We start from the raw sequence: 72,089 nt of genomic DNA, 5'->3' as shown, positions 1-72,089 counted from the left end.
AATTAACTAATTAATGAAAGAGAGGGATATGCAAAATTTTAAACCTTGCTTTTAGTTGGTGCTTTGTTTTAGAGGCTAAACGGGCAAGACTCATTGGCATGTCAAAGCCCCCTATCCCAGGTATGGGTGCAGTATAGAAATAGCATATCAAATGTAGAAAGTGATTGTAGTTAGGTCGAGATGTCTCTTGAAAAAATTTCTATAGAACATCTCTCCAAGAGAATTGAAATGGAAAGTGAAGGGATGTATGGGCTAGGAAGGAGCAAAACAATTTTGCCAAGTTTCCCACCATAATACAATTTTGGCAAGCTTCTTTCTAGATTGAGAGAAATTTATGGAGCTAAATAGGAGATCAAAATTGACCAAGTGGAGTTTTCCATGGCTGCACCTACTCCCCTCCCAAAGTCCCAATGCAACAAATGATGATGAATCTATCGCCACCAAAGAGGAAGATGTATTAGTAGAAGTGGGCATGCCAAGTGCAGTAGGTAGTTTATTCGGGTGTCCATGCTTAGTGGTTTACAGTAAAACAAAGATCTAAGGAACTAAGGAAGTATCCATCCTCCTTGCCTTTCAGGCTTTTCTTTGTTCTCTTCCTATTTTTTGTTTTTCTTTTCTTCTATTTAAAAAACCATCCGACTTTCTTCTTTGCTCTTTTTCTTATCTTGGTTTCTCCATCATGTTTCTATTATCCTAGTTTTTCTTATCTTTTGGATGATCTGGCTGAGACTTGTCGGATATCAAGACGAAATACTTGAAGAAGGTTAATGAGTATCAAGGGAAACAAAAAGAAAAAGAAAAATCACGGCTTGAAAGAGGCCATGAAAGTCCAGAAGAGAGACAAATTTTATAAAACCTTTAATATGAGCAGGAGCGCAGCCTGCCAGACAGATAAAGATACCAGTCTTGGTGCTGGTAGGAAAGTGGAAGATCCCTACATTTTGAATGTGATTGAGGATAGGAAAACATCACAACCTCTCCCGATGATAGTAACTTCAGAAAGAAAAATCTTTGAGGATAAGTTAAACCTTCAGAGCTAAGGTGGGAACTAAGAGTTTGAGTACAACTATAGGGTGCAATTAAGATCGAAAGAGATGAAACTTGTCCTGTTATTGAGATTTCAGTGATTCCTAAGATGTTGATTCAACAACCTAGACCTACTAATCCTTGTGAAGGTAGCCTAAGAGACAAAAAGAAAACTAAACATCTGGTTTGCACATTCCACTGGCCAGTTCTTAGTACCAAGAGAAAGAACACACTCATCCGAAAAGGCTCTCTATGGATGACTCAAATATTGCTCATCTAGTCAATCTTGATGCTCTTGAAAAGAATAGAAACAAAGACAATGTTCGGTGGTCATGGTGCTTGATAGCGAAAATATTGGGTGAGTCAAAATTGACCCAGACCATCACAGAGAAAGCCAAGGATTGGGGAATAAAATGCAAGGCAGACATCTGATCCATTGGTAATGGTCTTTTCTTATTGTAATTCTCATACACTAATGATTAATCTGATTCTGAATGAAGGCCTGTGGATAGTTAATGGAAAGTATTTTGTTACTTTCAAATGGCAAGTTCGTTTTTACAACCAAGCTTGTGGAGGCTAACCTTTGGATCGGGCTACCTAGCCTACCACTGGATTGCTAGTCTAGGGATGATCTTGAGATCATTCTTACAAATGTGGGAAAGGTTTTAAAGTTAGAGAAAATTACACAAATATTGAACAAATGCTCAGAACTGTCTACCCCCATGTGTATGTGTGAGAGAGGGTTGATCTAACTCGGTCGTTTAAGGTGTAAATCCCCCTTACATTAGGAGGACAGGAACATTTCATTAGAGTCTTCTATGAGAATATACAAATATTGAACAAATGCTCAAAACTGTGTACCCCCATCAGTTTCCCATATGGTTACAAATCTAAGGAGAAAGATGCATGATTAAATGGTCATTCATCACCAAAAGAATACCAACAACAAGAGAACTTCAGTGGCTTTTCAACGATCTGGTACAGAAAAACCGAAAGGAGAGATGGACTACCAAAGAAAACAACTGGTCTCAAGCAAGAAATCAGAGGAAATATTGAGCCAGAAACTTAACTAAAACAAGGTACATTAATCCAGAGCACATGACCATTGAACCCATCCAGCTCCAAGTACCCAAGCAGATGTGGGTCGAAAAAAGTAATGCAAGTATGGGATACTTAACAGTTGGTGGATTATCAACAAGCACCAAACAGAAAAATAACAATGCCCAGTCCAACCAAGAAGATAATGAAGATGAAAATGCGAATAGGCACTATGGAGAAGATGAGGATAATTTTGAGGGATTTGAAGAGGAAGGTGAAGAGGACATGGGGGATGAATGGGAAGGCCAAGACCTATAGGAATTCTCCATGACTACCCATGATGACAATGGGCATAACAATATAAACACTATGTTGAATGCAAGTATTTTACATGGTTTTGTACCTTTGTTTATGCCCCGCCAACCGTACTAATCAAAGAAATGTTTGGAAGTGGATCAAGAATATGAGTCCAGATCTCCTAACCACACAAACTCTGTCCATGTTTATCGCAGCCACACTTGGAGAACATCTCAACCTCTGCATAGTATTATGTAGGGGGAGATGTTCCAAATTCATAGGGGGTAGTGTGTTGTGGGTAGACGTGGGCAGGTGATCCGGGTAATGTAATCCATGCATGGTGCCTTATGGGTGACTTTAACACCCCCGGGTATTGTGATAATAAATTAGGGGGTAAGAAAGTAACCCCTAGCTATACTAGAAAGTTAATCGATTCTTGCAATCTAATTGAGATGGATATGAAAGGATTATAATTCACTTGGAAAAACAAAACAACTAAAGGAAAGATTGATTGGGTTTTCTCAAATGATTTAAGGAGAAGCTATTATCCTAATGCTTCCCTTATTAACCTCTTTGTATCTGCTGATTCAATGAATCAATCCATTAGTGTTGTTGTCACTGATGAAGAAATTTTTTCCACCCTCCTCTCCATGAAAGAGCTCAAAGCTCCGAAACATGATGGCCTTAATGCTCTATTTTAAAAAACAAAAGATATATTGGCCAATAATTGGTGACACAATCTATAACATTGCAAAGGCCTTCTTCCACTCAGGCAAAATGAACAGGATCTTGAGCAAAACATTTATTATGTTCATCCCAAAAATTCCAACTCGGAAACAAACAATTAGTCTATGCAATGTTATCTACAAGATTATTTCAAATATTCTAGTTAACAAAATTAATCCATTATTGGATGACATTATTTCTCCATTAAAGAATGATTTTGTCCCTAATAGACAAATCAATAACAATATCCTCATAGCTCACGAAATGTTCCACACTATGCGGAGGAAAAAAGGCAAAACAGGTATAATGGCCTATAAAACTGATATGGAGAAGGCTTATGGTATGCTACAGTGGAATTTCATTGAAAAAAATCCATAAAGATTTGGGTTCCATAAAAAATGGATTGATTGGGTCATGGAGTGCATTAAATCAGTCTCTTATCAAATCCTAATTAATGGCATTCTTTCAAGTGATATTACTCCTGCTCAAGGTATCGGACAAGGAGATCCCCTTTCCCCTTACATTTTTGTGCTTTGTGCAGAGGCCCTCACAAAGAACCTTGAGAGGGAAGTAGTGACTCTAAATAATCCTATTGTTGTAAGGCCTCCAAGAATGGACCATCCATTCCCATTCATCAATTTGCAAATGACAATCTCATTTTTGCAAAAACTATATCTTGTTTTGCCTCAAAATAAAAGAAATTCTGGAAAATTTCGCTAGAGCTTATGGGCAAGCCCCAAACTTTGCAAATTAATGTTCTCCAGAAAATCCATCACAGACTGCAAAAAGTCTTATCAAGAATTATTCGAATTCCTCTAGAGACAAAAAAAATGGCTTATATTTAGGTGCTACAATTTTTAATAACAAATTCAATAAAGAGACTTTCAATTTTTTAGGAAGAAAATCAGAAATTCAGTGGGAAATTAAATTGTTGGAAAAATAGAGAAAGAGAGAGAATAGCCCTCGTAAAAGCTTCAATCAGCACGATGCCTCAATATATCATGAGGTCTTTTAACATTCCAAAGGGTGTGATTGATGTGATAACTAGGAAAAAAAGAGATTTGCTATGAACAAGTAACAGTGAATGGAAACCCCTTCATCTAGTAAATTGGGATCAGGTTTGCACCTCAAAGAAGGGTCTTCTAGGTTTAAAAAATCTTGGATGGGTTAATGATGCTTGTATAGCCAAGATTGGTTAGAAAATCCTTAATGAGAAGGAAAACCCGTGGGTCCAAGCTGTGTCTAGGAAATATTTAAGGAGAGAAAACTTCTGGGAAATTAAAAAGAAAAAAGACCAATCTTGGGCTTGGAGGTGTTGGGTGGGAAGCCGACAATAGTAAAGAAATAAATTTTTTTTACTGATGATTCCCTAATTAGCAGTTGCGTACTTGCGTGAACACGAATTCCATATCTAACTCTAATTTGAAAGTTAGTGATGTCATTGATATAGAGAGAAGAATTTGGAAAGAAGCAGTAATTCTAACTTTGGTTCTTGCTCAAGTTTGGAAGAAGATTAGAACCATTTTCATTCCTTGTATACCCAAGGAGGACAGACCATTTGGGAGGTTAAAGTTTATAATATTAAATTCATTTTGTTAATACTAATAATATTTTAATAATTTTTATTTTAATTTGCTTTTACTATTACAATCCAAATTCGATTCCAATCGGACAAAAGGAAATCCTATTCAAACTTGAATATAACAAACTAAATTTGGACCTAGCTATATCCCATCCGATTTGATCTGTTTGCAGCCCTCTTAGTGTTTAGTGGTTAGATCACGGATGTAAAACAGGTCGGGTTACTTTCTAATACCTCAGGCATAGTAGCATGGCCCAAGCCCAATCCAATCTAAGATAGTCAAATATTATATTGGGCTGGGCCTATGTTTGGAAATTGGGCTTGATCTTGGGCCCAGTCCAGGCTCAAACCTATAGCTATAGGCACACAAGTCTTAGGTTTGGGACAAACCTGGACCAGCCCACCCAAGTTGCACCCTAAAACATTTCATTAAAATAAACTTATAAGCCTCTACAAAGTTTAGATGAACTCAAATTATTGACCACTCAATTTGTTGGGTCGTGCTCGTGTGCAATGCATATCAACAGTTCAAGCTGAGTCAGATCCTGATCCTTATCAGTTCTCAGATCATATTCAGACAGGTCACTTTCTTTTTTTGGAAAAAGACAGGTCACATCCAAATTATATAATTGATTTCTAGCGATGAAACGTTAATTCTGAATTGAGATTGAATCCAATCAACAAATTTAAATCGATATGTTTAGGACAAAACATGGAATTTTATATTTTGACCATTATTCACGATGAAATATCGGAGGGAATTCTTCTGCATAATTACATTGTGTTATTTTTTTATCATTATTCATGGAATTACTCTGTTCTGCATTTTTGAGTGTTAAAGAGTGTCAAAATTACACATCCTCCTCCCAATTGTCACAAGGAAGAATAGCCACAGAGTGTTTTACTAATGCTGTTTCCTTCATCTTCTAATCTGCATAATTAAAATCAATAAGAAAATAAAAATATGAGAAAGGTGAGCTGGCTGTCGCAAATTGCACTTCAGTGAATTACTGAATTGAGAATTGAATTACCTTCCATTTTCTTGGACATCTTTTCCATCAGAACTGACTATTTTGGGCACTTGTAATTCATCAGAACCACTCGGTTTATCTATGAGAAGTCCTGATAGACTTTTGCAGAACTGGTAATCATGATCAAGTTAATAACTAAGTACACTGATTCACAAAATTTCAGCTTGAGCAATTGATTTTTACCTCTTTATACATCCTTGGATCCCCTACAAACTTTGATATTTCTACCACACAATGCATGGGAGTTACTTGAATTACCTGATTTTTGACAAATTTCATGTTAAGACAACCATGAGAAGCTGCTTTTCTAGATTACAGACCATGAAATAGTTACCTCTGCTGATAGGTTGAAACAGATTCTAGAAAATCTGGTCATCTTGTGTTTCTGATATATTAGCACCTGGTAAGATTAAAAGGATAGTATTGGTAGTAAGTACTTGGGAAATTTCCTTGCAAGACAGGGAGAACCTAGAAACTTACCTTTGAATTATTCATTCTTTCAACTGATAGACTTGCATCCTTTGCAGCATCCTTGATTTTTTCTATGGTCTCATGAATTGGATGTCTGGAACCAAGCCTTGTTTTCTTTTTGTTGTCATCCTTAATGTGGCAAAGGATTTGAAGATACTTAGGAATTGATGGGAAAAGCATGTAAATAGTTGAACAAGTATCAGAATTTTGGGGTTACCTGCTGTTCTTCAAAGAGACCAGACAAATCAAGGTCATTAGACATTGCTATCAGTAGGAAAGCATTGATGAAACTCGATGATTTGGATACGCCTACTTCAGTGGACTTTCTCTGCATCAATTTTAGATTTCTTGAACCATTGACAAACACCCATGTTGTCAGTTCATTGAATGAAACATCTTCTACAGGTCAATAAAATTGCCCTTACCTCCATTTCATTAATTGCAGTATTGGTGGCCTCCAAAGTAATGTCTACATTGCAGTTTATCCCTATAAAAGGCTCGTAGTTTATTTGAAACCATTCATCTTCAACAATCTCTGCTATTGTGATCCTCTATAGTGAGAAAAGAGAAAATCAATTCATGGTTTCTGTTAATGGGAGGAATTATTTAGGACTTTGAGAGTTTACCCTTCTTTCCAGTGGTTCAAGAATCCTGGAAATTAGTTTCTTTTGGCTCCCTGTAAACCACTCTGGACACTTGTACTCTGCTCTCGATATCTTTGCACAAACACAGGTGTCAGTAAAATGAAGTTAATCATGTAGAATTGGAGTATCTTATCTCATAGAAACATACCATCCTAGACAAGTTCATTAGGTTAATATCATCAAAGGGCAGATAACCAGCAAGTAGTTCAAAAAGGATTACTCCACAAGACCAAACATCTGCAGCTGCTCCATCGTAATTCTTATTAGTAATTACCTGATAACAAAAAAGCAGAACACCTCAGATTGAGAATCTACTTTTTCCACTAAAATCTCTTAGTCTTAAACAGGGTGAAAACTTTTCTTACCTCAGGAGATGCATAGCATGGGGAACCACAAATAGTAGATAGGAGATCTCCAGGCTGTTATTCCATCAGGATTTGATCAAATCCTCTATAAGCTTAAGTGTAATATAAGTGAAAAATATAATTCTATTAAAGCAAAAGTTTTTTCAGACCTTTCTCAATGCACTGAGCCCAAAGTCAGAAACTTTCAAATTTCCTTTGCCATCTATTAGTAGGTTCTCAGGCTGTCAAACAGGCACCAAGTAAATGCCAACTTAGCTGTGGTACAGAACAGTGATAGGAGAGGAAAAGGATGAAAGTTACATTTCAGCTACAATCTGGAAAGAATTTACCTTCAGATCTCTATGATAAACACCTCTACTGTGGCAGTACTCTACTGCATCAATTAATTGCTGAAAGTATTTCCTTGCTTCTTGTTCAGTCATCCTCTTTAGGTAAGACTGGCGGATATTGGAGACTTAAGATTTAGAATCAATAATGAAGAAACCAAGGAATCATTTCCAGAGTAAAGAACTGGATAAATAAACCCACCAACTTGTTCGAGAGTTGCCCCCCGGAGATATATTCCATTACAATGTAAATCTTTGTCTTAGTTGCAATGACCTGTAATTCAAGATCAGAAAAAGATACCAAATTACAAGAACAGAAAATCAACACCCGAAATATCATAACCAGAAACTTTTGCAGCTCCATTCCAAGAAATTCCAGACAAACCTCATATATTCGAACAATATTAGGATGATTCAGAAGCCTCATTGTACTTATCTCTCTCTTAACCTGACAATTAAGAAATTAAACTTCATGGGTCAGGAAGATGTAATGAGACTCAAAACCAGTTGAAGAAATCTTTTTCAGTTGGCACCTTACAATGACTAGAAACTTGAGTGGGCTAATAACTCACCTGATCCATTAGCTTGTATTGCATGACCATCTTCTTGTCAATGATCTTGACTGCAACATACTGGCCAGTGCTGGTGTCCAGTGCCAACTTTACCTTGGCAAAGGTTCCCTGTCCAATGGACTCACTAAGTTGGTATTTCCCAATTTTGGTTGACAAGCCCATTTTCTTCACTGGAACTAATAAATATAATATCCTATCCTCTTTCTTGTTATTTGCTCTTTGAAGACATGGAAGAAGAATAACTTTGAAGGGTCCCTTTTATTGCCCTTCTGGGAATGCCCCCCTTCTAGGAAGTCATTCACACTGACTTTTCTGTTGGGTGTTAACTATTTAAGGAGGGTGTCATTCACGAGAGGAAGGATGACTGGTAGTTAGTTGTTTGAATGGAAAGTAGTCTTTCGCTCTCTCTCTCTCTCTCCACATAATTTGGCATGTGGATAATTTCTACTTCTGAAAATACATAATGAGAAACCATGCCAGAGTCGTATTTGGGTAGTTCATCAGCTTTGAAGGGACCTAATGCAAAATTAAAGAGACTGAGAGGACAAAGATTGGCGGGAAAAGTGATGATCCAGTTTTACAACAATTAGATTATTTTTGTTGTTCCCACAGAGTCCGAATCTCTGTGGGAATCCTTTGAGACTTGCCGCCTTTGGACTCCAAACGAAAACTTCATTAATTAAACGAAGGTGTTATCCACCATTAATGCTCTCCTGAAGCATTCTCAGACATGGAGGATGAGGGCCGGGGTTAGATCTCCCGATGTTTGAAGGGATAGGAACAATTCCAATAGTTACCTCCCCATTCTTCTTCATTTTCCAATGAAACCTAGGTTCTCTTAGAATCCAGTACTAAAGTTCAGGCCTACTCCGTAGCTAGGATGGGAAATGGTGGTGCTTCGACAGATTCTATATATATGGCGATGATTGCATCATTTTCCCTTCAAGCAAACGCAAAGGACTGCATAGGATTATCAACACCAAGGGAAAGTAAAATCAGAACCAAATCCTTCATCATCATCATCATGGTATAGTGTTGATATCGAGGACCCAACATCTCAGCAACAGTCGTTCAACTCTCGACTATTAGTTGCAGAGCACATTCTGAAACATTTAAAATCTTACAACCGCCTTTTTTTCTTCATTCGTATTTCTATAGATGGAGAGTTTGGTCATTCTGCTCCTTTATTACAGTTGTAGCAACTCTGTTCTTGTCGGTTTTGTACTGGTGGGTGCCCATGGGCGTTGAAGGCTATGGCAAGAGAAGTTGGACCAATCTGATTCTTCTATTCAAAATAAGAAGGCCTATGATTAGATATTGAATCCCTTAAAAGATTTGGAAAAAAAATGGAAAAATACGGATTTGTTCAATGCAGATTTCTGATTTACACTGCAGGGCTATAAACATTCAAATGGACCGATATCCACTCTATGCATCCACACTCACCCGTGAATTGGCATCAATTTCAAGCTGGTACCTACCCCGATCATACATTGAACCTACAAATTCTGACACTGGGGGTATCGGTCATTCTCCCAAAAAAAAATTGAATCACCCCATCCATATTTCCAAGAATCCCACAAATTTAAAGAACTAAACAAGTGGATTTTCTAGGTCTTATGCTGTTATGCAATCGTTAATGATGAATATCATTAGGCTTTAATTTAGAGCCTAAGAGACTTGGGTTTCCTCTATTTTCTTCACTTTAATTTCTTTTTTAAATTTTAAAAACAAAAATACTAGTTAACGGAAGTTTTACCTAAAAGACTTGGGTTTCCTCCACACATCGGAGCAGGGTGTCCATGTGAACACCACCAGACGTGTTAATTTCTGATTGGAAGGGCACCCCACCCCCACCCACACCATTTTGAGTGCAGGAGATCCAGACTCCCCTAGACAAATGGTTTTGAAAATTGAACGGGACTGGACAGTTGGATCGGTTGACCTGGGAAGCAGTTATGCAATCGGTTTTGTTTCAACCTAAAACCACTTCAGTACCAAAAACCATTGATTTGGTCAGGGATTTATTGACCCGGGTGGTTGATCCATCAACTTAGATAATGGTTTTTGACTACTTTTTATTTTTATTATTTTTTTTTACGTTCTTCTTTATTTTTAAATCAGAACAAGTTGTTCATTCAAACCAGATGATCAGATCATTCGACTCAAAAATCGGTTCTCAAAATGGTTTCGTATCCAATCCGATCTTTAAAACCTTGCCCTAGACAACAGTACGAAACACAGCCAAATGGTCCATGGCTGGCATTCCAATCAAAAGTAATTAATTAGAACCTTCTGGTTTTAATCTCGAAAAATGGTTTAGAAACCTAGCTATTAAGGTGTATGATCTCACTCCTTCCTGTTCCAATTTGTCTTATTAGTGGCCCATGGTGCTTTTTTTTTAGGTAGCACGTCCCCAAGAATTAAGAGATAAAATTTAAAGCTCTAGGATACATGAATGAGCATAATTGGCGAGCCAATCCGCAGACGCAGCCTTGTTGCTTTCACGATAAACATGACAATACTTGACCTTCCAATATTTCGACTAGCAACCTGCAACCTTCAATGATGGATTTCAAGACTCTGGATCTTTTGCCCACCTTCACGCCTACCCACAATACATTACCTTTCATGAATTGGAAACATTTCTCTTGCATAATACTATGCAGAGGATGAGATGTTCTCTATATATGATTGAGATAAATGTGGATAGAATTATCGTGAACAAAAGATCCAGACTCGAATTTCAATCTCTAAGAGTGCTCTACCCTACTCTTATGCAGTCAATATGTAACTAATTTAGACTCATCATCTATGATGATGTCTTTGTTGGAGAAGTTAATTAGCAACATTGAGAGATTCAAGCGCAGCCCACGTTTTAGCAAGATTAATAGAGGAGGTTCTACTTTTATATGCCTTACATTCCAGGACTTGACCTTTGAAATCCCTAGCTAAGCAAGCAATTGTCCACTGACCATTGATGCATGAGGCATCAAAATTAATCTTAATTTAGTTTTGATCTAACAGGAACATACTGATTAACCTTTTCTTTGTTTTGATCTAATTCTATGTTTGATATGAATTCCATAAAGGCATTTTTCGCTCTTCCAATGATAATAGCTGGAGGGGTTCTTTCACAGGAACCATAACAGAAAAGCAAATTTTTCTTGAACTAACAGTCCATTTAAGCTGCTAACCGAACTCTTCCACCGATATTCATTATTGTGATACTATTCTCTTGGCTCCACTTATTGAAATCACTCGTCATGGCCCAGACTTGTTTTGCCAAGGTACAATTCACGAATATGTGACTTGTATCCTCTTCTTCTTCACCTCAAATACTGCACATTCCATCGATATCAAAGCCCCTATCAACAAGCCTTCTTTTAGTAGGGAGTTTATCATTCAATAGCAAGTACATGAAGGTTTTAATTTTGGGGGGGATTTTCAGAACCCACACTTTATTAATTTCAGTCACAATTCTATTGTTATTGTCATTCAGATTCATCTTGCAGGCCTCAATATAGGCTGATTTTATCGAAAAGCTTCCGTTCGGGTTGGACCTCCAAACTAGTTTGTCCTCACAATCTCCTAAAGGAATAAACAACACTTTAATTTTCTCCCATGCTGCCATGGGAACAAGATGTTTAATGATGCTTTCTTTCCAAACTTTCCTCTCCATGTCAATAACTTCCAGGTCCGGGTTAGTAATTTGGTTAGGACCAACTACTTTGATCAGAGGCTCCTCATCAGCCCATTTGTTAGTCCAGATGTTAGTGGAGTCTCCGTTCTCAATTATCTAACCTGATCCTCTCTTAAGGAGCTCCCTGCCTCTCCAAGCCCAAGATTAATTTTTCTTCGGATTTATGTCCCATAGGTAGACCTGTTCATGGGCCGGGTGGCCTGACGGGCCGGTCCAGCCCAGCTCGACCCCTGGACGGGCTTGAACAGGCTTTTTGGCCCGTGGGCTTAACCTCAGGCCAAAAAATCCGGCCCACATAAAATTTGAGCCGAGCTTGGGCTTTGTCAAAATAGCCCGGCCTGACCTATAGTTAAACCTAAGTAAACCCGGCCCGACCTATAGTTAAACCTAAGTAAAAACCTTATGTGATGTCCATTTGAATAAATTTTTTGATTTGAGAAGGTTGTTGATTCACTTGTAGGCCCATTGTTCATTTAAATAGGGAAAAAAACATCTGAATTAAAATAGATAATGTCTATTTGAATAGGGAAAATTTTGAATTTCTTTTATTAGGTCGGGCTTCGGGCTCGGGCTCGGGCCCAAGTTGTAGGCCCGTTGATCGGGCCGGGCTCGGGCTCGGGCCTAACATTTTTCTGTTAATAAAGAGTCAAAGCCCGGCCTGGCCCATGAACAGGTCTACCCATAGGTTCTCTCTACCCAAATATTCTTTCCTACTACTTGAATCCCGATGCAGTACAGGATTCGGACTAACTGAGTAAATATTTATAAATTTGGTTTTCGAAGACCAATCTTAGTATATATAGGGAGATGATGATACAGCACAGAATGAAGTTAATAAGTTCTATGCAAGTTGGGACCATTCCAAGACACATAAAAAGCAGAAATGACACCACCGACTCAATTTAGTAAATATTTACTGATATAGCACCATCACAGAATTTCTATCTTAGTTCGTTTTTATCAAGTTGGCGTCATCATAGAGTTTCTATCTTAATTCGTAATTACCAAGTTAGCGTTATTGTAAGATTTCGAATTTATATTCAATTAGGACTTTCCTTTTGAAGGGTTTTAGTAGGATTCTATTATGGAGTGTTTTCTTAGATTAAGATTGCTTAATTAAGACTTTATTTTTAAGGAGTTTTAGTAGGATTATATTATGGAGTGTTTTCAGATTAGGAATAGGAGTCATAAGGGTGTATGCCTATATAAAGAGTAGATAGGAAAAGGCTAAGATAGTTTTTAATATTGAATTTTCTCTTAATTATTCAATGAATAATTCTTCTTATTGGTAGTTTGACTTCTGCTCTTTTCTTTGAAGCTTTTCTCATTGTGTTTCATTTTCGTACTATGCCAAACCCACAAGTTTTCTTTCTCATTCAAAATTTTCCATCTGAGTTTTTCCAAACATGCCTCATTCATCCAAAATAAATTCTTAAGACCTAAGCCACCCCTATGCTTGGTAGAATAAACTGGGTCCAATTGATAAATTGAAGAGGCTTCTTGTCTTTGTTATTGGACCACAGGAAGCCTATCTGTTTTCTTTCCAAGTCTTGAATGATCCCCTTTGGAATTCTGAATGATCTCATGATATATTGAGGAATCATGTTGGATGAGGATTGAATAAGGGTAAGTCTACCATTGAGAAAAAGAGAACTCTTTTTCCACTCAGCCAGTTTCCTATTCATTTTCTCACCCAAGAAATTGAATGTATTCTTGTCAAGTCTATTACTAAAAACAGGTGCCCTTAAGTAAAGGCAATTTCTTAGATCTAAGGGAATTCAAAGCATTCTAGCCATTATTTTTTTTGGGTAAATTACAAACACCCCCTGTATTATGGGGTCTTTGACAAAGACCTCCTATATTTTGTTTTGCGACAAAGACCCCCTTGTACTATGATCGTGAGACAAAGACCCCCTTCCATTAGTCTTCCGTTGAAGTCCACCGTTACAATATTTTTTAATCCCCATACTACCCTTCATTGTTCATCTTCCCTGACTTCATATACACGAACAGTAGCAGCAAGTTGTTGTAGCGGCTGAAGTCCTCCCTATCTCTCCCCCAATCTCTCTTCTTCCGCCACCTTCCCAACCTTGCGAGGATTGCAGCAAGGCTGGCTCTTGAGTCTTGATGCCAAGCGCAATAACAGAGCTCTTGCCACACCCACTTGAACCAACAAGGGCGAGTGTTTTTCCCGCTTGGGCACGTAAGCTAAGGTCTCGGAAGACTTGCACGTCTGCTAAATCAACATGCTTGAACTCAACTTCCCCTTTTAGGCTGTCCGATGCCCGGTGCAGGTGTAGAATCAGGGTCATCTGGTTCAATTTCTGTCTTACCATCAAGGAGGTCAAAGACTGAGCTCATGGCACGACCACCCTTGATGAAGTCAGGAGCGAGAGTGAGCGTCTCAGCCACACCATTAGCAGACACCATGAGGACTGATGTGGCGTAATTCAGTTACTCCCTACTGGATATGATCTGGCTGCCAACAATGACAAAAACTGGGTTCCTGAAAGAGATGAGTCAGAGATCCCGGGGTGGCTCACCCAGTGTGGACACTCCGATGGCTAAGTTAGAACACAGTGGTAGTAGAGAGCTTGAAGATGATAACAGTGAGAGAGCTAGAGAGCAAAGATTACACACAACAACAATAATAGTACATGCCTCGCCCCTGGGGGGGGGGGGGGGGTGGAGTCTTTATATACTGGGGTCTATGCGGGTTGGTGTAACGATCACTGAATCCCTGCTGTGATGGGACTTGCTTGCATGTTAGGTGGGCGAAACGCCGTCAAATAGTAATACTGTCCCTTCCCGTCAGAATCGGGGAGTTGGTGAACTAATGTAATTGTTACAAAGTATGACCCTGTAGGATATAGAGTACGACGGTGTTCTCCTCGAGGTTGCCATGCGGAGGTCTGAATGGTAGGTGAGCTGCCTGTAGGATATCGGGTTGTTTGATGACGAGCTGATTGGTAGCGAGCTCCTCGAGCTCGTGCTCAGATCCGTTCGGACATGAGTGCCGAAGTGCCCTTGGACCGAGGTGATCCCGGTGCAATCTTGTGCTGAGGTATATTTGTCCCGAAGTAGTCCTGACCGAGGTGGTTTCATCTGTCTGGGCTCGATCTGTAACGAACTTGGTTCCGTTATCCTGGTCGCGATCTGATACCGGGACGATCTTAGCCCGAGGTGACTTTAGTTCGGGGCACTAGCGTACCCGATCTCGCTTTGTAGCGAGCTGACTTATGCTGAGTTGTCACCTGTGTTGAGTCACGTCCACGTGCCGATCTGATCACGTCGAGTTGTCGCTTAAGATACAGAGTATGGCGGTGTGCTCCTCGAGGTTGCCATGCGGAGGTCTGAACAGTAGGCGAGCTGCCTGTAGGATACCAGGCTGTTTGATGACAAGCTGATTGGTAGCGAGCTCCTCGAGCTCGTGCTCAGATCCGTTCGGACATGAATGCCGAAGTGCCCTTGAACCGAGGTGATCCCAGTGTGATCTTGTGCTGAGGTATATTTGTTCCGAAGTAGTCCTAACCGAGGTGGTTTCATCTGTCCAGGCTCGATCTGTAATGAACTTGGTTCCGTTATCCTAGTCGCGATCTGATAACGGGACGATCTTAGCCCGAGGTGACTTTAGTTCGGGGCACTAGCGTACCCGAGCTCGCTTTGTAGCAAGCTAACTTATGCTGAATTGTCACCTGTGTTGAGTCACGTCCACGTGCTGATCTGATCACGTCAAGTTGTCGCTTATGCGGAGTCACGTCCACGTGTCTCCCTGTCATGAGGTCGGACCAAATTCTCCTTCATCAAGGACCATGAACACTCTTGATTGTTTTTTGAGAAATCAGAGATACCCTGCTTCACCGGCCAAGACGCATACCACAATCCAAGGGCATACGAGGCATAGAGTAAGAATTGTGCTACTTCGTAGCAACTTCCAGCAATCTGTCCCTTCCGAAAACAACGCCTCAGAGGTGAATCAAGGCTGGAGGAGAAGAGGCAGACTATGTTTGCCTCTGAATTGAATGCGGCAACAGTTCTGACATTTGCCACAGCCTCGCCTGCTAACTGCGTTGCCTTGGCATGAGCAGCTTCCAAGTCACCCGAGAAGCCTTTCATGAACATCTTCTGCAGCCATAAATAAACAGGTGGAACAGTTCATTCCATCTTTTGTTTTAATACAATATAATTTGCAGCAGAACGCGCCCAGGAAATCTATTTATTTGAATTGTCCATTACCTGCGAAACGGTGGCAGCAACGACAACAGGGAATACAGCAATGAGGACGAGGGAAAGTCGCCACTGCAGAATGAACCCAGCTGTGCAAGCAACGAGCATGAGGGCTGAATTTTGCATGATAATTGAAATCCTACTTCTAATTACTGATCGGACATTGTTGGCATCAAGAGCCAGCTTTGCTGCAATCCTCGCAAGTCTGGGAAGGTGGCGGAAGAAGAGAGATTGGGGGAGAGAGAGGGAGGACTTCAAGGGAAGTCTACCGTCACTGTAGCAGCTTGCTGCTGTTGTTCGTGCATGTAAGGTCAGGGAAGATTAACAGTGAAGAGTAGTATGGGGATTTAAAAATATTGTAACAGCGGATTTCAATGGAAGACTAACGGAAAGGGGGTCTTTGTCTCACGGTCATGGTACGGGGAGGGAAGTCTTTGTCGCAAAACAAAGTATAGGGAGTATTTATCACAAACCCCATAATAAAAGGGGTCTTTGTAATTTACCCTGGAGAAAATGATATTAGATTTGGCAAAGTTTAGAGCCTGCCCATAAGCCTTGGCAAATTTGAGGATGTCTTTTATAGTAAAACAAGAGGCCTTAATACCAATAGCAGATTGCAGAATTGCAGAATTGGGATCTCTGGCCCGTATCTAGAGGCCTTAATACCAATAGAACTTTTAGTGGATGAGGCCTTATTCATCAGATTCTTTGTAAGTCTCTGCATAAAGGACAAAAATATAAGGAGATAAAGGGTCTCATTGTCTGATGCCATGGCTTTGAGTAAACTCTCTTACTGGGACCCCGTTGACTAAAACTTGATAGGCTACAATCTTAATGCACTCCATCACCCATTCTACCCATTTGGTGTGAAATAGAAATCTCCTAAGAACCTTTTCTATAAACAACCAGTCAAGTCTATCATAAACATTTTCCATATCAATTTTGCAAGTCATTGCACCTTTCCTTTCCTTCTTTTCTCTCATTAAGTGAATCACTTCATGAGCAATGAAAACATTATCCATGATCTGCCTATTTGAAATGAAGGCACTCTAGAAAGGGAATATAATGTCATCTAGGAATGGTTTAATTCTATTGACTAGGATCTTTGATATTATTTTGTAGATGGCATTACAAAGGCTAATAAGCCTGAAAATACTGGTTCTTTCTAGGTTATCACTCTTAGGAATAAGAGTGGTAAATGCTTTATTTAAGATGTTGTTAAGCTTCCCAAAGTGGAAAAAGCTTTCACCACACTACAGAACGAATTACCAATAATGAGCTAGTATTTTTTGAACAACACATAAGCCCATCAGTCCCAAGAGCTTTGAGATCCTTCATAGAAAATAGAGTCTCATGTTTTTCCTCATCAATGACCTCCTTTATGATATCCAGATTTTGGTAATTTGAAATGCAGGGACTGATAACCTCGATAAATTCCTCAATGCCCTCAGTGGGTTCAGCTTTGATTCTACTCTCAAAATGTCACTTAAGTATTCAGAGAGACTATTCTGATCACTCACCCATTCACCATCTTCCTTCTTAATCTTTGAAATTCTATTTTTGCTCCTCCTAATGGTAGCCGTTGTGTGAAAGAAACTATTGTTTCTATCACCCAAATTATCCCAATCGGCTCTCAATTTTTGTGTCTAATACACCTCTTCGCGGGAACAAGGAATTAAGATGCTTTGTAAGGCCATTTCAAGGTTAACAAGGGAGACATTGCAAGGGTCGTTAGATAATTTTATTTGAACCTCTCCCACATGACTATAAATTTTTTCTTTCAAAAGAAAAATATCACCAAATTTTCTTAATTTGTTCCAAACTTTAATTTTTTGGACAAGGGAGTCCTACTTTTTGATAAATTGTAAAGCTTTGGACAAGGGAGTCACTTCATTCAGGTTGTCATCAAGACATCACATTGCCTCAAATCAGAATGGTTTAAAACCATAATTGATAACTTCTCTTGTATTGAGAATGAGAGGGAGTGGCATGATGCGAGAAATGGAAGGTTGGTAAGAGAGCCATTTAAGTGCTTGTTCTCCAAAGATCATTTGAAAGATCCATGCAATCTATTCTTTCTTTAACAATACTAGTAAAATTGTGTGTGCGTTGTACGTGGCAATATCAAATGATGATGATGATGATAATAGTCAGCAATCAAATGACTTTACTAGTTAAACCATTAACCTATTTAACCAGGAAAATGGACTATGATTAAGACATTAATTCTGCTTTTTTGTATTTTAGCCATTTTTATTTTTACTAACAATAAATTCTTATTTCTCAAACATATTTTTGTTTAATATGAAGAATATATAATGTTAATGCATGTTCAAAATTTTCTATAAAATTTATAAAAGAAATTATATTTTTATTTTATATTGTTTGATTAATGAGATAATAAAAATTACTTATTACCAAGAGGAAATGTAATTCCCATATATTGTTTGAATATTGGTTTTAAATATTGTGGTCAAATCAATTACATATATATATATATATATCATTTATATATAATATATATGTTATTTGTTATTTATTTATAAATGTGTTATTTATATTGCATTTTTGTAAACTTCTTATATGATGAAAATAATTCAAAAAAATACTTGTATTTTTTGTTTTTCTTTATTTCAACTATTATATTTTCTTTTCCTTTTAATAATTTATTATTTTTTAAAATTAAGTTGGATCATATTAGATTCAGATATCCAACATCTTAATCGGATTAAGATTTGAATCAATATTTATGAGACCCAATCAAATCTTTGGATCGAATCAAATTCGAATATCCAACATCTTGATCGGATTCAGATTCGAATCAATATTTCTGAGATCCGATCAGATCTTTGGATCGAATTGAATTCGAATATACATTGATTCAAATCTAGTCCAATCTGTTTGCATCCCTACCAAACCACTTGCCTACAAAGATCTAGCTAATTAAATCATTGAACCATTTGATATGGTTAGTGGGATCATGTTTTAGACATGAATGCTCTTTATTTTTTATCCCATTTCTATTATTAATGAAAATAATTCTCATTAATCACGCATTCTTATATGATGAATAAATAATATTATAGAATGTACATAAAATTATCTACAAATTTCTACATTTTCTAGAATTTTATGTATTTTATTATGTAATAATAACATCAGGTGTTGATCCATTTGACATGGATAGTTTAACCACTTGGATGGAAAAGCCATTTTATTTCAACAGTTATATTTTCTTTTTCTTTTAATAATTTATTATTTTTGTAAATTAAATGGGATGGTATCATATTCGAATATCTGACATCTTGATCGGATTCAGATTTGAATCAATATTTATGAGATCCAGTTGAATCTTTGAATCAAATCAAATTTGAATATACCTTGATTCAAATATGATCTGATCTGTTTGCGTCCCTACCAAACCACTTTCCTATAGTGACCTAGCTAATTAAATTATTGAACTATTGACATGGTTAGTCGGGTCATGTGTTAGACATTAATGCTCTTTATTATTTATCCTAATTTTATCCCATTTCTATCGTTAATAATAACAATTCTCATTAATCACACTTTTTTTATATGATGAACATATAATATTATAGAATGTACCCAAAATTATCGACACATTTCTACATTTTATAGAATTTTATGTATTTTATTATTTAATAATAATATCATATGTTGATCCATTTGACATAGATAGTTTAACCACTAAACCACCACTTGGATGGAAAAACCATTTTGCTTTTTCGGTTGATTTTAAATCATGTATTCCATTTTCATCATCGATACATACATACATGCATGCATACATACATACATACATACATACATACATACATACATACATACATACATACATACATACATACATACATATATATATGTATATATATGTATATAATATTTGTTAGTTATTATTGTTTATATTATTAGTATATAATATTATAGATGTGCCCAAAATTGTTTCATTTTTTTTGTACTATTCTATTTTATTTTTTTTATTTATACATAATGGGTTAACCTATTTGACCTGAAAGGTTGAAACACTAATCCACCCCCTAGATAGAAAGATGGTTTTATTTTCCATCGGTTTTAAAGTGTATATCTAATGTCTATCATTAATAAAATTATGTCCATTTTATTATACTTATTTTTTAATATGACAAATATATAATAATAGAAACATGTCCAATTTTTTTTAAATCTTTTTTTCTATATTTTTGTATTTTTTATATTTCTAGATTTTTATTATTTATTTATGACATCATGAAATTATCCATTTAACCCAAATGGTTAAAGTACTTACCCACCACCTATATGAAAAATATGATTTCATTTCTAGGCTTATTTTAAAAATATAAAATTTCATTCTATTAATAATTATTGTGTATGAATTTATTAATAGAATTTAATGATGATAAACAAAAGTGTGTTTTATATTTCTAAATTTGTAATATTTATTTATGACATCATGAAATTATCCATTTGACCCTAATGATTGAACTACTTACCCACCACCTAGATGAAAAATATGATTTCATTTTATGTTTATTTTAAAAATATAAAATTTCATTCTATTAATAATTATTATGTGTGGATTTATTTGTGGAATTTAATGATGATAAACAAAAGTATAAATGTTGGATTCAATGAGAGAGAATGTGATTTATTTAATAACTTAAATGTGAAACTTAATGAGAGGTAATTTAATGTACTTAATAGTATTCTTTTACTTACATTTTCTGCCCTTTCAATGGAGATGAACTAAATTCAAGAGGAGGGGTATTTTAGTAAAGAAAAATTCCAGAAGCCAATACCTCCTCATTGGCACTTTTATAAGTAGTATAGATATAGATGGTTTTTCCAAGTAGGAGACCCTCTATATTAATCTCAATAAGGTTAATTACAATAGTCAATACGTTCATTGAAGTCTTTTGTTTGACTACTAGTGACCATCCTCCCTCCCCATTTGTTATTACTGCCTCTAAGGGCATTGAAGTCTCCCATCACACACCAAGGTTGTTCTATACTATCAGCAACATCTTTGAGCCATGCCCATATATAGTGTTTTTTTCTCTAACCTATTAGGAGGAGCATAAACAAAAGTACAATACCAAGATTTTCTAGAGATTAAGTTTTTAACAAGAGCATAAACTAATCTTTCATTAGAGAAAATAACATTTAGATTGCATTGGTTTTTGTCCCACATGATCCAAAGCCCTCCAAAAAATCCAATTGATTCAACAAAAAAGGATTCATTGAAAGGGAAAGTTCTAACGATTTTCTTAGTGTGCTCAAAGATCACTCTAGTTTTCATCAAAAAACAGATACCTAACGCCCATGATGCATCTTCAATCAACGACAATGACATATGCTTAATGTGTTGCACAAATTCACATGCAATTTACCAAAAAACAAAAACTCACGTTCATTTTGCAAAACCAAAGGTAGATGGAGTTTATTGGAAGGATCCTCGGATTTATTAATGTAAACATGACCAAGACACTGAAACTTAAATGGGCGTTCTATAGCATGGATGAAAACACACCACACCCTAATAAGGTAGCTGTTTTGCATTATGAATAAAAATGTGTGGACCGATCCATATCACACCTCTATGTGTGTTTTACAAGGTGTGGTGCATTTTATTCCATATCACTACTAGAATTCTTATCATTAGAGGCACCTAGCCAGAGGCGGTCAGGAAGAAATGCCTCTATAACATACTAAAGGTGGCAGACTTATCAGATAACATTAGAGAGTTTTTAATGCCTCTTAATTATAATTTTCCCATTTCGTACTTTTGGCAAAGGGGGAAAAATGTTCGTTGATGATTTTAGTTTGCCAACCAAACACCTGCACACGAGTTTTAACTTTCATCCTTTCCTCTTCTCTTCTCTTTCTCTCTTCCTTTCCTCTCCTCTTCTCTTTCTCTCCTCTCATGCCCTAGTCTAACTCAACACCTTTTGGGTATGTAATAAGGTTTTGGTATCAGGGAAACACCATTCAAGGTTGTCGGTAGAGACTTGGCATCAGGGAAACACCATCAGGTAAACACCATTCAAGGTATGTAATAGGGTTTTGGCATCTATTCTTTGTCTTGATGGGTCAGTGTGAGAATCCTCCAACGCCTTGTTAATCTCTCTCACCCCTCTTCTCCGTTCCATAGCATTGTCGTCCATCTCTGCCCTTTCTTGCTACCACTTTGATAAGCCATCGCTGCAGCATACCACGACTGAACCCTACTCCATCTCCGACCTCACCCATCTTCTTCCCTCATCTCTCATTTCCCCATTCTCTTCCCGCCCTCTTTCTATCTGTTATGCTCTTTCTCTCTCTCACGGTTGACCTCTCCTCACTGGACAACACCCAATGACACCAGCATGAATAGGTAATCTTTCTCTCTCTATATATTTCTCTCTCTCTCTCACACTTTTCTATTGTCCATGACCGATGGAATTTGTCTCAAATTTCTGTCAGACAACACCAATCGGCGACTTCAACGTCAATGGTTGATTTGATCTCTTCACGGCAGCATTGAACCTATGCCTGGAAAATAATAAAAAGAAAGAAAACCTAACACATTCACAACTAACAATAATAATTTCAGCAAATAAATAAACCTATATGATGCATGCTCTAGAATATCATACCCTAAATATTGGAATGAAACAACAATTAATTTGATTCTTTTATGATATTGATGAATTGCATTTTAGAAATAATTGTTCATGCATTGTAGTTAGTTGCATTTTGTTGTGTTTATTTTGTCTTTTTGTTAATTCATTTAAAGGCATCCAACCTAAATAAGATAAGTTGGGGATTTCATCACCCTTTCTTGGCCCAAAAATCACCACCATTCACGTGCGGTTCACTCTAATCCTAATTTAAAATTTGGATAAAAAGATCATTTAGGGAATCCTCACATTTGGTTCAAAGGTGTGTTGAATTTTAGGAGAGCTTGAAATTATTTTCCGTAACCGGTGGTTGGTGTCTAAGGAAAGAGGTTAAACAGCTAAGCCTAAGCGGGTTTTGTGGTTACTTAATTAGGTCCTTGCGAGAGTAAGGGGAGCCTCCCACATCCCCACCTCTTACCTAGCTAACCAAAGGAAGTGGTGTAATTCTAATTGAACCTAAGAGGATTCACATTGGTTGGACCACTAGTTTAGGAAACCCTAGGTCAACCCCTAGGTCATGTGGTTGATTTGTTTGCCTTTAAAAAAACAAAAAAAAAATTAAAATTCTAACTTAAATTTAGATTTTAGGAATTTAAATTTCAAAATCTAAATTTGAATTTAAATTTCAAAAATGTAGATTTCAAATTAAAAAAAATAAAAAAAATCAAATTTGAGTTTAAATTTCAGAATTTAAATTTCAAGATCTAAATTTGAAATTAAATTTTAAAATTTAAATTTCAAATTTCAAAAAAAAAAGAAGAAAAGGGGGTTAAAATAAAATGAATTCAATGGCCGGAGTTTGTGGAATGAGAAATTACTTACAACCTGAGCCACAAATAGGTTGGAGCCACGTGTCTCAACAACTGGACAAGATTAATGGTATGGCCCAAAGACTTGATGAAGTCCTTGCACGACATCAACAAAGTGACCCATACCCAACCTTGTCATCATATCCATCATGTTCCATCTGTGTAAGACCGGCCCATCATGTCAGCCAGTGCCCTATGGCGGGCCCATGTCAACCAGTTATTCCAAACCAAGTATATGCGGCCAATAGATTTTTCCAACCCAATGCTAACCCACTCTCTAGTCCTTATAACCATGGGTGGGAAAATCAACCAAACTTCAATTATAGGGCCCAAGTCCAAAAAAAAACCCTACCAGATGTGAACTCTCAATGGTCTAAAGCCTAGACTCGTTGGGAGTACAATGATTACCCTGGGACTCAAACGGATCAACCATGCCAAACCTATACATAGTCCCAACAGCAATACCACCCATCTAACTCAATGGCCCAAAATTTTCAGAGGACACAAGTACAGAGTTCATTTCAACAGGTGTACCCTAGGAACCAACCGGTTCAACCGTATCAGGCTTACCCACAACCTCCTCAAACCCGTACTGTCGATGACCAATTCATGAAGCTTCAGCAACTGATCTTAAATCAGCAATAGTCTATCAATAGATTAGAAAACCGAATAGGACAGCTAGCCGAAGCCAAGAAGAGGAGAGGAGTAGGGCAATTACCAAGTCAACCGGTTGTGAGTCCTAGAAATCAGCCACTGGGTTTTCCTCCACAACAAGTTCAACCACCTCCTAAGGACCCTCAACTTGAAAATACCAAGGCTATTACAACCTTAAGGGGCGAGAGGATCTTAGAGGACCTGTGTGAGAAAAAGAAAATTGAAGAAGAAGAAAAGGAGTAGGAAGACCCTAAGTTGGGGGGAGAAGAAGAAGGGAAGGAAATTTTAGAAGAAGAGCCTATAGTAAACCAACCCGTAGTTCCCTTTCTAATTGCACTCACAGTCGGGCCAGTGCTAAAGAATAAAGAAAGTCACAACGAGTAGAGCTGGGAAGTCCATATTAACATCCCTCTCCTCAATGCGATCCAACATGTCCCGGCCTATGCCAAGTTCTTGAAAGAGCTATGTATTCAAATGATGGAGCTACAATCGGCCCCACAAAAAATGATGCTCTCGGTAAATGTTAGTACAACTCTCCTAAATCAACTCCCCCGAAACATGAAAGACCTTAGTGCTCCTCTCATAAGTTATGTCATCATTGGAATCACCTTCGATTGAGCACTAGTGGATATTAGGGTTAGTATAAATCTGCTTCCATCCATTTATGATAGGTTCAGGATCGGCAAGTTAAAATCAACCCCAAAAATTCTGCAACTCGTTGATTGGTCAATCAACACTCCTCGAAGTGTTATTAACGATGTCATGGTCAGGGTAGAGGGTTGTCACTTCCTATTGGATTTTATCCTAGACATGACCCTAACCGAGAAGCTGAACTACATCCCAATAATCTTAAGATGTCTGTTTCTAGCAACAACCAATACAAATCTCAATTGTAAATTAGGAGAAATGGACATTTCATTAGGGGAGTAGAAAGTCCGGTTAAACATTTTTAGTGCCTCTAAGTATCTAAACCTAGGGGAAAATGAGTGCAAGATGGATATAGTTGATGATCTTTTAGAGGCCATGTCTACTCCATAGTTAGCCCAATCTGAACCCTGTCTGTTGGAAGATGAAAGTGAGTTGGGGAGTATAGATGAGAATAGTGCATGAATGTGTCCAGTTGAAGACGTTAAACTTATCGTTGGTTGGGAGGCAACCCAACGTAGTTTTCAGTTGATTTTTGTCTTTAGTGTTAGAATTATTGTTTCTTTTCTTGATTCGAGACCAAGTGGCAAACCTTGAACCCCTCAAGAAAAACCCTATCCATTGTTCCCTTTGGCCCAAATCCTTTTTGCATCATTCTAGTCATACCATTAAAAATTTTCAATTAAAAGAGATTCCCAAATAGATAAAGTTGAGGAAATTGATAAAAGAATATTGAATTTTGTAGAAATTGGTAGCAAGTGATAGGAGTCAAAATTAGTCTTATTTGAATATTGTCGAAACCGTTTATAAATTGGAAAATACTCCTAAGTTTTCCCCTGCCAAGATAAGAAGAAAAATATGGAGAAATTAAATAAAAATTCTTCAAATTGTTAGAAACAATGGACTACCCTGAACAATGCTACAGGAAAAAAAAAGAAAATAAAAGGTCAATGGACACCCTAGACTTAGTAACCGGATCTTTTCACCTAAGTTAAGTGTTGAGATTCGCGTCAAATGGAAAAGGGAATGCCAAAGACAATCACCTAACACTTAGTAATTGGGTCTCTTCACCTAAGGCAAGTGTCAAGATTTGCGTTAAATGGTGGAAGGCAACAATAAAAATAAGTGTGCATAGCAAGTTCATAGGTAGAAATACACTGTCAGAAATGATAAGAAGAATACATGTCTGATTTTAAAAATCAATCTCAACTTATCAAGACACTATGCAAATGAAAGGGTATATAAGATTTTTAAGCCAAGATTTTATAATATTCAAAGTAAGACAGTTTTACCCCTTAAGCCCAATATCGATCTATATAGAGTTTGAGAATTATGGAATCAGGATGTTTGACTAATTCTGTCAAGGATGATCTTGAGATGGGAAGGATCTCTATGCTCAGTGTAATTTTAAGATTGCATTGCTAAGGGACTAGCAATGGTTAAGTTGGGGGGTGTGATAACTCTACATTGTGATGCCTTAAGGGCATCAATTCAAGGGTATTTTCGGCCTTAGAATAGTCAAGATGTGCCATTTTCCCTGTTAAATGCAATGTTGTGGCCTATAAAGGTCTCTGTGCAAATTTTGAGAAAACTAGGAAATTTTCATGGTTAAAATGCAGATTTTGGGAAGCTGGTGTGAAGTCCAACTGAGAGAGGGGTGTTTTTGTAAAAAACTGAAAGCAGGAGGGCGCCTCTTAGCTGCTAAACCCAATTGGCGCCCATCCTACTGTATTACCATGCTCACTTCTCCTTAGCAAACCCTAGGGAACCTTTTCAAGCCATTCTTTTCCTCCTTAGCAAACCCTAGCCGCCCCCAGCTGTGCAATCTTCACCATTCACTTCTTCTAATCTCCACCATCTATTATAGGGCATTCTTTTTATAGTTTTTAAACCCTAGGGCACCATCTAACGACTAATCCTCACCATTCAGCCCCTCACCTCCAAATCTCAACTACTCCCTCCATCTTATATCCCAACCATTCAATCTAGGGTGTCACCTATTCTTTTAATCTTAACCCTTCAACCCAAGATGTTCTAATCTACACCTTCCATTTCTGGGCGCCCAAATCTCAGCCAACATAATATTGGGTGCCCTCTCCTTTTATTTTCAGCCACATGATCACCTCAAAACCATCCTAATCATCCATTAGAAACCCTAGGGCGTCCCTAACTTTGCTAAATCCCAGTTGCCACCCCCATCTTTCTCCCTATTTCCAGTTGTGTCCACCATTCTCTATAAAAATGGTCCTAGGGGCCTTGTAGAAGAGGTTGGCCAATTCACCCAGGTAAGAAGGAAGGCTGATCTTGAGAAGTTCAAGGGTAGAGGAAGAGGAGGATGCCCAGGCAAGAGGAGGGGTTCTTACTTGTAGTTCGCCAACACAACTACTACCACCTTTGGATTTGAATCCTAACCATTTTTTTTGCTTCAGTTTTAGAATTACTTTTTGTTCTTTAATTTCTAGTTTAATTTTTTCCTTCCTGCAAATTTATATTTGTTAGATTTAATTTGTGTTTTATTTCTTTTCTACATATATGAAATTCGGCAAGGTAAGACAAAAGGCCTAACTCGAGAAGTTCGAGGTCGAAGGAGAGATCTGGAGACTGCTACCTCTGATCGGATTCCCAGACATTTTTATTTTGTTCATTTTATTTATTTGTTTATGTTACTTATTTTTATGCACTTGTTATTCTCAGTACTGTTCAAATTTGGTTTTAATGAATTCCATATTTTTTCTTTTTAATTAATTAATTTTATATTTCTACAACTCCCCTTTGTGTTCTCTCTCCTGGATCTAAGTACATAATTACTTTTCCCCTGCTTCCCTGTGGATATGATCCATTCTCATCACTTTACTACATTAGTAGTTGTTTGAGAGTCGGAATAAAATTATAAATGTTTAAACTGGTGTTCCGAAGTGTTTAACGATGCTCTTCTGGACACACCACTTATTCCTATTTTTAATGTGGTTTTAGATTGCTAGAAGTCCTGAAACCATGAAGAACTTGCATTCTCGACTTCCTCTAGACTGAGAAAAAGAGGAAAAGAGGCGAGAGTCTTAGGGAAGTTAGTACATAAGACCCGATAACATCACCTCGAATCAGTTTTGGGAGAAGCCATAAATGTTTTTCACCAGATTTCAAGAATTCTTAACAATCATTTTTATTAGTTCTTTTGCTGAAATTTGATACCAAAGAACTCCTATATTGTATTGTTATAATAGCTTGGAGAAAGGGATGCCTAACACCTTTTCTCTCTCAATCCTTAGAATCCAAAATATCTTAGTTAATTGCCTTTTTTCCGAGGAGAACAAAGTCATTAATTCAAAAATCAAAATTTCAAAACTACAACAAAGGTCTATTTCCTCGAAAAAATGAGTGGTGACTCCATCTTCTTTGATACTGCCATGAGCTTTATGAAGCTCACACTAATTCTTAGTTTGCTTTCCATAGTCCATGCGTAGACAAAATTCCTTATCTATAACTCTTGCCATCTTTCCTCTATTTTAGGTATAGCTTTTCTCATGTTTATTATTCCACACTTTTATTTTGTCTTCTAATATTGTGGTAAACCTGCTCATATGTGGAAACCCAACCATTAACGGTTGCTTTGAAACACCCACTCCTTTACTGCTCTCCTTCTCCATAGATTCACAACCTGATATCTTTCCCACTCTTTTTTTCCCTTCTCCATTATTTCTCACTTTTGTCAATCTTACACTCCTCCCTTTTCAAGAAAATAAAGGCCCAAAAACCCAGTCCGAATGAGATGGAGACAAAATCATACACACCCAACCGAACTACCTATCATTGTTGAACATACCAGTGCTCATTGTGGGCCCCATCTAAGACCCAGATGTATTAAACAATGGGTAGAGATGGTGATAGACATTTGTCAGGTTTTGAAAATTTCAAAAATAATGATGGTCAAAATAGACATTTAAACACTTTTCTTAAGAGACAACTGTTGTGCCCTATTTTTAGAAAATTTAAGGGTACTTTAAGGGATTATTGAAACTATAGGATATTACTTACTCCATTTTGCAAAGCCTAGGGATACTTTAAGAATTTTACCCTAAAAATTCAAGATGGTTCAGTAAATTAAGGAAAAGGGTAATTTAGGGATTTGCAAAAATTTAATAAGCATATGTCAGTCACATGGGATTTTTTTCTTGAAGTTAACTAATGAAACCCTAACAAGGGGCTTATTGCTATGTTTGGGCCTGACTATTAGTGGCAACAATGAACAGTGAATGTCAGCAACATAATATTGCATTTTGGTAATGAAATATATCTTTGGGTTTGATTTGTAGTCAGCAATAGTGAATGAATAGTGTAGTCAAACCCTAATAAATATATCTTTGGGTTCATTCGATTTGTGGTCAGAATTAGAATTGGAACCAAAATCCTTTGGAATCATAATTGGAGTGATCTATTCCCATAGCCCTTTTGGTTTAAATAGGAATTAGAATCAAAATTGGAATCAAATGGAATGGAATCTCATTCCCAAGGGAGGGGGGAGGGAATGGCCATCCCCTCAAATGGGGGAATGCCATTCCACCAAGAATGGGATTCCGATTCTGTCCAACCAAATGGTTGGAATTGGAATAGACTATTCCAGACCCCTATTGATTCAAATCCTTCCCTTGTATCCCATTATAGGTGTCTTCAGCACTAGCTTACTACACCATTCAAATCCTTCCCCTTCATAGGTGTCCTACCTATTGCCATCCTATTAGTAGGGTGATCATGGGCCAAGCCAAGCTTTGCACTTATGATAAGGGCTATAGCCTAGGCTTGGGCCTGGCACAACCTAGTTCCAGGCTTCAAACATATGTCTGAGCTTGGGTGGGGCCAAGCTTGATTTTAGGCTTATGTATTTTATATATATTATATTAAATGAAATATAATATACATATAGGTTTTTTTGAAGGTGCATATAGATTTATTTTATATATTATATATTAAAATATTATATATAATATATTATAATATTTATATATAATATATAATATAACATAAAGTAACATACATACATACACACTTCAAGCTTGGCCTAGCCTTGAAATTTGTGGGCTTGATGCATGCTTGAACTTTGATGGAGGATGATTTGACCCGACCCATTGAGACGATGACATGTGGACCTGACTCAGCACGAGCAATAACTTAGCACCACAGCCTAACTGCAACTAAGTAACGAGCCTGTAGAACAGCTCGCTACGTCATAACTCACTGTAGGGGAAGCTCGCTACAACACGAGCTCCAGGTCCTCCGAGCTACTGAGAAGGGAATACTCCAAGACTATTTCAGATCGTGAGCTAGGGTAACCAGCTCGCTCCAACACTTAGGCAGAAGAACTGCCCCAAAGACAATCTCGATGAGGGCCACCTCGAAGTATCCCTAGTAGCTCGCGACTAGGCAACACGACGCTCTCAGGAAGCTTCTATCTGACAAGACCATACCCGTCAAACTGCACCACGTCTCTTGACTGACGGCGCAGTCCCTGCCCATTTGACAGTCTGCACCCACGTCTCTCGACAGATGGTGGTGTGCCTGTCCCTTTGGGACGTGTCACTCATCCAAGCAGGTAGTACGTTGTAACGATCACCTGCGCAGCCCTGGCAGGTAACGACTACGACAAGAGCCCAGTGGCAGTTACGCCTGATTTGACAAGAACGCCTATATAAGAGCTCCCTAGTTAAAGGGAAGCTCTCTCTCTCGAACATCGGAGATCCTATCTGAAAACTTACTTGCTCTCGAGCTAATCTTGAGAACTCGGTGATCTAGTGCAACCTATACTCTTAGCCTTTTACACTCTTTGCTTTCTCCCCCAGCGTTCTAATTTAAGCTTCAGAGTATTACCGCCGGGCAAATCCCCTGAGAATCCTTCATCTTCTTCTTCTCAGGTGTCGTCCATTGCCAACAAGGAGCCAGTCAGCAGTCAAATAGGAGTGCCCGGATCGTGCCGCATCAAACTTGAATGGGGCCTAAACAGAATTTCTTGGTTAGGCTTATATGGGCTTATATTGTATGATCAACTCATACAATATATAGGTACTATATTAGGGGTGCAACTTGGGCAAGCCTAACATGAGAATAAAGCAACCTAGCCTATAATTTTACACGAGCCTGGCCCAAGTTTGATCTCAACCCAAGTGCATCAAATTTTAGTGTAGGTTGGGCCCAAATTGAATAATTCAGGCTTGGCCTTGGGCTCGATCTAGGATCCGGCCTTAGGCCCAGTTCTTAGGAAGCCAAACCCCCCTCACTTGCACCCCTATATTATATGTAGTATGGATCCCAGTTCCAAGACAAAGACCCATGTTATGAGTCCTAGATGTAGTGCATGTCCCAATTACTAAAGAACTTCATTAATATACACTTTAAAGTTAAGGGTAAATCCCTTGAGCCTCCCTTCGGTTTTTTGAAAAGGCCTTAAACCTCCCCACCTGCCCTTGACCTCCCTTGACTTTTGGGGATAAAGGGATTTATAGACCCCTTTCATTGCTTTTAATGGGTAGAGACATTAAATATCTATTATGCCCATACTAACTCATGTAGATTTTTCCTAATTTCTTTACCCTTAAATTGTTAATACGAGTAAATATGTTTTAGCATTTCATTTTTTACAACACAAACAAACCCGCTTTTGGGGTAAAGAGAGGTTTAAGTGTAATTTATTTAGTTTTGTTAAAGATTTAAAGGTTTTTTTTGTTAAAATTTTAAGGGTATTTCAGTCATCAAACATCAGTGGCTTTTGTTATATTTCTGACGTTAAAGTAACATTAAGGTGTGTTTAAGTCCCTTTATCCACAAAGGTTAGGGGAGGTTTAAGGGTTGGTCCAAGTTGAGGGGAGATTTAAGACCTTTTCTAGAAAACCTAGTGGAGGTTTAAGGGATATGATTTATCCTAAAATTAATTTTAAACCAATATGAAATAATTAACTTAATTTTAAATTTTAAAATTAACTAATAAAATTATAATAATTGTAATTTATGAAATATTAAATCAATAACTAATTAGTTAATCAAGAAAATTTCATTAAATTGTATTTCCATATTTATTCAAATAGTGATACCATTATATATTATTACATAAATTAATTAACTAATCTAATAAGCTAATAATATTATGATTTAGTTACTACAAAAAAGAATGTGATTTTTAATTTTAATTAATAAAAATAATTATGTTCGTTATAAATTAAGTTATAATTATATTAATTAATAAAAATCTCAAAATTAATTAAAAATTATTTGTGATATTATAATTGTTACTAAAATTTCATTTAATAAATTTCAATATTCATTTATTTTTTATTTAAAAATGTACATTAATAAAAAGTAAACTTAATTAACAATAACATAAAACTTTAATAATAATATATTTTAAAATGAATTATAATTAATTAATTGGTAATGTTATATGATTCCTACTTGAATTTCTTTTAATAAAGCTTGTGCATCATACGAGTACCTAACGTACTAGTTTAGTAAGATAATAACAATGAAGTTAGTAGTGAAAAAAAAAGTAATATAAGAATGAAGTGTTATTAATAGACTATATTTATTATTATAAAATGTATAAAATCTAATTAGTAAATTAAACATTTTTAAATCAAAATCCATTTAAAATAATAAATTTATAAAATCTAATTTAAAACAATAAATTTGTAAAAAATTAATAAACTAAATACTACTATAAATTGATTAATAAAATTTAAAAGTTAACAAAATTATTATTATTATCATTATTAATTTAAAATTCCCTAGTATCCATTTAAAAATAATTGGAAAACCCATTTAAGAGTAATAACATTAAGAAAATGTAATAAAAATATTAAAAATTAAGACAAAGAATGAAAATTAACACAAATTTACCTAACAATACATAACTCAAAAATAATGTTGGGGTTAGACTTGATCTTGCTAGGTCCAACTAAAAATAGTACAAGGCTCCTTTTGCTATGATTTCTTTTAACAAAGCCGATACATTGCACTGTCCTCACTGGTCCTTAAAATTAAAAAATGTTATTATATTATTTGAATCCAGATCTCCTACTCACAAGACACTATAGCTGTACATTAAGAACATCTCCCCCATAAATGGTAATATATAAATATGAGAGATATTCTCAATATGCTACTGTAGTGATGTATGGGTAGGAGATCGAACACTAGTTATTCTTTTGAGTATTAAGAAGGAAAAGAAAGATGTTCTTTTTATTTATTATTATTTTTTTAAAGATAATCACTGGTATTGTCAAATTGCTGACCGGGTGCCCACGCAGCAATAAAAGTTTTTATCGTAACAAATCAGGCTCTCTATGTTTATCCGAAATACAAATATAAATAAATAAAAATCAGACTCTCTGTTTCCATTTTTCTCTGGTGGGGTCGCCCTCTTTGCAGCTTGCCAGTTTCAATTACTCAAAAATCCTTCCAAGTCATTAATTAATATATCTATACTCATCTCTCTTAAAATGATAGAACCTCTAAGATTGTGATTTGGTGGGTTTCGTACGTAAAGTGGGACCCTTGAAATAATTTATTACTCCTTGAGTCTTGCCGTAATTCATTTGATTTCCATTATGAAGAGGTTTGGCCACATATCACACGTCACGAGCCATGGATGTGAAGGAGTGATCTATTAATTTATCACATCGCTATAAAGCACCGTATGAAAACCAAGCTGCATTCAGAAAAATGTAAAAAACAACGTATCTGTGACGTGGAGAATAGGAAAACCTTGAAGTTGCCGAATTGAATTCATTTGTTGATTTGTCTTTTCTTTTAACGATGAATAAAATAATTAAATAAAAGGGGAAATTGCTGAAACCTCCCTGACCTCCCCTAAACTTTTAAACTTTTAGTTAAATAATTAAACCTCCTCTTAAGTTTCTAATACAGTTGCGAGTTGACCCGCTTTTGGTGGAATCTTTTAGAAAAGGGATGAAAATGTTTAAAATAGATATATAATTATTATTGAGGCTGGTTTTAAATTGCAGCTTTTTATCCTTGAGTGATTGATATAAAAAGAAATTTAAAAAATAAATCAATTTTAGGAAAGAGATTGGAACGGTTTGGAGTAATGAGTCATATGAAGAGAATTTGGAAAATAAATATTTTTGCTAAGGCGCCGTTCGCTTTTCAGTAAGTTACTTACCTGGGTAAATGCAGTTACTTGGGTAGGAAAAACTTACCCGGGTAATTACATTTACTCAAGCTCTTTTATTTCTCATGTAAATAAGATAATGACCATTTTAACTATAAAAATCTATTATTAAAAAATGCATTTTTGTCTCATTCAAGTTTTGGTAACTTTCCCCCTAAAGGAGAAAGTTATTTACCCATTTAGGATATAGGTAAGTGATACCAAAAAAAATAAATTTTCCTTGGTCCCTACATAAATCTAAAAAAAAAGAACATGAGATTCTTGGTCAATGGGAACCAAAATCCCATTGACCAACTCTCCCCCTCTCAAAATCCAAAAACAAGAATGCCCCCTAAATGTAATTGTGTGGGTGTTTTCATGATTTTTTTTAGCAACAACTAGAAACTTCAATGAAGGTTTCAGCAATTTATCCTAAACAACAAAATATTTCATTGATAGTACTCAATCGACCTTCAGGTCCAGTTATTACAAATTTATAGGAGCTCAAGACCTCCTTGATCTTTTCAGTTCAACCACTTCAGCTGTTTCACACAGCCCCTTGGAGAGAATGGCTGAAGTGGCTGAATTGAAATTTTTTAATAAATAGATCATTGGATAGATTCTTAATATATTCAGGGAGAGAGAATGACTGAAGTGGCTGAATTGAATTTTTTTAATGAATAGATCATTAGATAAATTCTTAATATAAAGGTCAGTTTGGTTTGTAGTTGGAATTGGAATTGAAAATTATTGGAATTGGAATCGGATTGATCTATTGAGATTTTCAATTTCTCGTTAGATGGATTGACTCTTCCCTCAAATGGGAGAATGCCATTTCATCAGAAATGAGAATCAAATTCCAATTCCACCCAATTAAATTGTTGGACATTTCAATTCCAAATCCCATTCCCGTGAATCAAATGGATTACTTTTATCTATTAAATACAGTAATAAGTCATTATTAGTTCAACAGTCTCATTTTTTTTGGGTAAATTGCTAAACCTCCCCTGAAGTTTCTCACCATTGCTGAAATCTCCCCTAAAGTTTGGTAAATGCAGTCATCTCCTCTGAACTTTTTGACACAGTTGCTAGTAGATCCCCTTTCTTAATAAGAGGCGGAAAAATATCTAAAATACCCTTACAATTACTATTGAGTCTGGTCTAAATCTAAAAATCAATATAAACTTTATAAACAACAAAATAGAGAATTTAAAGTTGCAGTTTTACCTTTTAAGTGATTGATATGAAGGACAAATTTGGAAAATAAATCAATTTCATAAAAAAGATTAAAATAGTTTAGACTAGCAATTCATATGAAAAGAAAGTTTAGAAAATAAATATCTTGATCAAAAGTACTTGCATAGATATTTTTTAGAGAGTTCTAACTTCTAACAAAGAGAATATACTTGCAATTATATTAAAAATTTCAAAGGAGGTGATTAATTATTTATAAAAATATATCCGATTATAAAAGAGAATATACTGGCAATGGCGACTCCTTATTAATTATTTATAAAAATAAGATAAATATATCCGATTATAGAGGAATGGATAAGAGCGACGTTTTCTAATTACGGCGGTTTCATGTTGTAATGTTGTTTGAGTTTCTGTTTTCATCTGCGAAAAAAATCCCGAAATTTAGCTCTTGGAAGATTTTTATTCCTTGAGAATTAAAATTCTTTGTGTTTATCCCTCTCCCGTATATAACCCATCAACGCTGGGTTTCGAGTCTCTTGTCTCCATATCTCCATCTCGTTCTGCACTTCCTTTAACCATCAAAGGTAAATATACTTCTCTGTTTTTCTTTTCTTCTTTGGTTTGATACCTTAGATGATGTTTTATCGCCTTGTGAAGTGATGGTACCCTTGTGGGTACCCAGGAACCGGTTTTGATAGCTGGTATTGAGGCTCCAACTGTGTTGAATAGGGTTTAGGATCTGGATCGGCTGTTCTGCTTACTGGCATTCAGTCCTTCTTGGTTTTCCATACCTTTTTTTGTGTGTCTTTTCTTTTTCCTCTTTTTACTTTATTTTCCTGTCTTTTTGGAAAGATAGGTATTCTTAGATTGTAGTTTTTTATTTTTATTTTTTATGTGTGTTCTGTTCTGCATGTACCTTTTGTTGTTCTGCATTGTCTGCATGCCGGTCAAACATGCCTTCTTTTGGAAAGATGGGTATATTCTTAAAAATGCTTCTTTTTTTTTTGTTATTAAGTTCTTTAATTAGTCTTAGTTTCGAAGGATGCGGTACTTTGTGCTATGTTGATGATTTTTGTTCTCTAGGTGTTCAAGGAGTCACTCTGTATAAACTGGTTGGGTCTGTTTTGATTATGTTGATCTAGACATCTACTGATGTTTGTGTTAATAATTTATTTTGTTTTATTTTTGTGCCTGTTGCAGAGTTTCTTTGCATGAAATAAAAAGAATGAAGTCTGGAGCTTTCTTTTTGCTGCTTCTCTGTTTGAATCTGGTGTGCTTTGGGGTGGTAAGATCCATGTAGCTTGCTTTATGTTTAAATCTTTGCTTCAAAACTTGTGTTGCTCCATGCATTAATTACTAGTTCTTTCTTACAAAGTGTTTGTTTTCTTGTAGATTGCCACTGGTCCACCAACTTGCCCTGCCGATCATATTACTGAATGCAGCGGCAGTGATTCAGGTGAATGGGAAGGGGAATTCTTCCCAGGAATTCCTAAAATCAAGTATGAGGTATGACCTTCGTAGTCCCATATTTTACGAGAAATTAACAATTAAATCCATGCAATGTATGGGGTTGAATAGAAATTTGGTTAGGTTTGGGTCCAAGTCAAGGTTCATGTCTAGGGTTAGTCTTAGGTTGGCTCTTAACCCAATCCAACCCATCTAATTTATGTGCCCGCTTCATTAACAGAGTCAAGAAGGGTCAAGAGAAACTTAAGAGCAAAGAAGGAAAGGGGAAGATGTTACAAAACATTAACTATTGTAGGGATTTAAGGATGATGTTATTACTTATTAGAGAGAGTAATGATGGGTTTTATTAGATGAGATTAAGACCTAAGAGGGATTTTATTATGGCTTCTTATATTTTTAATAGTTTAGTTTAAAAATAGATATCCACATGTGTGTGAGAAATGAGAGGAGAAAGAAGTCTCTGTGAGGCCTGTAGTGAGAGGACCCTTGGCCTCCACACACTACTCTTTCTATCATAGTAAATGATTGGAAGTTACAGAAAAAATGTGGTTGGTTCCCCCACTTTTACTTAGGGTATAGTATTACTTTATTTTTATTTTTTTTGTTTTATACAGTATTATTTTATTTTATTTTTCATGTTCTTATTTCCTTGGGTAATTGATGGCTCAAAAGTATTTTCTTTAATTCTTTCTTTCAATTTTTAGGGTCCATCTAGCAAGAATCCACTTGCTTTTAAATGGTATAATGCCAATGAAGAGATCCTTGGGAAGAAGATGAAGGTTGGTTTCTTTTTCTTTTTTGCTTGATTTTTGTGTGAGTTATGATTGACAGCGTCTTTTGTCATCACAGGATTGGTTGAGATTTAGCGTTGCATTTTGGCACACATTCCGTGGAACAGGAGCTGACCCATTTGGAGCACCAACAAAGCTTTGGCCATGGGAAGATGGTACTAATTCATTAGCAATGGCCAAAAGAAGAAGTAAGATGAACATTTTGACTATCATTATATATAACTCCAATTCTGTATGTTATGGAGTGATATGCTGAGGTATCTAATGTTTCATTGGTTTGATGATGTAGTGAGAGCCAACTTTGAATTTATTAACAAGCTTGGAGTTGATAGGTGGTGCTTCCATGATAGAGATATTGCACCAGATGGTAAAACCCTTGAGGTGAGTGGACGTTAACTGATCTTATGTAAATACATTGTTGTTTTTTCAGTCTGGTAAATGAGAGATAGAAAAAGAAAAGGAAACAAGAACAGGTCTCTTTGAAATACTTGAAATAGTGTTATATTTTTTTTCTAAAGGATTTAATTGTATATATGAATTTATAGTGTTTGTTTTTACTTGATAAAGATGTTATCTTTGCAAGATTTCATTAGTTTTTCTCATTTTTCTTATAGTGTATTATTAACAAATGAGCCATGTTTGTCAGGAAGCTAATGCAAACTTGGATGAGGTGGTAGAGCTTGCAAAAGAGCTTCAGGTAATGTTATGTGGTTAAATGGAAACTATCCTGGTTTCAGTTTATAACTTTACACTTCATTAAAGTGATTACACTTTTAACCATCTTTAAAAGATACAAGTATTTGTCTTTCCTTTTTCCTATTAATTTTCACTTATGGAGTATGCTGGCATGAGCATTATTTAATAAACTATCATTGTAGCTTCTTTTGACACTGATAAGCCAAGTGTTGGAAAAATATAAATAAGGAAAAAAATCTGAAAGAAACAGCTTGCATGGATTCTGTGATCACTGAAAAAGGGCTCTCTCTCAATGTATATAATGTAGTATATTATAATTACACTTCATTAATGTAGTATATTATAATTATAAGAGGAAGGGTGTAGAACAGAATGGGGAAGTATGATTCTGTAGCCAACTCCATATAGTTGGGATAAGGCTTGGATGATGATGATGATGATAAGAGGAAGGTGGTGAAGGACTACAATTGATTCTTGAAATCTAGGGGTGCAAGTTGGTACCCGAATTGAAGAATTTACACATTGCATTGGGCCTGGGATTTTGGGCTGGACCCATTCAAATTTTAACAAAATTCCAACCTGAGTCCACCCAAGTCAGTGCCCTATTGTAATCTGATAAGGAGAAGCAACAAGTTGATAGTGTGACCATGGGAAGAAAGGGGAGATGTTGAGGTGTTTGCTGATCAAGTTAAGTAGGTAAAGAAAAGGTGATTGGTGAGGAAGTCCAACTAGTCTAAGTTAGTAAAATGCTGGGGCTTTTTCTTTATCCTGGGAGGGAATGAATTTGCTAGAAGAGCTTTCTTAGAAGTTGGAACTGAAGACAAGAGATCAGGTTGCTGATGATGGGTCATTTCTGGAGCAGGATGATGACATGGAAGAAAAAAGATGCCTAAATGTCTTGGTGTTGCTGATTTTGATTTTAGTAGGGGTTTTGGGGCGAAGGGGGGGGGGGAGTTAATATGGTTTATGTAAGTCTAGTGGAATATATTTCTTCTTTCTTTTGTGATGGAGGTTATGTTGTAGTTTTTTGGTGGCCTGTTTGGTGTGCCAATGGAGAGGTGGTTGTGTGGAATTTAGGGATTTATAGGTGGTTTATGTAAGTTTTGATTTGTGCTTTTTTAGTAGGGGTCTTGGGGTTTTTTTATTATTTATTTTTCTTGGGTGGGTGGGGGGTGTTAAGATGGTGTTGTGTTAGTTTAAAGGAATTTATTTCTTGATTCTTTAGTGACTTAGGTTTTGTTGTGGTTATTCGGTGGCCTGTTTGGTGTCCCAGTGATGGGGTGGTTGTGTGGGATTTAGGGATTTATAGGTGGTTTGTTCTCTTGAGTAATTTCTTATCACCTTCTTTGTACGTTCTCTTTTATTTCTATAAATTTTATCTTTACTATTAAAAAATGTGATATAATACATTATAAGATAAATGTATTTTATATGCTATGCTTCCCAGATATTGCAAAGGTACAGGCTGGATTTGGTATTGGATAAAAAAATTTACACTAAAAATTGAAATATACAGGAATCAGATATTATAGATTATATGGGGCACTTATATGGGATTTCTATGATTAATGATTTTGTCAAAGCATGATCATAGAAAGCAGAGGTCAGTACACCATTACCAAACATCATCTATGCCTTCTGGATCTTCTTTTTTCTGTTACCATCACTTTATTCTAAATCTCTATTAAGTGATTAGAAAGAAAAGAAGAGAGCTTGTATCTTTGTGAAAAACACATCTTGCTTACTGACTTACTGTGATTTGTCACTTTTGGTTAATGTGGTATCTCATGACTTTCTTATAAGAAAATACAGAAAAATAGCGAAGCTACAACCTACTCTTTAATATATGGCAAACTTGTGGTTTGATAGATGGTAATACTACATGCCTTAACTTAATATTAGTTTTTTTTGCTCTGCTTCTAACTACATTAATGAAAATGTCTGTGCAGGGGTCTAAAATCCGTCCTTTGTGGGGCACAGCACAGTTATTTTTGCATCCACGCTATATGCATGGAGCTGCTACAAGGTATGTATTTGCTTACTGCCTTTGTTGATATGATATTCCTTCTGTATATTTAACCTTCAGCATGGCTTTGGTACTGGATTTGTAGCTCTGAAGTAGGTGTCTATGCATATGCAGCATCTCAGGTCAAGAAAGCAATGGAGGTACTTAATTTTCTTTTTATTTTTTATTTCCATTTAATACTTATAGCTCTTCTGTACTAAATGCTGTTTACATTTTCCATAGGTTACACATTATCTAGGAGGAGAAAATTTTGTTTTCTGGGGTGGTCGGGAGGGTTATCAAACCCTTTTGAATACAGATATGGAAAGAGAACTTAACCACTTGGTAAGGTTACATGGTGTGTTGCTTAACATGACAAATTTTGTTCTTCTTCTTTGCAATTCTACCTTGATGTTTTTATAACTTACATTTTAGTGAGTACCATCAGGTTGTCATTTAATCCCCAAAGTATTTGTACTTCGTTTCCTTGTCAGATAATATTGGATTTCTTTTCTACTTATCCTGTTTGACAAAACTTTTTGGTTTTCACAGGCAAGATTTCTGGAAGCTGCTGTTGCCTACAAGAAGAAGATAGGATTCAATGGTACATTTTGGATATTGTTCTTTCTCATACATGGAGTAGTTAATTTTGCAACTTCATGTAGAAAAGCCAAATAAAAGTGGAACTGTTTTAACTTGTCACTTAGGTCTCTTTTCTAGGTGATAACTAGAGGGATGATTTGGTGAATGCAGTGTTGCATGGACATAGGAATCAGGATCTGATATGACTAGGAAATTGTCTTGGCTAGACTAGAAAATAAAGACGCAGGCACATCCATAGAGAAGTATAATCTATTAAAATGGCCCATACTTTCTTTTGAATTGTAATGTTACATACCTACAGAAAATGTTTTAAAAGTTAATCTTTGTTATTTAATACTGTTTTATAGGAAATATGGTATTCATTATGTATGGTAGTTGTTTATTTATGTCAAATAAGCAAGGAGAGTCCATGCAACATGGGGTAAATGTCAATTGTCCATTAGATAGAGGACTTTCTGGATTGAACATGTTTTTTATTTTCCTACTATATTGGCCAAAATTTTTATGATGAATTTCCTTTCTCACAATTCCAAATTTCATCATATAAGTAACTGCCCATAAATGAATACTTTGCTTTGAGTACTTTCTTTTGTCATATATGATATGCCAGATGGTTATTAAGCTGAAATTTCCAGTGAGTTAAATGTTGCCTCAGTAAGCCCCCAACCTAGGCAATGGCTCAGCTTGACTGGCCAAAATGCTTAGGGGCTGTTTGGCATGTCTTTCTAAGTAGATCTTTCAACAGCCCAGTAGATGAGAAAATGCATTGAGCTTTTGGTGTCTTGTCTTTGAAGACCAAGACTGTTTGGTTTGCACTGTGGTCTACTGGGCTGTTAAAAGCACAGCCGGGAAGGCTATTTTCAGCATGGAAAGACCAAAAGCTTCATGTGAAGCTTTTTGATTTTTTGGCTCTTTTTGTCTTTCTGTGTGCTTGTCTTCAGGTCTTTTGGTCTATGTGATACCAAAAAGGAAAAAACCATTTTTCGGTCTTTTGTGCTTCCTGCAGGCTGAAAGACGTGCCAAAAAGGCGCACCAAACACCACCTTCTGTGTGCTTGTCTTCAGGTCTTTTGGTCTATGTGATACCAAACAGGAAAAGACCATTTTTCGGTCTTTTGTGCTTCCTGCAGGCTGAAAGACGTGCCAAAAAGACGCACCAAACACCACCTTTCTCATTGAATGGCACCTTAGTTAAACTCGGCTTGATTATCATATCTTTCCCCCCAAAATAATTTGACTGGATTAAACCTGTATAGCATTCACTATTAATTCTTTTACTCATCTTTCATTTTATAATATTGAGTGGATTAAACCTGTATGACATTCACTATTAATTCTTTTACTCGTCTTTCATTTTACTTGCATCATCCACCAAATTTACTGAGTTTTTTTGGTTTTCTTAATTATATCAAGTGTTTATTTTTTTCCTTTTTATTTCTTGCCTTTTTCCAGGGATCCTGCTGATTGAACCCAAGCCCCAAGAGCCCACCAAGCACCAGTATGCACCATCTGTCAAACAAATACTGTTTGTTTTTTATTTTTTTAGTTTTGTTGTTTCAGTTTACATCTGATTATGTTATGTCAGGTATGACTGGGATGCTGCAACAACAGCTGGATTTCTACGGAAATATAATCTTTCAGGTAATCCTCAACTTCCCACTTTATTACCATTGGTTATTCTGTTTATATAATTAAGTTCAATTGGATTAACTGTTTTTCTTTTCAGCTCTAAAAGACTTTTTAAACTTGATATTTTACTAGTATTGGCTAGAATTATTTGAACTTTATATTTTCTTTTATGTCAGTCATTTTCAGATCGGATAAGAGTTACGTTGCTGAATGAAGTATTTACTCTTTCTGTTGCCTAAAATTGTAGCCTTGGTGTAATGACTGCCTGATGTGTTGGGTTGTAGACTTTATTAGGAAATTCTGAACCATCAACTTGTTTAAGCCTTTTGTTCCTCATTTTGTTTTTACCTCTTCTCTTCATTGAATTAAACAAATACCTCTTCATCCATTCTCTATTCTTGTGATATGTAAAAGGTATATTTTCTCTTGTTTGTTGGCCCATTCTTATATGCAAAAGTAAAACAGAGTAGAGAAGAAATCCCATATACCTTAATTTGGTACCTGAAGTGATGTTGTATTTTTATAAGGTAGTAATTGAAGCTTTCTTGTGGAAGAGATCTTTGGGACAATTACATATTGTATTTATGCATACATCCCCAGGGCCGACCTGGTCATCCCCATGATTACCCTTGTTTATATGTGTAGAATCACTCTTCTTTGGGCAGCACCAAGTCCAAGGGTACAACTCAGGCTGATTTGTATTTTGACCTTCTTTTTTTAATTTTTTATGCTGAGTGTCATCTTTAGCTTATGCTGTGTTTCAAGGCCAAAGGCAGTGGCCTCTCCCTCTTTCTGATTTCATTAAAAACTCTTTGATCATAGTTATTGGCTGAGGATGGGTTGTTAGTTTCTTGATTGGACTTTCTGATTTTGGAGTATTCACAGAGTTATCTTGGACTAGAACTTGGATAATTAGTTGGTAACAGACAAGGTGAGACACTCATGCGATTGAAAAAAGCCAAAGAATGTTCTTGTCTGAGTATCATCTTTGCACATATCCTGAATTTGGGTACTTGAATAGACATGATAATCATAGCTGTTGCATGTTTAAGAGTGACAACTAATGGTGCTCCTGGCCTTTATGATTATTTCATTTATTCTTTTCCAAGTTTTTTTTTGATGAATTTTATTCTTTTCCAAGTTGCTGCCACAACAATAGTTATGACAATCCTCCTTGCGTGCAGTTTATTTATGGTGTAAAATAAACTTTGATTTGTGGCTTTCCTATGAGGTTCGTTTATAAACATGCAAGGTGGTTTTATCATCTCATCCTAAAATGGAAAATTGTTTAGAGTGAACCTGCATTACAGTATATGTATCAGAAGGTCCAAAGCACTTTACCATGGTGTATCAGAGCCTTCTTAAATGGTTTCCATGAAACTGCCTTCCTCCCACAACCCACAAGGAAAAAGGGTAATGATATTGGTGGGGAAAAGGTTAATTGTGAAAAGCACTCTGTTAGGGATAGCGATCCAGGTCCATGTCTTGTTCTGGTAATTAGGGAAATGATATTGGTACCTTTTGCTTTGAGCCCTCTTAAGCTTAAGACAAGGAATGTTAAAGGATAAATTTTTTGTAACCAGCTACATGAATCACATTCAGCCATGCCACACTGTTCTGTGTCATGTCCATAATTTTATGTTGGTATGAATATATGCAAGATTTAAAGTATCGATACATATCATATTGTATTGTTCATATCGGTATCGAAGGTCACCCAAACCCAAAATATTGAGAGTTAAGGGATATTAACAATCTCAACCATTAATATCCATCCTAATAAACCCACTTTTAAATAACTAACTGAAAAGAAGAATAAAAAAAGAGTATCAACCAATCAAAACACATGATACCTGATTTTTGGGTATTGTGCAGGTCAATATTTTGAACCTTGAATGTACATACATACATACATACATATTTACATACCTACTTACCTTTATAATTGTTATTTAGTTTCATTTAGGCCCATTTGGGAGGGTTGAGCTGAAAATTCATCTAGGTTGGTTCAGCTTCTTTGAAGCATTCCAGATAAGCTATTCAAAGGGGTTGAAGTGGACAGCCCTTCAAATGACTGACTGACAGCCAATTTGGGCATTCTGCCCATGTGGGGCCCACCTCTGAAAGGCAGAAGCCACTGCACTTTAGCTCCTCTCAAATGGGTACTTGTTGTGAACTTTGTTTTCTGCTTTCATGATTCAAGGGGGCTACTCTGCATGCCTTGGCATTTACCACTAATGCACATGTTTTCTTTTAGGAATATCTTAGATGGTTTAACAAGGACATTTTGGAATGTACAATCAATAATTTTTTTCATCGTGTAACCCCGTGGCACTAAAACTCATTGCCACCCACTGTTGCAGGTGAATTCAAACTCAACATTGAATGCAACCATGCCACCTTGTCTGGTCACAGGTACGTTCACTTCCAACTTGTCAAGTAATATACATGCATGCATGCATACATGATCAGAATAGCTATAACTTTGCAATCTCAAAATAATTCTTATTTTCAGTTGTCACCATGAGCTTGAGACTGCAAGAATCAATGGGTTACTTGGAAATATTGATGCTAACACTGGTGATCCTCAGATAGGTATTAGATTATATCCAATGTTACATTTATTGAAAGTTTTGTTTGCCTCCTTTTGAGTAAACAAATGAAACATCTTAAGTTCTAATAAGCACTTGTTCTCTGTGTCACAGGTTGGGATACAGATCAGTTCCTTACTGACATAGGAGAAGCAACTATGGTTATGCTCAGTGTGGTTAGAAATGTAGGTCATTGATTTAGTAAATCTTCATTTTGTATTGGAATGCAAGCAGGATTTAAGATATATACATTTAATTTTTCTTTCCATGCACAGGGGGGGCTAGCACCAGGAGGATTCAATTTTGATGCAAAATTGTTAGTATTTCTCTCTTTGTGGTCTTCTAATCCTTTTCTTGTTTATGATAATCTTGACCTTATGATTTATTGTATGTGGTGTAGACGGAGGGAGAGTACTGATGTTGAGGACTTGTTTATTGCTCATATAACTGGAATGGATACCTTGGCCCGTGGGCTTCGAAATGTTGCAAAGTTGATAGAGGTTTGAGTGCTTTTTCATTCTCAATAGACCTGGTATTTATTTGTTCTTTTAGCTGCATTTGTTTTTTCTCTGATTTGTGATTGGATTCATTCGTTTTATTAAAAAGGATGGTTCTTTGGCTGAGCTTGTTCGTAAGCGTTATGAGAGTTTTGACACTGAAATTGGGGCTCAAATAGAGGTTAGTACCTTCCAATATTTGGAAAATCTCTGATTTCTCTTTACTTTCTTTACACTGATGTTTTATATGCTTATTCAAACAGGCTGGGAAGGCTGATTTTGAATTCCTTGAGACGAAGGCCATGGAATGGGGAGAACCTAAGGTTCCTTCTGCCAAGCAGGTAATTTAGACTCAAATCCCTCTATTATTAGCTTATTCTCTTTCAAATCCGATCTAAATGGGACTCTTTCCCTGTTGCAGGAGCTTGCGGAGATGGTTTTCCAATCTGCATTATAGGAACGTGGGCTACACATACATTAGTGTAGAGAGAGAATAGTTTTGTCTTCTTACCAACTGTCGTTTAGAAGTTATAATAGCAGACAGAAGGAAACTTCGTACAGAAACTGATTGTTGCCGCAATAATAGAAGCTATTAATATATACATATCCTGAGAGCTATACTGCTTGAAGAGAAGGGAACAAGTGATACAACATGACTCTTATTTTTGTTGCCGCAATGGTTGATTCATTGAGCACACAGGTGATATGACAGTCTGTCATATTTGAACTGATCAACTGATGGGCTCTACGCCTTCAATGGCTAGTTCCTTGAAATAAATCACATTGGCTATTTTGGAAGCATGGCCAAAATTTTAAGGAGCTAGTCATGCATCAACTGTTAATACTTGGCAGTGGTTGATTGCCTAGTAGCTCTTTTAAGTTTTGTACCACCCTTTGACATGTAAAACAGCTTACTGAAATTTGGATGCAATCATGCAACCATCCAACAATTGGATTGACTTTGACTCTAAAATTTAGAGTTTGAGCTTGATGGCTCCGGTGCATTGGAAGCGGTTGTTGCTTGATCATGTGAAATTTATGCACTTGCAATGTCTCCAAGCTAGAATGGACCATTGACTTGTTCAGAATTCATAAAATTCAAAGGCAATTTATGTTGGTCCACTGAAAAGAGTTTTCAAGGCTTGCAGTTATTTTGGACTTTGGTAGTTAGCAGTTCCTAAGCCCCTAGATATATTTTATCAACAAATAGTAGATCACCATATTCACCTTAGATTCCTTTTATTCTCGTTCTCACCTTAAATCTGATTTCCCACGCTTTGGAAATCGGGAAAGTGTAGTTTGGAGTAATGTCAAATTCAATGTTTTTCATACAACTCCACATTCTCAACATCGATTTTCTAAGAAAATGGTGCGATTTTCCCAGCATTGATGCCAAACACCTTTTGAGTTTAGCATTGCAACAGACCACATCTTAGAAAGTGTGGTCTGAAATAACATTTTTTTTTTGGGAAAAATGGTATTGATGAAGGCAGATTTGGCCCTTAGTGACAACGCCATGTGGCAATCCTAGAATTGTTGCATGACACCCTGACACCAAATAGACGATGATTTGCCATAGTGAAAATGACGGAGACCTACTCGGAACCACGTTGGATGTGCCTTGCACCCCCTCGCCATGACTGACCTGTAGACACCTTGTCAAGACCGGGACAACCACCTTTGGACTAAGATTGAGACCTTGACATGAAGGGAGACCTCCTGCCAAGGTCTTACCGACTAGACTGAGGTCCAGGTAGCAACCTGCATGACGTGGTGGTTAACCTACCTACACCTTCGTCGACTTGATAGAGACCTAGTTGGCAACCTATCTCCATTGACCTGATAGAGACCTATCTGGTGACCTACCTTCGCCGACCTGATGGCGTAAGATCTTGACAGTCAGAGACATGACAGAGACTCAGTTGGTGACCCACCTTCGTTTTCCTAACAACATAAGATCTCAATAGGACTAGGTCGACAGAAGAGGTGACCTACCTCCGTCAACTTTACGAAGACACAGGTGGCGACCTCATCACAACCAAGTTGGCAACTGGTCATTTTGAAGTGAAACATCGTTTTTGACTTCCTTGGGATCATGACACCATGTCGGAAGAGTCGATTATCACCTCGCTCGCATCAGGCGTGACTAGATAGACACTACCTATTGGCATGAAGTCCATCTCTAGGTGTGAAACCACCTCCGAACCAGACGGGCCAAAGATCTGAGACATGCTTCATGTTCGTGAGCCTCAAGGCAACTTGCCTATATAAAGGCATCCCCATTCATAGAAAAGGTACACGCGATTTAGCATTCACAGCTTTCTAGCTCTCTTGCTTTTTAGTTCTCTCAAAACTCTTTGCTGATTTAAGCATCAAAGTGCTCACCCCAGGTAAAGCAACCTAAACACTTTGATCTCTTTATTTGTAGCTCAACTAGGCGACCTACTTAGTTCAGTGTCCGAGCTGTCTGTTAGTTGGGAGCACCAGATCGCGCATCATCAATTGGCGTCGTTTGTGGGAACACGTTACACAAAAGCTAAGTTCTCACCCATTCTCTTAGCATAAAGTAATGGCATCCTTAAGCAACAACAACAACAACGTTTAGATCAAAGGAATCAAAATGATCAGCCCGAACATGTTCTAGTGGTCTCGCCTGGATAGAATTTCGTAGCCTTGACTGTGAGGCCACCCCCACAGGTTGAGCCCTCCATGCTCCCCGTGAGAGTTAACAACCAACTAACTGTGAGGCCGCCCTTACAGGTCGAGCACTCCATGGTTCTATGGTAGTCGACAGCCAATAGACCATGGAGCGGCCCATGCATGTTGATCCCTCCATGGTTCCCGTGGTTGTTGACGACCTACAGATTGTGGAGCCGCCCCCTTAGGTTAGACCTATATGGTTCTCGTGGGAGTTGATGGCCAACAGACTATGGAGTTGCCCTCACAGGTCAGCCTTGCCGAGGTGACAAGTTGTGTGTAGCCCGAGGTGCTAAGAGCAAACTGGCTTGTTAATATTTCGGCAAGGTCATGTTGGCGTAAGAGGTGGACTAATTCTGCTGACTTGACTAAGACCCGCTTTGGCGACTTGGATGAGGTGACTCGCGATACACGCACTTCGGCGATAATCTACGAATGGGAAGCCAAACTGCGTTTATTAAGGCTCCCTCAAGCCGACCTATTCAAAACACGATGGCAATAGATGACTGAATTGCGCTTAGCGAACCTCAGCTCGCTCAAACATGCAACATCGTCCTCGCCCTCATTGACAACACCCTCTTTGGCATCATTCTCATTGCCCTCTTCGCTATCCTCCACTTCGGTTTTGGGCTCCACATCAACCTTGTCGGCCACCCCCTCAAGGACCAGCTTGAGGGACATTGTGTAGAAGTCTGTGAGTGGAGCGACCTATGGAAGCATGGCATAGTTTGAAGCCCTTCTTGAGGGCGGGCACAACGAACTCCACTATTGAGGTACTTGGGCGAATGACAGAATTCCTCAATGCCTACATCCCTAGCTTAGCAGATGTCCTTGGAGTGCCCATTGCGCCTCTCCTTGTGTTGATGAGTTCCCTCCTGCACCCGGTGGTTAAGATGGTGATGTTCTACCTAGTGCCGCATTTAGCCCTTAGGCTCTTCTAGCTCTGGCGAGCAAATTGGGTCGACGCAAAAAAAAAAAAGTGAAAAAACCAGTTGAACTGTCACTTTGGGCCAGAGACGTGCATCAAACTACTCCCTTTGCCGAGCTGACCTCAACTCGGGAATGGGGGAAAATTGACGAGGTCAGATTTGGCCCTCTAGTGATAGTGCGCCATGTGGTGATCCTATAATCGTCGCATGACACCCCGACACCAAGTCGATAATGACTTTCCTTAGCCAAAATGACGGAGACCTACTCAGAACCACGTCGGATGCACCTCGAACGCCTTGAGGGTGATTCATCGCCACCTCGCCATGGCTGACCTGTAGACACCTTGTCAGGATTCGGACGACCACCTCAGGACCGAGCTTGAGATCACGACACGAAGGGAGACCTCCCACCGACCAGACTGAGGTTCAGGTAGCAACCTACATGACGTGGTGGTCAACCTGCCTACACCTCTACTGCCTTGATAGAGACCCAGCTGGTGACCTACCTTCGCCGACCTGAGAGAGACCCAACTGGCGATCTACCTCCGATAACCTAACGACGTAAGATCTCGACAGGACTACGTCAGTGGAAGAGGCAACCTACCTCTGCCTACCTGACAGAGACCCAACTAGTGACCTACCTCCGCTGACCTGGCGGAGACTCAATTGGCGACCTACCTCCGCCGACCTGACGACGTAAGATCTCGGTAGGACTAGGTTGGCAGAAGAGGCGACCTACCTCTACCGACTTGACAAAGACTCAAGCGGCGACCTCATTATAGCTGAGCTAAGGACCTCAGCATTAGAGGCGACCTCCCTCAAGACCCTACCGACTTGACTAGGACCCAGTTGGCGACCTACTTGACGTGGTGATCGGTCATTTCGAAGTGAAACATCGTCTCGGACTTCCCCTGGATCAAGACACCACGTCGGAAGAGCCAATGCACAATCTTGCAATGGTGTAAGTACACTAGATCGGAGAGGATTTGACAAGCAAGATCAGCCAGCTTTGGCTCGTGGGGTATGTGGGTTCCCTTCAAGTGTCAATAAGATACTTTTCATCATTTCAGCTTCGTTTGGATCTAGTGTAAAACGTCATCAGTGTAAGAGTACACTAATGATGTTTTACATTGAACCGGATTTATAGGTAACCATTACATTTTGAAAACCAGTGTAAAAAAGTGTAAAGTTTTACATTGATAAAATCGATGTAGTTTTTACATTGATTATCAATGTAAAACTTTTATGCTTGATGAGGTTTCATATCGATTGACAATGTAAAACTCCACTCCATCCAAGCACCAAAAAATCTAAATTGGAGTGGAGTTTTACGTCGATCATAATTACACACTCATTCCAAATGCCTACAAAACCGAACCGATGTAAATTTTACATCAGTTCTTGATTTACATCGCTTCCAACTACAGCCTTTAGTGCAAATCATAAAATTTAAATTTAAATAAACTTGGTTAATAGTTGCATGCCCTTACACTAGTTATAATAAAGAAAAAAATTACAAATGTACTACTAAAATACCCCCTATTTATTTTCTTTTGACTAAATTTATTCAAATGGACATAAGGCTGTGTTTGGTTACGATGCAAATAAATTTGCACTGATGCAAAGCCATGGCAGTGCAAATGATTTGGGTGTAAATTCTGACCTAATTTCGTTTCAAATTTTAGTTTATTTCGTTTGATTTCAGTACATATGAAGTAAATTAAGACATGAAGTAGAATAAAGTAAAATCCAAAACAAAATTAAACAAGAATTTGCACTCCCATGGATTTGTACTAGTGAAAACTGCAACCAAACATAGCCTAAGGGTCGAAAGTGTCATTTCCACTACCATCTAATGGAAGGTCGATTAAGTAAATCAATTGCAAACTACAAGGGGTGCTTTAGTAAATTCCATACTATAGCATAGCTTTTTAGTAAATCCGTGAAACTATAGGGGGTATTTTAGTAAATGACCCTAAAGAAAATAAAAAACAACTCAAGCTTGTGTTTTGGGAATTTGGCCTAGATGATCTTAATTTTGTGGTCCATTGAATATGAAACATCTAGCAAGTTTTGGGTCCTAGAACCAATTTTAAATTGCATTCATTATTTTTCTTTTTGGGATATTTACTTATTTACCCTAGGGGTGAGCAAATGGGTAGGTTCTACCTGGAATCGAATGGAACCGACCTCAAACTGGGCTTGAACCAACCCTGCTCAATTTGTTACAGGGTAGGGTCTGGTACCAAATTTTTGGAATTGGCCCCCACCTAGGCAGATTCCAGGGTCTAGGGTTTACCCTACCCAAACCGACCTTGGTTGGCCTTGGTGAAACCTGCCTTTGAGCCGAACTTGCCTTAAAATAAACCCCAAAATACTTTTGGAAATGTGAAGATTTGTACCCAAGAACTGATGATTAGAAAGGCCATGGTCTCACTTGGCCATTGAATTACTTAAGTTATTTGATCATTTGTTTTCATTTTAATATTTGAATGTGTACAATAAGTAATGTAAAAGGTAATATTTACAAAATTTAAATTTAAATTATAAGTTTTGAACCATATAACAATAAGCTTTTGAAGGGGGGAGGTGTAAAGAAAGAACAGGTTCCATGAGTAGACCCTAGAACCGACCCCTATAGGGTAGGTTGCAGGTTCTACCATGGAACCGAACCGAACCGACCCATGCTCACCCCTACCTTACCTTATAGTTTGTCTTTTGCTAAGACACCCCCTATAACTTACAACTATTTTACTTCATTCACCTTCTACTGAGAACTGTTTGTACTTTGGTTTAAAAATGGTCATGTGACCACTTAAACCAACTAAAAAATGTTTAAAGGGCATGGGCCTGTGGTTATTTATTCCAGAAGCACCCCTAATACTTCATATAAAGTTTTTAGAAAGAAAAATGTTTGATTTTTAGATTAAACAAAAGGTAGATGAGAGAACAATGAATAGAGTGGTTGATCATGTTTTATCAAGGGTAAGAATGACATTTCTGTTTTTAATTTCTTTTGATTAAATTTGTTTGAGAATATGTTAGTGTCAAAAATGTCATTTTCCACTTCATCTAATGAAAGGTCGATTAAGTAAAATTAGTTTTAGACTATAGGGGGTGTTTTAGTAAAATATAAACTATAAGGTAGGTTTTAGTAAATCTATAAAACCACAGTGGATGTTTAGTTTACCATATTGGGCCAATCTATGGTTTGTAACTTTATATTTTCTCGAAAACAGAAAATCATGAGGTCCAAGATCTAGATAGCATTCCTTTTTTTTTTCATTTTTTTTTCTATCAAAAGGACAGAATCCCATGGTATAGATAAGAACAGGGGTATCATTAAAGGTGTCAATTGGACTGGATTTGGTCCAACCCGATCCAGTTCAATGTGAGACCACTTACAAATGGGTTGGACCCAATCCAGTCCAAATCTAATACAAACCAAAGCCAATCCAATCCATTAAAATGTAAATGGATTGGATTGGATCCAATCCAAACCGAATGAAATATAAAAAAAAATTATATAAAAAACAGAAAAATATAAAAAATTACAAAAATATATTAAACTAAAGAAAATCTGAAAATTACAAAAAAAATATACCATTTTTCCATTGGAAAAGCACTTTTGTAAAAGTGCTTTCATAAAAGTACTTTTATAAAAGTATTTTTGTAGAAGTGCTTTTATAAAAGTACTTTTGTATAAGTGCTTTTGTAAAAGTACTTTCGTAGAAGTGCTTTTATAAAAGTGCTTTCGTAAAAGTACTTTGATACAAGTTCTTTTATAGAAATACTTCCACAAAAGTGCTTTCGTAAAAGTGCTTTTATAAAAGTAATTCCATGAAAGTGCTTTCGTAAAAGTACTTTTTATAAAAGTACTTTCGTAAAAGTGATTTCATAAGAGTGCTTTCGTAAAAGTACTTTTCATAAAATTATTTTTATAAAAGTGTTTTCATAAAAGTACTTTCATAAATGTGATTTTATGCCGGCCTCAGTTTTGATCAGTTTCAAATTGGACAAGGGTTTGGCCTCATTAACGGATTATTAGAAATTTGGTTTAGGTCCAATTCAAACCAATAAGAATATGAACCAATTTATTTTAGATTGCCCCAATCCAATAATTATAATAGACCATCCAAATCCAATTTAATAAGGTTTGAATCGGATTGGATCCAATAAAAAACCGGTCGGTTGACACCCCTAATTGTAGTACCCCATCAGAAAGCAAGAAGAATATGGTCGGCAGGGTATAGGAGAGAATAAAATCAGAAGGATATGTATACTTAGTGATGTGCCTAGTATGAAATTGTTGTGATTTCTTATCCCATCTAGTGATTACCCTACAAGCATATTCGATAATCCAATGAGAAGAGATTTTTCTGTTCTAAAAAATTTATTGGTTCCTAGCAAACCAGATATAGGAAGCACCAACAACAATCCATTTAAGCATTAACATAGCCTGTTATTGTTAAGGTTCAATAAGAATTGAATAAAACCATCAGGCCATTAACCTCCGGAAATGAATTAGACATACGAAAACCAACCGGTAGAGTTAATCAAATACCTCCGAAGAAACTACAGTGAAAAAACATATGTTCACTGGATTCTGTCCGTAGCGAACAAAATTCACATTTTAACAACTCTGATTCAAGAGATGCCAACAACTTATTTTTTGACCAAGACAAAACCATTCGATTATCTCCACAAAAAAGTTTTTAAATCTGGGTTCCAATTTCAATTATATTGCTAAATCCAATTGAGAATTGAATTGTAGTCATACGCTGAAATAGTTTGTATTTGAGAAAGAGAAATGTCTCATTAAGCTTTCTGAACAGCAAACCTCCCAGGTTGATCATTAAGCAACAAGGCAATAATCATTTGAGCTCACTTTGGTTGTGTTGGTCAACATAAATTTTATGGAAAATTGTCTTGTTATATCACATTATAACCACTTCCACTAAAAAATATAGGTATGGGATTAGGTATTATCGTTTATAGTAAAAATATCGAATTTGAGGCTTCCTGCAAAGCTATGAAAGGTAAGATATCTCAAAGCATTTATAGCAGAGAAAATATATATTTTCATAAATTTTGTATTTTTTTGGTCAGGAATCAAAATTATATCGACCAAGTGACAATGAGACCAAAAATAGCCTTTGTTGCGGTAAAATAAGAGTTAAAAGAATTTGATCAACCAAAGATGGAGGGAACAACTGAGACAATTTACTAGGATTCCATTGATAATTAGACTTAACCATAAGATGATGGAGACAAATCTGAATTTTGGTTAATTTGAAGGGAAAGGATGTGCGGGATCATATGAAAAAACCAGAAGACATATAAGCCAAGGAACCCTCCAGATATACTCTTGATCATGCTCATGATGAATTAAATATCCAAGTTTCATATGAAAAGACTGTAAGACCTTTGCAGATTGAACTTGAAGAATGTATCTTTTGTGGGAAATAATCCTTGTTTCTCATACATTTGGCTTTCAAAGTCTTAACTCACAAGGATTCCCATTGTTTAGAAAGCGTCCATCTATATTTAAGCATGGCCAAGTTAACTTTAGGAGCTTTCCTAAACCCTAAACCTCCATAGGCCTTTTGGGATGGTGATTGTACTCTAAACTGAACTTGTTAATTAATGTCAATACCAATGAAATGCTGCGAAGGTTAACAACAAACAAGAATCACTTCAAAACAATAAGCAGAATGATTGAAATAATGTAGAAGAAGATAGAAGACATCTTTTATGAACATTTGTGTCCATTTGCTTTTGGTCCTAATACACCACCTTCCTTCCTTCAAGAGTTTATTTATTTTATGCATCACAATCACCATTACCATCACACCATCACCAAAGCCTTGCACGTCTCAACTATATGGAGCCGTTTAATAAATCCTCCTTCACCATTCTATTTTGTTCACATCTGCATACATATAAAATGACCACTAATACCCAATATTGGTCCCATTTATCCGGGTCTTGGGAGGGAATCTGCTCCTCACAATGCTGTGAATGACCGGCTTATATATCCAATCATGTAATGACCCCTTGCTCACACCAGGTACAGTCCTAACCTTTAGCATTTTTGTATAAAGTGGTTGTGTTTGACGGTCCAATATTTTATCATTACATCAAATAATAGCCACTTGTTCTGAGCTATATGCATTATTGTTAAATTAGCAGGGCCTGTGCGATGCAAGGGATTTATCAAGAAAAGTGAAATAACTAAAACTTATAACTAATTAGAAAAGAATCCAATGTTGTTTAAAATAATTAAATCTGTATTTTAACTAGTATTTTGGGTTAATTATTTTAATATTTTTTAACAAAAATAATAAATTATTGCAATTATTTAATAAAAATAATTATTTTTTCCATATTATCTATTAGTTTTCTATTTTATTTAAATATTTAAATGTTAGGCTATAATCTATTTAAATGTAAGTGTTCCATTAATGACTAAATGTTTCAACTTTTTTTGTAAATATCACTTAAATATTTAAAATATTTAAATATTAGTAAATATGTAAAATTAGGTTATAGTCACAATTCAATTAATCTATAGTTAATTTTTTTAGTCATAATTAAATTAATCTAAGCCCAAACTCAAGGTTTAAGACTTGGCATTAGACTTGCATTAATCCTAATCCTAACCCAACCCATCCAAGTTGCACGCATCATAACATTTGTAATTGGACTGAACCAAACCGAGTGCAACTTGATGTTGCGCAATCCGGCTGCTCCCTGCTAGAGGTGGTCTAGCTCCCAATAGATGACAGACTCATTTGATCTGCAAAAAGCGAATCAGAGAACACAGGGGTGCTTACCCGACGAGGTCGCTCTGATGCTTAAGTCAGTATTTGGTTGTGAGCTGATAATGGCTTAGAATGCAAGAGAGCTAGAGGGCAGAGATTACGCGTACCTTTCACCCTCGGGGGGTGGAGCCTTTATATAGTGGAGTCCTCGCGGGTTTCGTGGAGTGGTTCCGGGATCCTCGTCACGATGAGGTCCGTTTTCGCGTTAATTAGGGATAATGCTCCTAACTGATAAGGTTCATCACTTCCGCCCGAATCGGACGGGGGAGATAATGTTAGCTGTTACGAGGCGTGATCCCGTGAGGCGTGGAATCCAGTGGCGAGATCTTCGGGGTTGCCATGCAGTGATCGGTTAGTATTGCCCGAGCTAGTGCCCTTTGGATCCGATCTGGTATGAATGCCGAAGTGCCTTGGGACCGAGGTGGACTTGCCCCGAGGTGGTTTGGTTATCCGAGCTCGATCCGTTGCGGACTTGGTGTGTCGGAATGAGTTGTCATCCTACTAGTCAAGTCGTGTCCACGTGTCCCCCTATTACTAGGTCGAGCCAAATCACCCTACATCACAACCTATGCATGCACTACTTTTGGCTTTTTTATTTTTATTTTTAGATAATATAGAAGCCAAAGGAGCTATGAGGGATGGGCTACCCCCATTGTGTAGCCTAGTGAACCAAAAAATTAAAAATTCTGAGCTAAATTTTAATAGTGTATTAGTTGTTTTTAAGGTTGTCTAGCCTAGCCTAGCCTAGCCCACACCTTAATTGTAATAATATTTGTCCATGCCTACAGGCTTACCGTGTTAATTATAAAACTATGATTTTTTTTACAAATTAAAATTTTTATTCAATTATTATCTTGTATAAAAAAATATACCATTTCTATATATTAATATAAATTATATTATCTAAATATTATATAATAATATTTATCATAGATGCATACAACTTCCAAGTTGAGCTTATTAGGGGTTGCTTAGCTTGGGCTTTATCTGCTAGGGGCCTCATTGGACTCCAAAAGTTTGACACCCAATTAGACTTCAGATTCAATTATCCCAGATTTGGATATTAGTACTTGCATTTGGTTAATAATTCAATTGGATGTGGATTTAACCCCATCCAATTTAATTAGAATCCAAGTCTAATAAAAATTATTATTTTGCATATATGCAATATAATTATGTAGATGGATATTATGTGTGATAATATATAATCAGGTGTGGATGTAGATCTAGAAATTTCATTATTGTATGTTGAGGTGGATGTAGCTAGATTTGATTTGAATCTAATCCATTAACAACTCTACTATGTACCCACATTATGTGGGTTTGGTTCATATGTAAGATAAACCTATCTTAAAATAAAATAGTTGCTTGAGCCTCAAAATTTATAGATTTAATCGAGTTAGTTTAAGTTATAAACAATTTGTTACTTTTATTTTTAATTTTAATTATCCTATCAATGCTAATTTTTATTAATTTCTTAATTTTTAATAGTTGCTAGATAAAACCTACTAAAATTTAATATTTTTATTAAATTTAGTAATTTTTTACTAATTTTCTAGATTTGGTGTAGATGTGAGCTAGACCTAGCTTAGAAGAAAATATTTTCTTGAACCCAATGTTGGTCTAGGTTATAAATGATCATCTGTAAGTAGAAGTAGTTGTATGACATTATTTTAATTAAATTGGGTAGGTTATAAATTGTATTTTAATTATACTATGAATATTAATTACATTTAAATTAAATTAAATTGTATTTTAGTTTTTTAATTTATGAACTACTAATTTTTGTTAATTTCTAATATTATTATAATTATTATTTTGTATATTTATTATATAGATTACTATTACTTTTACTATTACTATTATTATTATTATTTTTATTATTATTATTATTATTGTATGTGTTAAAATATGTTGTATTGTATATCACATGTTATGGGTTTCTAGACGAATCAGAACCATTTTATAAAATGAGTCAACATAGATCCAATTAGCTTGTTTTACATTTTAAATTAAAAAATTTCTAAAATGATATTATTTATTTTTGTTGTTTTATGTTTGATTGTTTAACCTCAACCTATTTATATTATTTGATTTATTAATAGTTTACTTTATTATGTTGTATTACTATTCTCTCTCTCTCTCTCTCTCTCTCTTAAATGTTTTTAAATGTAATAATAACTTGCATTAAAATAAGAGGCATTGGAAAACCCAAAGGTTTCTCTCTCTTTATAATAATATACAACTTTATTGATCCAATGAAAATAGACAATGATTACTTTTTTATATTTTTAAAACAAAAGAAAATAGGAAAATGCAAAAATGGAGAAAATAGATAATTAGCTTCTCTCAAAGGAGAGACATGCTAACACGACTATCCAAAGTACTAGTAAGGACCTGTGCGATGCACAAAACTTTTTAAGTAAGAGTTAAATAACATAAATGCTTATGTAGACAATTGTTTTATAATATAATTAATTATTTTGTAATAAAAAAATAACAATAATTAATTTCATCTAGGGATGTTGATCAAACTGATGAAATTGACCAAATTGACCCATGTCAACCCAAGTTGGTCACTTTCTAGTATTTCTGGCCAGCTTTGATTTAACAATTTCCCAACCTGACTAAGTTAGCTAGGCTAGTTTTAGTTTGGCCATTTGTGAACCAACCAAAATTGAATTGACTAGTTATAAATATATATTTAATATTTATATTTCAAATATAATTTTTTTAGTATAGGAAAGTGGGAAAATTCCCATATTTCTTAGTCTAAAATCTATCATATTGTAAACTTAATTTTTTAAAATTATTATTTTAATAATATCATTGTATTTTTTAAATTTAATTTAATTTTTAAGTTTAAATCTTTTGAACTGACCAACCCAAACTGAAAACCAGCCCAAACTAATATCAATGTTTTCAACCCGCCATTAGCCTGATTGGTTGAATCTTTCGAATCATCACCCAACCTTGATTTTGAGTCTAGTTCTATTGAAACCTACCCTTCGGTAAAAAAATGTTGACTTGATAAAAAAACCACCTAACATTTGGAGGCCATAACTTTGCACTCCGATGTTCAATTGAGGTGATTTTTTTTAAAATTTTGGGTATTTATATATCAATAAATACAATAAATAATTACTGAAAACACAATAAATATTAATTTTAGTACATATAAATATATAATAAATATACACTATTATTGTAAAATTATTACAATATTATTGAGTTATTATTTAAATAAATAATATTTTTATTATTGAGTTATTATTTAAATAAATAATTTGAAAGTTATTATTAACTATTTACAATATTATTGAGTTATTTAAATAATATTTTTATTTAAAATTTTAAAATATTAGTTATTTCTTAAATTTAATAATCTGTAAAATTATAATTAGTACTATTAATACATAATTCGTGCAAAAATCCACTATCTAATTTGATGACTAAAGGATAAAAAGAAATATAAACTTTACACCATTCTCTCTCTCTCTCTCTCTCGGAATAGAGCTGCTGTTGCTCACTTTATTATTCAGATGGTATCAATCTAATATTTTACCAACTTAATTAATTAATTGTCTCCATGGGATGGTATCAATCTTCTGAATATGGACACCTTGAAAATTACCTCATCTGTGAAACAAATGTTGTAGATATATCTGACACCCAATAACATGAAGACATAGATGAGCTACCCTGAGACCTATTATTAGTTAATTTTCAAGTAAAAATACCATTGACCTGTTCTTACGTGGTTGCAGTAGATGTAAACTTGTAGCCTCAAACCCATTTTCTGTTTTACAAAATAAAAAGGAAAAATGTCCAACAATGACAAGGAAATATATTATCATGCCTCCTTGTGTTTGCCTAATTCTAAAGACCTATCTATGAACTATGAATTAATTGACCAAAACGATGCTTGATTAATTAGTTGTAACTCCAGTATACATTCTAACTAGGCTGAATCCAGCTCATTCAGTGCATTTCTCCACACCTGAGTGTTCCTTTGCTTTCTCAAATACCTTCCAGTCTCCTTGATGGTAAGCGGCAAGCCTCTGCATTTTTCAACTATCTGTCTAGCTATGCTTTCTATCTCAGGAGAATCCACAACTTCATCAGCAACTACTTCTCGAAACAGCTCCCATGACTCTTCATTGGCCAAGACACCCACCTCGATCTCTTCATCAGTTTCCATTTTGTTGCAGACATTTTGGGATTCAGTTGTTAATACAATCTTAGATCCATTTCCTCTGTTGTATGTGGGGATCCCAACAGCTTCTAAGTCGATTTTTTTACTCATATCATCCAAGATTAGCAGCCACTTCTCATTCTCCAACTTTCTTAGTATCTGCCTTCTCACAGTTCCACCATAAAACTCCTCACCATTATTGCAAGGATTCAGCTCCAAATTCAATCGTCCAGCAATTTGATTTTGTATCTGTCTCACATCCCCATCATTAGACACTGTTACCCAGATAACGATTTCAAACATATTTCTAATTTCTGGCAAATTATTCAACATCTTAACTACTGTAGTCTTACCCACCCCTTTCGTTCCCCACACTCCAATCTTCCAAAATCTCTCATTTGTAAGGCATTCCAATATCTTTAGTACGGTACGCTCGGTTGAAGTCCCACTTCTCATTGGTGGTGCAGATATTGGCTCAACTGTCTGTGGAGGTGCATCAACAGTTACACCATCCTCGAACTTGGCTTCCTCCTTGAGCCTAGCAATCTCATTTCTCTGAGTTGCTATACGCCAGCCTAGCCGTACTCGTTGCGGAAAGCGGATCCATTTTCTGGGGAGTCTTTTGTATTCTCCAATCTTGTCACACAATGTCTTCTGTTCAGTTTCAAAACGTTGTACATCATCAAGCCATTGTGAAGTTTCGGGAGCTGGCCTTCTTGTCACCGTGTCTTCATTTATCTTGCTTTCAATACGTGCTTTCTTATTTAAGAGTTGCTTTTCTTCCCTCCCGAGTTCTTCAAAGTTTTCCTCAAGGTAGAAAGTTTCTTCAAATCGACGTTTCACAGGACCATGGAAGTGGTTCACCAGAAAATCCATTAATTTTTCTCTTTGTGATCAGTCAGAAGCCATGATGTTTTACCTGTGATTGATGTGAAAACAACGCAAAATGTAAAGATCTATCAATCAAACCCTTTCACACATGAGTCTTGTATTCCAACTAGGTAGAGAATTTTGAGTTCTGACCTCTTTCAAAATTTAAAGGATCTATAATTAAGCAATCACTTCAATGCAGTATTCTGTTATTCTGTGTGCATATTGTAGAGGTACTCCTTGAATGTTGAGTTGCATTTTACATTCTTTATGGTTATCACTTGGCATCCCTTAGAAACAGGAGGTGCAGCCATGCATGCAGGATCAAACTCGTGTAATCACAGGTTCTCTGTAGTAAGGTTCTTTGGTTTTTTTTTTTATTTTTTTTTTGTAGAAAAATCGGGGGTGGGGCATAGCAGGGTGCATATGAAGCCCCACTGGAATACCATAAATATCCTGTAGTTCAAAGGGTAGGTAGGAGTGAGACTCAGGTTTGGCCAAAATTAGCCTAGATTTCCTGTGCCTCCTAATTAAAGATGTTTCCATTGCATGGCTGCAATGTGCTGTGAAGTTGATGTGTGAAGCACTCAGTAAGGAGCAAATCCAGTTTGGATAATGTGGATAGAGAGTTGTGGGAAGGAAATCCCATATATGCATGATGCTTGGGAAGAGTGCAAATGCAAATATGTATATGTATTTGCACTGTACATATTTGTATTTGCAGTCTTCCCAAACAAAGCCCACTCAATCTGCTATGTTCTCACCACATCCTTTGGAGATCGGCACAAATGCTATTCTATCCAGTATCCAATGGAAGGTTGTGAACAAACCATCAGATGAGTTCTTCCGCTGATTGTAGTGGAGGCTTGGTATCAAATCCCGTCTTCACTATCGTGAGGCGTTATGGGCATGGGGTTGGGCTAATCCCTTTGTGTAACCCCATGAATTACTAGTGAGAAGACCATAAGTTTCCCTCATAATTAAGGCCGTGTTTTGTTTGAAAGAAAAGGAAGAGAAAAAAAAAAAAACAAACAAAGAATTCAGGAAGAAAACATGTAATGAATAACGACCCAGTTCCAAACTGGGTTGGAGAAGGACTCTATAAACAGTTGATAGGGTCAAAACATTCACATTATTTCTTTTAGAAGGTCAAGGGATGGGTCACCGTTCAATCCTGACCGGCTAACCCGCCGGTTCAATTATGTAAGAGAAAGAGAGAGAATAAAAACGATAAAATTAGAGTGATGTGTTAGTGACTATTGAAACTGAGCTGAGGAAATTATTGAAAAAAAAGGCAAGAAAGGGACAATTAAATACCTGGTAAGGACTATGGAGAAAACAGAAATAGAAAAAGCACTTGAATGTTTTGGCTCCTCGGATCTGCTTTGCAAGTGCAAGAATAACCCAACAATAGATTTTAGCTCCGGACGAATTTTACAAAGATAAGGAAAAATTAGAAAGAAATACAGATTCGTTTGAAGATATTCAAACAGAAACAAAAACAAAATGAAAAAAAATAAAGAAAGAAAGAGGGAAACACTTACTACATCAATCTCCTGGCGAGAACGAAATAAGATATGATTTCGTTATTGTGCTCGAGAGAGCCTCAAAATCTTTAATTTGCTTCAGGACAGAGTAATATAACCAGAAGCAACTTTGCAGCAAAGTGCTTCTTCTTGCAAAAGAAGGATGAGAAAAAGGGATAGATGGAGAGAGAATGGTCATTTCTTTGGAGAACAAGAGGAGATAAACAGAAATGAGAGGGAGATGTGGTGATGCTTCCTTGCAGAATCCTGGAAGGATGAAGTTTCGCTTTTGCCTATTATTTAATTTTCCCCTCCTCCATTGGCTCTTCCTGCGAGAGAGCAAGTCAACAACCCACTTTTCAGACTCAGGCAGGGGTGGATTCGAGCTGAATAATTGGCTATTCGACCTCGAGTTCGATTCGGTTAAAAGTTTTTAAGTTCGAGTTTGGCTTGGCTCGAACTCTGCAAGTTAAGTTTTTTTTTTTCTAAAAAATAAAAAATATACATACAAAAATATTTTTTTATTTTATATATAAAAAAATTATTTATTATTATATATATAAAAAATAAATATATATATATATATAAATGTTTTTATTTTACATGAGAAATTTATTTACTATTATATATAAACAATAAGTATGCATGTATATAATAAAAATTATTTATTTATTATACTAGGCTCACGAACCTCACGAGCCGAGCTTCACAAGGATCAAGCTCAGCTTGATTAGCAAACATGCCTATATATCAGGTTCGAGCTCGGTTCGAAGGTTGCTTTTAACCGAACTGAATTGAGCTTTTCACAAGCCAAACTCAAATAACTTATGAGAAACTCGGCTCGTGGCCACCCCTAGGCTCAACCTTCATCTGTTCCATATAAATTCAATTGCCAATCAGAGCTGTCCAAGTGGTGTCTAAGATCCCTATCATTAATCCAACAATTTCAGCGTTCATGGCAGCAACTTAGCCCACGGTTCAGAAATGTAAATTGCAAGGCAATTTCACTGTGGCACGTATAGGAGAAAAAAATAAAATATGTATGAAAATAATATAAATATTTCTTTCTTTAATTAATCATAAAAATATATCAATAATATTTCAGTAAATTATAAAAAAATAGGGTAAAAGAATTAAACAAACCCTGAATTTTAATTAACTTAAATGTACCTTGTGTTTTTCAAATAGATTTAAATATACCTTGAGACTTTTCTTTCAAATTTTCAAAAGATGGCTCTTGTTTTAAGTGATTTAAACTTATCTATTCCAAGCAGATGATTCAATCTTATCTTCAGTATGCATGCTATGCATGTTTCAATATTTAAGTTCATTACACAAGGAAAGGAAAGTAGTACCTCGTGATTTCAATTTAATCATTTTCCTCAACTTCACATGTTTTTATCCTAAAAAAAATCAATAATACTTCAATAAATCATATAAATATATCAATAATATTAAATATAAAGTCTTAATGAGGTATAAATATATTAAATTAATTTATTTAATAGATTTTATTAAAAAATATATTGTAGTCAATTATAATTTTCATATATTTGTAACTACATATCTATATGATATATATACATGCAAAAGTCAAATGGGATTCAGGATGGCCAAGGCCTCAATCATGACCAAATTCATACTTTTCAACGAGTTCACATCAACCCCCCACAAGGGGATGCCCACAATGTCCCACAATACATTTCAAATGTGTATTGGGAACATCTCCCGATGATGCCTCATTATTTTTTGTATTATCATCAAGAGATGTTCTACTCCACATACATGACTGAGATGTGCTATGGGACATTGTGGGGCGTTTCCTTGTGGGGTGCTGGTTTGAACTCTTTTTAAACCCCAACTTGAGGTGGGATCAATGGAGCCAAAAGATCGGAAAATCCCCATATGTCTCCCAGTGGTACACTCACTACCATTGATGTCGTGCAATCTGGAAGCTCCATTGTGTTTGATGACTTAGACTTCGACTTGGATGTCTAATTGCCTGGGCCGAGTTGTGCAAGGCCGAGCTGATGTACGAATGGTGGAGCTGATGTATGCTGCAAGGGGTAGAGAATGAGAGTGTCTGGGCGAGTTTTACTCGGGGAGGGCACTTTGATGCTTAAGTTAGAAAGTGTTTGGGAATTCTTTGAGAGACTGAGAGAGCTTTAGATTACTTAGTGCACGTACCTTTTCTCAAGAGGATGGTGCCCATATATAGGTGTGAGGGATTAGAGACACCCAGTAACGGGTCCCATTTTCTCGCGGAGCTGTTTCTGCTTTGTTAGACAAGTTAATGTGCCGGTTGCGGGATCTCCGTGGGGGTTACGATCTACCCGAACAGTTCCAAGGCGTGTGATTGGTTAGCCATTGTAATGGTCGAGGTGTCGACGCTCTTAGTAGTGTACTATCGAAGATGGTTAGCGAGCTCTTCCTTGTAGGTCATCCTAGATCCCCCCCTATAGCTCGGCCAACCCTTAGGACAAGTCACCATAATCTTACGGGGTCTACTAGTTCGGTCTTGCTGATGTGGAGGTTGGCCTGAACGAGGTGCTCTAAGCTAACTTATTGAGCTGGTCTGTTGACTCAGTGCCGAGGTGTCATCCGGAGGCCACGTGTCATTGTATGATTGGAAGGACCAAATTACCCCTCATTATAATCAAATCAAAATTTTCACTCCCATATTTTTGCACTGTGCAAATGAAATTGCATTGCAAACAATCCATGCATAAAGAAATGAAATGGTTTCCCTATAAATGATATTTTATGATGTCTCGTTGCACTATGTAGAGAAAGGAAGGGAAATGTAAGAAAACCTATACAAGGTTTGTAAAGGTTTCCCTACACTTCCCTTACTTTTCCTTTTTCCTTCAAACCATACATAGTATAAATGCTTTGGGAAATAAACATTTGCCAAAATGGAAAAAAAAATAAAAGAATAGCAATTGTATGCTTTTTTAATCTTGAAGGTTGGTCTCTTGGTTTATATCCATAGTATTCATATGGGGTAATAGCCTATAATTTTGTTTTTCAAAACAATACACATTGGCTAACAGAAAACTTAGGAAAAATGATTTATTGTCCTATTGAATACTTTTTTCCGAGAAAACCATTTTACCTCCATCTTTATAATTCTGATGACATGAAGGGTGATGATACAAAATATAGGATACCATAAACAAAATAGAGTGATAATTTGGGAACAAAACTTGAGATATTAGGACATCACTCTTGATCTGCTGGTTACCTACTAGCTAGATCCATTGTTGGATTCCCAGTTGGAACTGACCTTCTAATATATATATATATATATAAAGATTGTTGTACAAATACAACGCATTATTTGTATTTACACATACTGTTAGGGGTACAAGTCAGGTTGGATTAGATGGATTTGAGGTCAATCTAACACAACCTAATGTTGTTTGTTTGATGAATTTAACCATGATTTTCAAAACTGGACCGGATTGGATGGTTGAACCGGAAAAACTGGGAATTGGTTAAGTCAAGTGATTGGCTCTGTTTTTTCCCGAAACCAGAATTTTGCCAAAAAAACATTGATTTAGTCAATAAATTGTTGATTCAGACAGTTGAACCATTCAAACTGTTCAATAGTTTTGATCATTTTTTTTTATTTTTTATTTTTTATTAGAACGGACCATCCGTTCGGTTTGAACAATTGGACAATTTGACCTAAGAACTGGACCCCTGACCGATTCATTGTCTAACAATTCAATTTTAAAAACCTTGAATTAACCATACAATGATTAAAATTTATTTTGAATTACAATAGATCTCCTATTGAAAATCTAAAATTATCATCAACTAGGAGCAAAACTAGGAATTGGGGGGGAGGGGACATTGAGGTCGGCAGTGGGGATGTTTTGGCCATGGGTCCCCCATACCATATCCGCATCATGGATTTTACCATTTGGATTAGCACTTTGAAGAATTAAGATAATTAGATGTAGCATTAGTGAGATCATAATACATATCTACACTAGTAATAGGGGTGAGCAAGAAAAACCGAAAATCAAGTCGAATTGATGAGACTAAACAAAAAATTCAGGTAACCAAACCGGTAGATTTAGTATTTTAAAAAACTGAAGGTATCGATTTGATTTTTATGTATAATTTTATATTATCAATATATTTTATTATTTATGATATAATATTTTATTTATTATTTATAATATAATATTTTATATATTTTTCTAATTTTTATTATATATATATAGGAAATGGGTGCTCTCTGCACTTAGGAAATAGAATCTACTTGTGCGAGTAGATCCCATGTGCGGGTACCCATTTCCTATTAATTACTTATTATTACAGTAATTAATAATTACTGTAAATTACAATAATTTAATAAATATATAATTAGTGATTATAATTAATAATTACTGTTATTATAAATATTGTTAATAATTAGATATTTACTTTAATTTTATTTTAAATTAAAATTATAAATATTGTTATTAAAAAATACTGTTAATAAATTTAGTAACCCGGTTTTAATAATTACTGATTATTACAGTAATTTAATAAATATATAATTAATAATTACTGTTATTATAAATATTTTAAATAAATAGATATTTACTTTAAATTAAAATTATAAATACTATTATTAATAAATACTGCTAATAAATTTAGTAATTATTGTTATAATAAAAATAATTAAAAATGTTATTAAAAGTATTATTATTGATGATTTAATAAAATATTATAATTACTGATAAATACTGTTAATTTAATTTAATTTTGGTAATTATTAATTTAATGAATATTGTTAATAAATCCTATTCATAAATTTAATATTACTGTTATATTAAAAATAACTAGATAATATTATTAAAACTATTATTGATAAATGATTATTTAATTAAATAGTATAATTACTTACTATTATTGATAAATGTTATTAATAACATTCTGACAACCAATGGTTTGACCATTCAGTTCGAACGGATAGTCCATTTTGACAGCAAAAATTACGAAACCATTCCGGCCACCGATTTTCGGGTCGACAGTTCGATCATCCGGTTCAAACAGACACTCCGTTCTGACAACAAAAATTATAGGCAAAAAATTGAGTTTGTGAGGTCCATTAAGTAGTATCATACGTGTTATGTCATTCAAGCGTGTGACTCATACAACAAAAAAACGGAACCTTTATGGCCATTGATTTTTGGATCGACGGTTCGACCATTCGATTCGAACAGACGGCTCGTTCTGACAGCAAAAAATTTTAAGCAAAAATTTATGGAACCATTTTGGCCACCGGTTTTTAGGTTGACGGTTTGATCATCTGGTTCGAACGGACGATCCATTTTGACAACAAAAATTGCAGGCAAAAAATTGAGTGTGTGAGGTCCATTGAGCAGTATCATACATGTTATTGTCATTCAAGCGCATGATTCATACGACCCGAAAATGGAACCATTATGGCCATTGGTTTTCAGGTTGACGATTCGGCCGTCTGGATCGAATGGACAACCCATTCTGACAACAAAAATTAAAAAGATAAAAAAATAGCCAAAAACCATTGAACGGGTCAACGGGTTGACAGTTTGACCACTCAGGTCAATGGGTCGTTGTTCTATTCAACGATTTTTGGCTAGGGACCGGGATTGGAGTAAAGCGGAATTGGTTGCCTGGACGGTTCCCAATTAAAAAAAAAAAACGAACGACCCATTCTGACAATAAAAACGAAACCATTTTGGCCACCATTAAACAGTATCGTATGTGTTATGTCATTTGAGCGTGTGACTCATACAGCCTGAAAAATGAAACCATTTCGGCCACTGGTTTTTGGGTCAACGGTTCGACTGTTCAGTTTGAACGGATGGCCTGTTCTGACAATAAAAATTTTAAAAATAAAAAACAACCAAAAACTATTGAACGGGTCAACGGTTCGACTGCCCAGGTCAATGGGTCGTTGATTGATACAATAATTTTTGGCTAGGGACCGAGATTAAGATAAAATGGAACCAATTACCTGTATGATCCCCGGGTCAATGGATCAACAGGTCAATGATTCGACTTCTCAAGCCAATAAATCATTAACCGATTCAACGGTTTTTGGCCAAAAACCACGTCAACAGATCGACGATTCCATTCTAGCCACTACACTAGTATTTTATAAAAATCAACAAAACCAAAAATCCAACAAACCAAACCAACGTTTAACTAAACTCATCAACCGATTAACCGATCAGCTTCGATTGGGTGTTAATTACCGGTTTTCCCAAAACCGTACTACCAGTTCGGTTTAAAATTTAGGTAACCGAAACGTATCAGTAATGGTAGAATCAGTTTCCCTAATCCGATTATCAATCCAATGATCCAATCCAAACATTTTGGGGGGAGTGGGCTAACCCGGAAAATTCGAATCCGCTCCATTTACCTATAAGCCGGATTTGAGGATTTCCTCTCTCCGAATTGGTCGGCACACGGCTGTATACGAAGATGTTCTCGATGTGCGGCAGCAAAGGCTGTGAGGAGGACTTAAGGACCAATCCTGTGAAGGAGGAATCCGATCTCACCATTCACCAACAGCAACAGGCAACAGCCTGGTGGATTCAATGGTCAATAAGTTCAAATTGAGGAGGTCCTCCGTCCTGCTGAAGATGTGTTCCGACTTCCGAGGCTGTTCGGGAAAAACCCAGCGTTACACTTGAGTACTTGACATAGCCATTCAGTACCTCGCTCCGAACTTTGGTATATACTCTCTCGCTTAATGCTTTTAAAACCCTTGCTTCTTAGAAATTGGAAATATCGGCGATGGAAAAACTTCAAATTCTATTCTACTCTTCAACTACATCCACAGGGATCCCTCCCGCTTGTGGTTTCTTTAAATATGTCAATTACCGAGTTTGGCCAAAAAGGCCAATTGGAGATTGCCCGAAAAATTTTCGACAAGATGCCTGTGCGAACAACCGTGTCCTTTAATACAATGATTTCTGGGTATTCGCAGTGGGGAAGATTCGAAGAGGCTCTTGAAATAGTTAGAAAGATGCATGGGAGTAGAATGAAGCTCAATGAAACTACCTTTTCTTCTGTTCTTAGTGTTTGTGCTCGTTTGCGTTCGTTATATGATGGGAAACAGATTCATGGTCTGGTATTGAAATCTGGATCTGAGGATTTCGAGCTTGTAGGGACTTCCTTACTAAATTTTTACGCAAATTGTTTTCAAATCAAAGATGCCCGTCGGGTGTTCGATCTGTTGCATCAGAATAATTCATTGTTATGGAGTTTGATGCTTGTGGGTTACGTCAAGTGTAACCTGATGGAGGAAGCGTTTTACATATTCACAGAAATGCCTACACGAGATGTCATTGTCTGGACCACATTGATTTCGGGTTGTTCGAGGAGCGAGTATGAATGCGACAAGGCTTTAGAGCTTTTTTACTTGATGAGAGTGAGTGGGGAAGCAAGACCTAATGAATTTACTTTAGATAGTATTTTAAGAGCTTGTAGTAGATTGAGGGCCTTGCATCATGGTAAGGTTGTACATGGTCTTTTGGTTTGTTATGGGTTTGAACTTGATCAATCAGTAAGTGGGGCACTTATTGAACTTTACTGCAATTGTGATGCGATTGAAGATGCAAAGAGAGTTTATGAAAGACTGGCTGACCCTTCCTTGAATGCTTCACATTCGCTAATTGAAGGGCTTTTATTGATGCGGAGGGTAGAAGATGCTGAGATGATTTTTACTCCAATGGTTGAAAAAACTCCAGTCTCATATAATTTGATGATTAAAGGGTATGCAATGAGTGATCGAGTTGAGGATTCAGAAAGGTTGTTTGAGGAAATGCCTCACAGAACTATAGTGTCTTCAAATACTATGATCTCGGTGTATTCTAGAAATGGTGAAATTGGTAAAGCTTTGGAGATTTTTAATGAGACAAAGGGGGAAAGAAACACTGTGACATGGAATTCAATGATCTCAGGATATATTCATAATGATCAACCTGAGGAGGCATTGAAATTATATGTAACCATGCATAGATTATTGATAGAGCGCAACAGGTCAACATTCTCTGTTCTATTTCATGCTTGTTCGTGTCTTGGGTCTCTTCTGCAGGGAAAGTTGCTACATGCCCATGTGATCAAAACGCCATTTGTGTCAAATGTGTATGTAGGAACATCCTTAGTGGATATGTATGCAAAATGTGGGAATATCAGTGGTTCTCAAACTTCATTTCATAACATTTCTTCACCCAATGTTGCTGCCTGGACAGCTTTAATTAATGGGTGTGCACATCATGGACTTGGAACTGAGGCAGTTTTACTATTTAAGCAGATGTTAGACCAAGGCATATATCCAAATGCAATTACTTTTGTTGGGCTTCTATCTGCTTGTGGCCGAGCAGGCTTGGTTGCTCAAGGGATGAAAATTTTTCACTCAATGAAGAGCTGTTATGGTGTTTCTCCAACTTTGGAACACTATGCTTGTGTGGTAGATCTTCTTGGTAGATCGGGCTATCTTAGAGAAGCAGAGGATTTTATCAAAGCAATGCCAATTGAAGCAGATGAGGTTGTCTGGGGAGCTTTGCTTAGTGCATGCTGGTTCTGGGTGGACATGGAAGTGGGTGAGGGTGTGGCTGAGAAGATGTTTCATTTGGGTTCTAAACAATTTTCTGCTTATGTAATTATGTCTAATATATATGCACGAGTGGGAAGGTGGAAGGAGGTAATGGAATTGAGGAAGAGATTGAGGAGCATGGAAGTAAAGAAAGACCCTGGTTGCAGTTGGATTGAAGTGTACAACACTGTTAATGTGTTCTTTGTAGAAGATAGAACACATCCCCACTGTAATATGATTTATTCAACATTAGAGCATCTAACAGAAAATGTGAAGTCTAATTTTGAATTTGATCAGGTTGTATATTAAAAGATAAACTAACCATAATGAGAGTGAAATACAAATAATGAGAGCCATGCATTGCATTGTTCTTCTATACTTGAAGTAGTATTTGCATTGATGCCTGCCTTTTTGATTTTTCATCCTTTCAGTGGACCAGAACTAAGGACTACATCACTGCAATGACCAATTATTCACAAATATTTTTTCAATGCTTGTTTTGAATATGTGATAAATTTTTCAGCATACAATTCCTATTGACTGTTGCTCCTAAGTTTTCTCTGAGATTGAGATTGTCAAATCAACAATATTTCCTCATCTTAGATGCTAATTCTATAAAACTGAAAGTGAAAACCTAATGTCATCTTGTTTATGCAGATAGATTATTTATATTTACTTGAAGTTGAACTTTTGGCTAAAAATGCCTCCTTAGCTTCAAATTCTTGGTTATCTTACCAAAAGTGTTTCAATTATCTAACCCATCACCTATTCAACAGTTTGAATGAATCAATGATTCAACTATCTGAGTCACCAATTCATTGACCAAGTCACCATTTTTTTTACTAAATTTATGGGTTAATATTAAACTGAACTGTTTGTCCTACCAAGTGATGGGTTAAATAGTTCAACTATCCAAGTCAAAGATGGTTTAAAGTTAATTATGGGGTCTACTTTCAGATTGGTTTGAATTCACAAACAGGAATATGACCAAGTCTCAGAGTTTCTTAATTACATCGGTGCTGTATACAGTAGCAAGAAA

The 72,089-nt window shown here is 36.3% G+C and overlaps 4 protein-coding genes across 9 annotated transcripts; 2 read left to right on the top strand and 2 right to left on the bottom strand.

Annotated features, from left to right (window-relative positions):
* Nucleotides 1–5,368: 5,368 nt before the first annotated feature.
* Nucleotides 5,369–8,372, bottom strand: LOC104599095 (CBL-interacting serine/threonine-protein kinase 21). Of its 2 annotated transcripts, XM_010261468.3 has the most exons (15): nt 8,079–8,372; nt 7,892–7,954; nt 7,709–7,780; nt 7,510–7,617; nt 7,330–7,401; nt 7,181–7,234; nt 6,964–7,089; nt 6,798–6,887; nt 6,597–6,722; nt 6,389–6,499; nt 6,181–6,300; nt 6,035–6,100; nt 5,884–5,958; nt 5,701–5,810; nt 5,369–5,600 (listed from the first exon to the last, which is right to left on the bottom strand). In XM_010261468.3, exons 1-15 carry the CDS (start codon nt 8,238–8,240, stop codon nt 5,543–5,545), a joined length of 1,413 nt encoding a protein of 470 aa, XP_010259770.1. In that variant the 5' UTR covers nt 8,241–8,372; the 3' UTR covers nt 5,369–5,542. The 2 variants fall into 2 exon arrangements, with proteins under 2 accessions (XP_010259770.1, XP_088755602.1); XM_088899476.1 differs by lacking the exon at nt 6,964–7,089.
* Nucleotides 8,373–35,291: 26,919 nt separating this feature from the next.
* On the top strand, nt 35,292–46,026 carry LOC104599094 (xylose isomerase family protein). Of its 3 annotated transcripts, none has more exons than XM_010261467.3 (21): nt 35,292–35,728; nt 36,345–36,429; nt 36,537–36,650; nt 37,316–37,390; nt 37,461–37,590; nt 37,692–37,783; nt 38,049–38,099; nt 40,048–40,124; nt 40,210–40,264; nt 40,347–40,448; nt 40,656–40,707; nt 42,158–42,203; nt 42,291–42,346; nt 44,698–44,749; nt 44,850–44,929; nt 45,040–45,110; nt 45,201–45,241; nt 45,326–45,425; nt 45,532–45,603; nt 45,686–45,763; nt 45,844–46,026. In XM_010261467.3, exons 2-21 carry the CDS (start codon nt 36,370–36,372, stop codon nt 45,877–45,879), a joined length of 1,440 nt encoding a protein of 479 aa, XP_010259769.1. In that variant the 5' UTR covers nt 35,292–35,728; nt 36,345–36,369; the 3' UTR covers nt 45,880–46,026. The 3 variants fall into 3 exon arrangements, with proteins under 3 accessions (XP_010259769.1, XP_010259768.1, XP_088754344.1); XM_010261466.3 differs by lacking the exon at nt 35,292–35,728 and adding an exon at nt 35,872–36,119; XM_088898218.1 differs by lacking the exon at nt 35,292–35,728 and adding an exon at nt 36,191–36,256.
* Nucleotides 46,027–59,511: 13,485 nt separating this feature from the next.
* LOC104599093 (disease resistance protein At4g27190-like) lies at nt 59,512–62,851 on the bottom strand. Of its 3 annotated transcripts, none has more exons than XM_010261465.3 (3): nt 62,482–62,851; nt 62,255–62,320; nt 59,513–60,986 (listed from the first exon to the last, which is right to left on the bottom strand). In XM_010261465.3, exon 3 carries the CDS (start codon nt 60,941–60,943, stop codon nt 59,834–59,836), a length of 1,110 nt encoding a protein of 369 aa, XP_010259767.1. In that variant the 5' UTR covers nt 60,944–60,986; nt 62,255–62,320; nt 62,482–62,851; the 3' UTR covers nt 59,513–59,833. The 3 variants fall into 3 exon arrangements, with proteins under 3 accessions (XP_088754965.1, XP_010259767.1, XP_010259766.1); XM_010261464.3 differs by having other exon boundaries at nt 62,255–62,317; XM_088898839.1 differs by lacking the exon at nt 62,255–62,320 and having other exon boundaries at nt 59,512–60,986.
* Nucleotides 62,852–69,176: 6,325 nt separating this feature from the next.
* Nucleotides 69,177–71,434, top strand: LOC148802119 (pentatricopeptide repeat-containing protein At2g13600-like). Its single transcript, XM_088897305.1, has one exon. The coding sequence runs from the start codon at nt 69,203–69,205 to the stop codon at nt 71,357–71,359; it is 2,157 nt and encodes a 718-aa protein (XP_088753431.1). The 5' UTR covers nt 69,177–69,202; the 3' UTR covers nt 71,360–71,434.
* Nucleotides 71,435–72,089: the final 655 nt, after the last annotated feature.

The sequence above is a fragment of the Nelumbo nucifera genome, chromosome 2 (assembly GCF_055504915.1).
Source record: "Nelumbo nucifera cultivar China Antique chromosome 2, China Antique-T2T, whole genome shotgun sequence".
NCBI classification, from domain to species: Eukaryota; Viridiplantae; Streptophyta; class Magnoliopsida; order Proteales; family Nelumbonaceae; genus Nelumbo; species Nelumbo nucifera.
This window is presented reverse-complemented; position numbering and strand designations above follow the sequence as displayed.

Excerpts from the sequence above, each read along its gene's own strand:
- LOC104599095 (XM_010261468.3), bottom strand. The coding sequence starts at position 8,240 with ATGGGCTTGTCAACCAAAATTGGGAAATACCAACTTAGTGAGTCCATT. Across the intron at positions 6,301-6,388 it reads GTCTCTTTGAAGAACAGCAG|GATGACAACAAAAAGAAAAC; the intron begins GTAACCCCAAAA and ends TGCCACATTAAG. Across the intron at positions 6,101-6,180 it reads AAAGAATGAATAATTCAAAG|GTGCTAATATATCAGAAACA; the intron begins GTAAGTTTCTAG and ends TAATCTTACCAG.
- LOC104599094 (XM_010261466.3), top strand. The coding sequence starts at position 36,037 with ATGTGTGTTCTGTTCTGCATGTACCTTTTGTTGTTCTGCATTGTCTGC. Across the intron at positions 36,651-37,315 it reads TTCCTAAAATCAAGTATGAG|GGTCCATCTAGCAAGAATCC; the intron begins GTATGACCTTCG and ends TTCAATTTTTAG. Across the intron at positions 40,125-40,209 it reads ATGCATGGAGCTGCTACAAG|CTCTGAAGTAGGTGTCTATG; the intron begins GTATGTATTTGC and ends CTGGATTTGTAG.
- LOC104599093 (XM_088898839.1), bottom strand. The coding sequence starts at position 60,943 with ATGGATTTTCTGGTGAACCACTTCCATGGTCCTGTGAAACGTCGATTT.
- LOC148802119 (XM_088897305.1), top strand. The coding sequence starts at position 69,203 with ATGCTTTTAAAACCCTTGCTTCTTAGAAATTGGAAATATCGGCGATGG.